This window comes from Globicephala melas, chromosome X (assembly GCF_963455315.2).
Source record: "Globicephala melas chromosome X, mGloMel1.2, whole genome shotgun sequence".
NCBI lineage: Eukaryota > Metazoa > Chordata > Mammalia > Artiodactyla > Delphinidae > Globicephala > Globicephala melas.
Genome location: NC_083335.1, coordinates 39,916,351 through 39,988,279, shown reverse-complemented (window position 1 = coordinate 39,988,279; position 71,929 = coordinate 39,916,351). Strand labels below are relative to the sequence as shown.

At 43.4% G+C, this 71,929-nt stretch overlaps 1 protein-coding gene across 2 annotated transcripts; it reads left to right on the top strand.

The window, feature by feature from the left end:
• Positions 1 to 50,033: 50,033 nt before the first annotated feature.
• Positions 50,034 to 65,537, top strand: PLP1 (proteolipid protein 1). 2 transcript variants are annotated; one of them, XM_030850161.2, is made up of 7 exons: positions 50,034 to 50,196; positions 58,532 to 58,718; positions 59,469 to 59,625; positions 60,809 to 60,977; positions 61,409 to 61,482; positions 62,270 to 62,335; positions 63,429 to 65,537. In XM_030850161.2, the coding sequence occupies exons 1-7, from the start codon at positions 50,193 to 50,195 to the stop codon at positions 63,498 to 63,500; spliced, it is 729 nt and encodes a 242-aa protein (XP_030706021.1). In that variant the 5' UTR covers positions 50,034 to 50,192; the 3' UTR covers positions 63,501 to 65,537. The 2 variants fall into 2 exon arrangements, with proteins under 2 accessions (XP_030706021.1, XP_060147972.1); XM_060291989.1 differs by having other exon boundaries at positions 50,035 to 50,196; positions 59,469 to 59,730.
• Positions 65,538 to 71,929: the final 6,392 nt, after the last annotated feature.

Below are 71,929 nucleotides of genomic sequence, written 5' to 3'. Positions count from 1 at the left end.
TCTCAAAGCATTAGCTACTTTTCAGAAGCATTGGGGTAAGAAGTTGGGGGCATGTGTGAAATAAAAGACAGACGTCTTTTGGGGCTTCCCTGGTGGCGCAGTGGTTGAGAGTCCGCCTGCTGATGCAGGGGACACGTGTTCGTGCCCCGGTCTGGGAAGATCCCACATGCCGCGGAGCGGCTAGGCCCGTGAGCCATGGCCGCTGAGCCTGCGCGTCCGGAGCCTGTGCTCCGCAATGGGAGAGGCCACAACAGTGTGAGGCCCATGTAACGCAAAAAAAAAAAAAAAAAAAAAGACGTCTTTTAAAATGTCTGCTGACAAGGACAGGGGCGTTTCGGTTGGATCTCCAAGGAGCAAGGCTGCATCTTGTTGCTGTGTGTGAGTTTTTCTTTTCAGGGTCATTTTCAACCTCCAAGGATGTGACAGTTTACTTGAAAGTGGGGGCTCAAGTTCTGGTGCTGACGGAGCGCTGCCGGCAGAGGCGGGAAGCCCTCATGCCCTTCAGACTCAAGGAGATATGCACAGTGTGTGTGAGGTAATAGTGGTGGTGGGAGTTTCACAGTCCTCTATTCAGCTGGAGGAAGGAAGAAGAAAGAACAAACTGGCAGATGTGTTAGATATGTTCAGTGCTCTCCTAAGACTTTTGGAGAGTAATTGATTTAAGTCCCATGTTTCCAAGATTACCTTTCCTTCTTTTATGGAATATTTCCGGCATGGGTTTTGCAGACCAAGCCTTGGGTATCTGAATTTGGGGGAGCCCGTGGAGAGGTTGACTGAGCTTCTCTCAGACCTCAAATATGAACCAGTTATCAGCACCAGGATAGCACAGTGAACAATGGTCCTGCCTCTGTTGCTGGCTCTCTGTTCAGTGTCTAGGAGTCAACAGAGAAGTGGGGCTCCAGGCAGGGATGGTGTATTGACTAGCACCCAGATAGGCACCATTTCTCTCCTGCTGGACCCTCAGCATCATTACTTATCCCACCAGCCACTTGAGAGTGATTCACTAGGCATGCAGGAGAGTTTCATTAAGGTTTCCACAGAGTTTGCATTGACTCTCCTTGTCTCTTGGCTCTCATAACTCTGAAACATTCTTTTTCGGGGATGATAGGACCATGTCACGCTTCTCCTCAAAAGTAAATTGGTTTTTGCTGGTGATCATGTTCATGAATATCTTATTTCGCTCACTTGGGGACTATGATCATCCATGATGTGTAAGCTGTGAAGCCCTTACATAACATAAAAGTAATAGGACTTGGAAAGATGAATAAATATTTACCGTGTGGAACGGACTGTGTTCCCACTGATTCATGCATGCACTTAACAAATATTTATTGAGTGCACATCATAGGCTAGATGTTTTAGGTGCTGTAGATACAACAGTGAACAAAGCAGACGAAGTCCACGCCCTTATGTAGCTTACATTCTAGTGGGGTAATGATGTAATTGCCTCCCAAAGAAGGTTCTGCATGGGTCATCAGCAGTGCCCCAGGGCCTGAGTACCTCTTGAAGCATTTGATCTGGACATTTATTACATGGCCTAGAAAAAATAGAGATGAAAAAGACACAAATGAACTTATTTACAAAATAGAAACAGACATAGAAAACAAATTTATGGTTACCGCAGGGGAAATGGGGTTGGGGGACAGATAAATTAGGAGGTTGGAATTAACATATACACACTACAATATATAAAATAGATAATCAACAAGGACCTACTGTATAGCATAGGGAACTATACTCAATATTTTGTAATAACCTATAAGGGAAAAGAATCTGAAAAATAATATCTATCTATCTATATCTATACATATATCTGAATCACTGTGCTGTATACCTGAAACTAGCATGATATTGTAAATCAGCTATACTTCAATTAAAAAAAAAAGAGAGATGACTTTTCAGCAGACAGGAATGAACTTCATTTCCATGTATCCCAGAATCTGTCTGCTAGTCACATCACAAGAGGTCATCATCTGCTAGACACCACCCCAAGAAGCTTATCCTCCAATAATCCAACCCTAAACAGAATATACATGTCCGAGTCCCTTGAGTATCTCTGGTGGTGCATACAGATTTGTCTGTGACTGATAATAAGCACCTTCCTCTGAAGGATAGTTAGGGGGATTAACGGCACTCTTAGCACTCTTGCTGTGGTGCTTCTCTAAGTGGTCTCCAATTATTTAGGATTCATTCTCTCTCTCTGCCTCTCTGCCTCTCTCTCTTTTGTCTTTGTTTTTCCTTTCTGTCTTTCTTTCAGTCTGTCTTTCTGTCTGTCCTCAAGCCTTTTTTTCCCCATGAATAAATTCAATGTCTGTTGCAATAGGATATTGGACACCGAAGTAAGGAAGAATTTAGTTGGTGACTAAACATAGAAATATGCAGAAAGCTGAATTTGCATTAATGATACCAATTATATAGTTATAGTTAGATCAGCAATTTTTATATGGCAGGAACTAGAATTTAACATTAGAAAAGATGTAATAGTTTAACCTTGCACTCCTGTAGTGTTCATCATCTGAATATATACATGTGTGTGCATGCAGACACACACACAGAACACCTCTTGATAGTGTGAAGATGATGCCGCTGCCACTAGCAATTATCATCTCAGAGTGTGACTGTGGGGTGTGATGAAGTTGGGGTGTGATGAGTAGTCCTTTTCTTCCTGAGTGCAGGTGGATCTTGTTCTTTGATTTGTGGCTGTGTTTCTACATATACTGCACTAATGAAGCCCTTTTCGACACAGTCACTTACACGGGAAAAATTGGAATCCCTTGGTAAGGTGCCAAGTTGAACCACTTCTCTGTGTATAGGGTGGGTTAACACATTTTGTGAAAGTTATGGGGCATATGGCCCAAAGCGACATATTCTAATCAATAACAGGCACTCCTGAGCTGCTAATCAGACAACAAACCTCAGCAGGTCACACACAGTAGCTTTTGCTGCCACCCGCTCCTGCACGGTCAGCAACATCATCGTCCAACACCGAGAGAGTGCTGCTTTGAGAACTCTGAATTCTCTTTCCTGCCCATTGTCAGTTTCTTTCTGTAACCTTCACATTGCCTTTCTACCGTGTATTACATCCCACGTGTTCTATAATCCCCTCACTTTCCACAGCAGTGTGCCCACTGCTGAGTCAAAGGCAGGTGCTGTTTCACAACTGCAAGCCCAGTACAACCAGCCTCAATTACGGTGCAGTTTCAGCATAGACAAATAGGATGCTGAGGTCTTGACATTTTCAGGCAAGCAGTGGCATGGAGCCAGGGAAGTCTACTCAGTTGCATCACCTTAAGCAAAAACACTTAGGAGACTAACTTATTTTCCACGTACAGAACCGGGTCTATGAAATGGTAGAATGGAGTAGAAGAGGACCATTTAGAAGGTTCACTGAGTAAGGATGAATATTTTCACTCTTCAGAGAAGCATCCAGGAGAAAACTGGAAGCATGGGCAGGGGAGCTCAGCTCATCCTGAGCTACTGGAGGGAGAGAATTTGAAGTGGCTCTTTTTCGATGACTCAGATTCCATTCCAGATCAAGCAGCCACCAGCAAAAGTCAGAAGATTAACACATAAAGTGAAACGAAAGAGATACTCCTCATACCACAGACCAAGTCCTGGAGAAGCTGTTAATCAGTGCTAAGAAGGCCAGTGCCTGGCGAGTCTTAGCTCATGTTACTTGCATTGATTGAATCCTGGGGTAGAACTGAGTCCACCATAGACTCTAATGATACCAAAGGGCCAGCCTCATCCCCTTACTCTGAGAGGATTCTCTGATCTCCATGGAGACTAGAAAGGAGTTCTAGTTACTGTGGTAGAGAAATTTCTGGCATTCAAGCGCTTCCAACTTGTCAGAGGCAGAGAAGATTCTTTGTTCCAAGTTGGTGGGATTTATAATTATTATTAGATACATTTCACTGTATTTTAACTCCTTGTTTCAATCTGATCTGCTATGATTGGTTCTTCCTAGATCCATGTTACAGATGGGAAAATGAAACCCACAACACAGTTTACTTCTGTCTTCTCTGCCTCACATCTCTGTCCTCTCTGTACCTCTACTCTCATTCAACCTCCAATTTCCCAAGCATAAAGATATTATGTTTACAAGTTGGTGAAACTCAAGCCAACCAATAAGATAGACTAAAGCAGAGATGAAACTAGGCTTCTTTTTGCAGTTAGTGTCCAGGAAATGTTTAGATGTCTGTCTCATGTCCAATTCTATATTCAGACTCTGGCCTCTCCACTGCTCTGCATCTACTCAGACCTCTACTTACCTGTGAGTTAAGAGTGTCATTTTTCAGAGATGAACTGAAGTCTACCGATGCCCAGTGAGGATCATTTGAAGAAAAGGAGAATAAGAAGTAAAGAATGATTGATTCATCATGGGTCTTGGTTCTGCCATGCAGATCTCCCTGGTCTCAGGAGGTGAGTGCAGATTGGAGAAAGGACAGCATCCTGCTTTCCTACAAATCAAAGGCCACTCTAGAGGTTTGTGTAGGAAGAAACTGCATTTTCTCCAGCCTACATTCCACAGAACCTGGCCATGGAATAGGCTTTTTCTCCCCCCAGAGGTCAAAAAAGTTGGCCATGAAGCCAGGAGTCAAAGCCAGGCAGGGTTATTCCCCAACTGGCTGCTCTAGTCAAGTCAGAACAAACTAGATCCTTAGAACATTAAGGGACAGTAGATAGTCCATAATCAATACTTCCTTCCAAATCAAACTTTGCTGTAGTTAGTGGTGAAGTTGTCTCCACCCTAGTAAGGGGATCTTTTCAGCTACCAGATGAATCATGGCTGAAATTAACGCAGCAGATATATTTTTTCCTAAAGGGCTTGATTCTTCTCTGCTCTGCTCCGCCGCTTCCTGCCCCCTGTCATCAATCCTCTTCAACCCTTCTCTGTACTTGAGCTGAGAAGAAGGAAAGTGCAGTTGACTCTCAGGTTCCCTCTGATGTCTTTGTGCGGAAGCTTGGCTCAGTCTGTCATGAGCAGAGATGGTGGCAGCCTTGACTTGCCCTCAGAGGTGGTTTCAAAGTGCCTTGTGGCTTCCATCTGGCCCCTGAAACATATTATTTGGTGAGGAAGGAGGGGAAAGACTAAAATTCAACAGCAGAGTCTTGCATGGGGCAAATGAAGAAGCGCTAGAATTCCCCTCAAAATCTCATGCAAAACCACCAAGTCATAGAATGTTAGAAATGGATAGGATATTATAGATCAAATCCAATCTCCTTTTTTGAAGGCTCAAGAAAGTACTGAAAGGGTGAAATGACGGGCTGGAGGTGATTCAGCTATTTGGTGTGGAGCTTGGAGTAGATCTCAGAAACTTTGGCTCCCGAACAACCTGCTCCCCATCACATTCCTGCCTTCCACTGGAAGCTGAAACCAGTCCTCTGCTTTGTGCTCTGTGACATTTCCCCTGGCCCTCTCCACAAGGTGCACGTGTGCACACCTATACTTTGCCCTGCACCTGGTAGCCGTGACCGCTTCCCGGCTAAGCACAGGCCCAGGCAAATGTCTTCCCGAGTTGCTACTTTGCTGTAAAGTGTCAGCAGCAGAGCCAAGGGAGTCCTTTTAATTAAGCCACAAGTCCGCTAAATTATGCACACATAAGCTGCTTCCTCCACTGTTTACTCAGTAACTCATTCTCCTCCAAAAAAAGAAAACAAAACAAAACAAAAACAAAGCTGAGATGAGAAATGAGAGAAGGAAAGAGTGCAAGAGAGAGAAATGAAATGAGTGGATTTCCTTAGAATTTCTTGGCATCCCGCTCCCCCCCTTACCTAAAGCATTTCTTTAACCCTCGTTCTGCAGGGCCAAATTCCCTTGCAAGCCTGGGCACACAAGGTCCCACTCTAATAACGATAATGATAAAAATAATGTTGCTCAGCAGCGTCTTTATCCAGAGTCCTCATCAGCATAGAAGTTTGGTGTCAGATCCAAATGCTGTGTTCCACAGAGGCCTGGGTCTCTCCTTTGACCACAAGAAGTAAGTGATCTGGAAAGAGGAAGCTGTGTGCTCCAAGGGGCAAGCAGGTGATGCCGTGGGCAACCTTGGGTACCCTTGCTTTGAGAGCGCTCATTCGTAAGAGAGTTGGTGAGGGTCCCAGCGCCCCCAGACCCATCCTGTCTGTGGGAGAATTCAGCACCACCCACCTTTGTTTCAGTGGAACTTTCCCATGTAGAAGTGATTCTGCCTCTACAAAGTTGACTGCTCTCGTGTCAGGCACCTCCAGAGCCATGATTTTCATTAACTCACAAGTATCATTATTCCCAGAAACAGGCTCAGAGATGAAAAGTGGAGAGCCAGGTCTCATAAACAGAGCTCCTAGCACCCAACAGTCTTTCCACAACAACACAGATGCATATGGATAGGCTGAATAGAGCCTGGCTCACGGGAAATATTTGCTAAATGTGTGTTGGATGAATGGAAAAAGGACTCCTCAACTCCCTTGCTTTCCTTTCTGCCACACTAGTCCCTTGGATCTAAGCAGAAAGACATATGTTTGTTATCCAGGACTTTTCCATTGACCAGACCCCTCCAAACAATGCTGATTAAAGAGTATACCTGGGACCATTCCCACTGAGTGAGTCAGGACAGAATCTTCCTCCCCCAAACCTCTTCCGAAGGTCGTTGTGGAAGGGACAGGTTTTGGCGTTAGACTGCCTAGGTTTAAATCCTTGCTCTGTCACTTGCTAGCTGTGTGACCCTCTACAAGTGACTTAACCAGTCTAAGCCTCTGTTTCCGCATCTGCTAAATGAGATAATAAATTAGACCTGTGCCCTCAGGGTTGTCATGAAGATTAAATGTGATAATACACTCTAGCCTAGGGCCAGGCACACAGTCAGCACTTGATAAGCTATTATTATTCTTCTCGGCCCTGGAGTAGTTCTTTCCCTTCATCTGCTCTGTGGGCTGAAGTGGTCTTGCTACATTGTGCCCCCTCAGCCAGGGGTGCCAGAACAGAGGATGTGGGCTTTGGAGGGAGTACCATATATCCCTCACCCAGAGCAAAGACCAGTGCTTGCTAGGCCAGTTAGAATTGCAGCTGGAAAATATCCTGGATGAGGGCTTAGCTCTGGGAGAAGAGATGGTTAGAAATATTCCTTGAGGGGTGGGACAGGAAGCTGTGAGTACAGACAGAATAAACCAGAGAAGATAGACAGAAGGGAAAGGGAGGCTGGGGAGATGGGGGAAGAAAAAGTTTGGGAGAGACAGGGAGGGGCTGGAGAGCCAAGGAGAAGCTAACTTTCTACTAGAACATTAAGCACAAATGAGGGGAAATAAAATTAACATCTTTATTGAAAAGAAAAACAAGGAAGTAAGAAATATTCCTGTTTGGGGAAATCTTGTATAGAAAGGAGCAGGTGCTGGGGGCCTTTGGAGGCTGGCTGCCATGGTGATGCTATACGTCTTTTTTTCTATTACCCTGTGAATCTGGCAGCTGATAGCTTCTTTCTGCTCTAGTTTCTAAGTACAGGGCTTAGCCCTCAGTGCATCTTTGGTTTCCATCTCCAGCACTCTGGATATGCTGTGGGACCTATTGGCTTGTTGTCATGGCTTCTTTTTGAAATGATACTTGTCCAGAAAGAAAAAGAAGAGAGGGTGTATGCTGGAGGAGAGAGGGAGAAGCATTCTGTGTGGCTCTTTGCAGATAGATGAGAAGGCAAGTTTAGCACGTTAGGGAGCACTTTTGTCAGAGAGATATGGAGGGAACTCTTATCCTAGTGACTCCTTCGTTTCCAAGGTAAATCTAGGTGGGCTCTTCTCTAAGAAAATAAGGTGACCAATCGCCTTGGTTTGCCAACAATGAGGGGTTTCCTGGGACATGGAACTTTCAATTATACAACAAGGAGAGTCAGAGACAAACCGGGACAGGCGGTAACCCTAAGAAAAAGCCCACTCAGGAAGTCCAAGATGAAGGGAGCCCACATTCTTCAGAGCCTGACATTAAACAATCACATGCAGGGACCACAGAAGGCTCTTGAGAGAAAGTCACTATTTAACCCAGGCTCATAAACATAGACAACTTAATAGCTCGGTTTTTGCCACCAAACCATTTTCCCCATGCTATTGTATGTAAAGAGATTCTCAAAGTCCCAGTGTTAGAAGCAGCTGGAGACCTTGTTAAAAATACAAATTCTTGAGCCCGCCCTGACCTGCTAAATCCAAGTCTCTGGGGGGCTGTGCAGCCCAGAGATCTACCTGTTATCAAGTTGTCTCTCAGACTCTCATGCCCACGGTCTGAGGGCTAGGTGTTGAAAAGCCTCGGCGGCAGCAGTCACAGTTTGTTTGTCAAGTGAAAGCCAGCAGGCATCCAGACCCCAGAGTCTGACCCACAAAGGCAGAATGCTAGGAAACACCCTGACCCGGGGCAGGGACACACCCGGCCCTCCTGCACCCTCTCCCCTCACTCATTGCCTGGCTGGTGCCTTCTCTCCCTCGGGGTCAGGCCTAAGCATCACCTCCTTGGACTTCTTTCCTGGCTTCCTACTCCATCTTACACGTGTTCACAACACCTCTCTATTTATTTCTTTGTGTTTCTCATGATTTGTAATCACACGTCCATGTGTGTGGCTCCTCATAAGTTCCCCACCAACTAGACTGTAAGCTCCCTGAGGTCCAGGCCTGTGTTGTTCTCATTGCTGAGCTCCCACAGCACCTAGTGCAGGGCCAGGCACAGGATACGTGGCAGGTAAATATTTGGGGATGAATGCATGCATCAGTGGATGGATGGGTGGGTGGGTGGGTGGGTGGTTGGGGAGGCACTGCTGGCAGCCCCAGCTGGGACGACAGTGCTGAGTGGCAATCTTCTGCGGAGTCAGTCCTGGCTGCTCTGTTGGCGAGGTTGCCTACAACACCATCAATGGGCTTGAAGGTGACAGGGCCCAGGGCCCTTCTCTGAAGGTTCCTGGCTCTTGGCAGAATCCTCCGTCGCTCCCCAAATGGAAAGCAAACAGAAGCCAAGGCAGCCAGGTCTGGGGTAAGAGGCCAAGGGAAGCAGCCCCTTTTTCTCCTGTTAATCTGTCTTTTATTACAGGGTGGGGGTGGTCTCAGCCAAGAACCCAGAAGGTTAGAGGGAAATTATGTTTCCTCCCCCACAGCCCTTGCTCTGTCCTATTCAGAGTTGTGGGCAAACGTCCTGTAAGCCCACGAGCACTGGTCTCCATGGCAGTGTTCCCCAGGATGCCTCGAAAATGAGGAGGCCCACACGAGCGTTTGCAGGACATTGCATGGGGTGTGCACCCATAGGGACATATTCTGCATGTTCTGAAGGGCTGGCCCAGGCAACTTGCAAACCACATGTTCTCATCATCAGAATGTCGTGCTCCTTCTGGAATGAAAAGCCAGGTCCCAGTGACTTGAACAGATCAAACTCTGGAGAACGAGGATCTGATGAGATGCACATAGCTACCGTGTACTGAGAGTCTCTCAAGGCTGTGTGCTGACTGCTGTACAGTTTGCAGCAATCTTTTGAGGTGGGCACTATTGTTGTCCCTGTTTTACAGATGAGAAGACTGAGGCTTTGTCGGGCTAAGCAGGTTTGTTACTGTCACGTACCTCGGAAGAGACAGAGCTGAGATGTGAACCCCGGGCAGCCTGGCTCCAGAGCCCACGCCCTGAATCGCCACACCGTCTGTATTGCCTCCCTTGTACAAGTGAAAACTCAGGCACAGAGAAGCCAAGCGGTGTGCCCAGGGTCACACAGCTGGCTAATGGCAGAGCTGGAACCAGAAATTAGGTCTCCTCTCCCCACTCCGGCTCTCTACCCCACATGGCTCTGTCCCTCTAGGTACAATAGGGATGGACAACTTGTCCTACTTTACCCAGCCAAGCAGAGTGCTAACGGCAGAGACCGAGTTCTCTTCAATTCCGTGACAGTATTTCTTTGACTGCTCAGCACTCGGACGTTCTAGGGCTGAGAAGCATGGTGGGTCAGGCCTTCTGTGTTTGTCCAAAGCTTTTGAGAAGGCTGACACCCCAGACCACCACGCTGGTCACCCTACAGTGAAGAGCCTGCCTGTGCCCCATCACCCTCCCGAGTCCCCGGGTCTCAAGGACTCCGTCTCACAGGCCCTTTGGGGGAACCTTCCACGCCGGCCACTGCGTCTCTTCCTCCCCTTGGCTTTCTCGCTGGCTAGCTGTGTGGCCTGGGGCCCGGTGGGTCACCCCCACCCAGGGCTTTTAATGAGAAGTTTTGTCATGCTCAGGCAGCAAAGATGAATAATTCAGCAAAGGGAGCTCAGGGAATGTTATTCTTTCAGTCCACTGACAGTGGGAGAGACAGAAAAGGACTGCATCTTATTCTGGGAGGGATGGGGGAGGGGTGACAGTCGTATGGGAGAGGAGGGGGAGGAGAACGAAGGCTGTACAGAAGTCACTAACTGAATTCTGAGGGATCCTTGTCCAAGCCACTTTGCCACTTAGGAGTTAAGCCTACTTAGGCTGGTGCAAATCCCCACTAATCTGTTGGCTTTTGTCCCATCCAGCAGTGATCTCTTTATGACCAATGCCTACTTCCAGAGAGCAGTGCTGTAATCTATAGGGGTGGTGGCCTGTTTTCTTTATTCATTGGACTTTAGAAATGATTAAGAGTTCTCAGAGGGGAAAGAGGACTGATGGAGGGAAGAAGTGACATGCATTCCTGGTCCTCATTTCGGTGCCAGGGGAAAACAAACAAACCTTGCAGAAGCCCTTGACAGCTTGCACTGCATCTGAGCACATATCCCTGCCTAGTTTGTTGGGTAGTGGGGTGGGGGGAGGCTAATTCTTAGACAGCACCTTTGAGGAGAAGGCATCAAAAGGTTTTCCTGCCAGGTGATGCATTTCTACTTCTGAAGGTGTGTGAGAGATGCCAAGCTTCTTCCCAGTTGGCAATTTGGGACGCAGCACTTGTGCCCTAGATCATCTTTGTCTGAAGAGAAGGCAGCAGTCTTTTAGTGGGAATTGGCACATGACAGAAAGCAAGATTTCCAATGCTTTGCGTGCCAAGGAGACCCAGTGGCTTATGCTCAGAGATTTTAGAGTCAGAAAACAGTGGATTTTAGTCCCAGCTAGACTACTTCTTGGCTCTGTGATCTTAGGCAATTTGTATCACCTCCTTTGAGCCTCAGGTTCCTTACTTGTAAAGTGAGGAATAGTAACTGAACTCACTTTTCTGATTGCTGTGAGGACTATAAGAGGGATAAGTTTGTAAACTATAAAACTTTGTACTTGGGTAAGGGGTATTGACAAGTAGAAAGGCACACTTAGCAACCCACACTGTCTCACCTGGGGCCCTTCAGACAAACTGATTTGCCAGTGTTGGGAATAAAGTATGTGGCCGAGTAACTGTCTCTATGAAAAGTTAACTGGCATTTTGGGGAGCCAAATAGTAACTTTAATCTCAGTGGCACTTCCCTAACCCCAGCATAGGGAGGCAGGCTTTGGAGTCCAAGGGGCCTGTGTTTGGTACCAGGCTCTGCCACTTACTAACCATGTGAGTTGGAAAAAATTAATTAATGTCCTTGAGCCTCATTATTCTCATACATGGAATGGAATTAAATAATAGTTTCTACCCCTCAGTGTTGTCACAAGGTTTAAATTAGAGTGTGCGTCTGAAGTACTTAACACAGGATCTGGCTCATAGTAGTTGTTCAATAAAGGGAAGCTTTAGATGCTGCTGTTGTCTTAAGTGATCAAGAGACTCTGAGATTATACACATAGTAGGTTTCATTCAAAAAAATCTTCAGTGAATACCTACTGCATGCCAAGCAGCCACTGGAGACACACTGATGAGCAAAATCAGACATGACCTCTGCCCTTATGGACATTAGTCTAGTGACTTTCAATAAATGCTGAGTGAGCGTGTGAGTGGAATCAAGACTCCATCCTGACTCAGAAATTAGTAAGTCTAAGGTGTTAAGGTCTTGGAGGTTGAGGCTAAAGGGAAGATGATTATATTTTCACACTCTGGGACTCTGCCCCTCACTAAGGGAATGGAAAGAGTGTGCAGATGGTATCAGGCACAGGGGCACATAGAGAGGAAGGAAGGTAGTGGTTTTTTTAAAAAAATTAATTAATTTTTTGGCTGCGTTGGGTCTTCGTTTCTGTGCGTGGGCTTTTTTTTTTCCTCTAGTTGCAGCGAGTGGGGGCTACTCTTCGTTGTGGTGCGCGGGCTTCTCACTGCGATGGCTTCTCATTGCAGAGCACAGGCTCTAGGCACGTGGACTTCAGTAGTTGTGGCACGCAGGCTCAGTAGTTGTGGCACGCGGGCTTAGTTGCTCCGTGGCATGTGGGATCTTCCCGGACCAGGGCTCCAACCCATGTCCCCTACATTGGCAGGTGGATTCTTAACCACTGTGCTACCAGGGAAGCCCCCAGGTAGTGTTTTTAAAGAGGAAAGAGTATTCAGTTCCATTTGCAATAGGGGAAATCAAACCCACTAGGAACAAATTGAGGAAGCAACCCTTCACTAGTGGTGGACACGAGCAAAACACCTAAGGGCCTTCCCTGAGTCTTTCCTCCCCAACTTACTGCCTCCCCTTTCCTTGTCAAAGCATGCATTTAGGAAAAGAACTAAGAATTCATCCATATTGCTGTGGGGTAGGGCCAGTGTGAGCTGCCTGGGGATTAGCCTTGGGTCTGATTTCCTAGTCCAGGCCCAGCTCATTATGTGTGTCAGTGACTCTATTCCAGCCCCATACCCAGCTCCAGTCTCAGTTTCTTAGGAAAGTAGTTGCCAAGGCAGTTGCCAGCGGGAGGTATAGAGACTCTGATAAGACTTGAAGACTCCCTTCTTGGCAGATGGCTGTCTATCCATGGGGGTCAGTGCCCTTTAGTGGACAGAGTGAACCAAAAGAAGGCTATAGCAATGGTGCCTTTGGGAGGCCTGGGGTGGCAGAGTTATTGGTCAGAGGAGCTGAATTGCCAGGAATCTTTCCTGAGGAGCATGCCTCCTGTTCCTCTCGGGAGAGAGACTCTCACAAATGACCAGCTACCTCCTGGGCGAGGTAAAAGTGGGAACCCTGCCGACTTTTACTTCCTAGCTCCTCTTTCTGCTTTTGGCCAAAGAAGGAGTGTATCACTTTGGGCTACAAAGAGCTGACTGGTATCCACCCACCCTGAAGTATCCCTCAGACTGCAGAGACTTGCCTGAGGGGAAGGGGGAAGAGAGTGGGGTGAGCCAGCCTTCACCCAGGACCTCTGAGGGTTAATCCAAGTTGGCACTGGAGGTCCTCTCCACCTTCCCGAGAGAGTTCCTGAGAGATGCTGCCTGATGGAAACCTGCCATTCCTCACCTCAGTGTTCCTTCTCCTCTCTCTGCCGCCGCCCCCTCCTTCAACTTCCACATCTCCTCAGGACCAGTTTAATTTGCCTAGTATTGCAATCATCCCAGCCGAAGCAGCCAGCCTCCACTCTTCACTAACAACTGGACTGGAGACTGAGGAGGCCTGGAGACTTACTGGTTGCTATGGTGAGGACTGGTCCCTGAGGGGATTAAGGAGTTAGGAGCTTGCACTTTATTGTTTGTTGCTTTTGATGAGTTCTGTTGGCTTTTCTTCCCCTACCCCTCTTTCCCTCCATTCCCCTCCCACCCACCCCACCAAAGTCTCAAAGCACTAAAGCAGAAGGAGATTACTAGAAGCAAAATCAGCTCCTGATGCGGGCCACACTAAATACAGGCTGCCCTGCTGAGCATAATTGGCGTGTGCTTTGCAGTGCAGACTCCTGGGAGGGCCACGTTTGGAAGGCAAGAGGTTACACCTTGGTGGCATGATGTGGCATCCTGAGGCAGAGGGGGACTGCTGGGGGAGGAGGGTTCGCTGACTCTCTCTGAAGCCTCCATAGTTTTCTGGCCACAGAATAAGAAACGCATAGACAAACTATTTAGATGCCAGGAGTTTGGGTGGAGGGAGGCCTCTGGAAAGAGGGAGGCCTCTGGAAAAATGGAGGCAGCTCAGTCCTGTCAGTCTGGGAACTCCTGTCTGGTGTCTCCCTGACCCCAAAGTCCTTTGACAAGAGTCCAGGCATTCAGTCCACAAAAATCTCCCTCTGTCGGCTGCCTCCTTTCCCAGTGGTGACCAAGGTAGAACATATTTGTGGAAAATATGTGGGCTCCAGAAGGGTTGTGAGGGTATTATTATTATTTTATAAATAGTTTCCCTTCAATTCAGTCCATTTCTCTGAAAAGTTGATTCAGGGGGATTTTGTGGACTGGGCGCTTGGACTCTAGTCAAAAATGACTTTACTTCCTTCTTAATTGGTACCCTGGGTCTTGGGAGCTATACAAAGGGAAAAGGTCATGGGAAAGAAACCCCGAGTGTACCAGCAAGTCCAGATCATGGCAAATGGTGAAGTCTTAGTGGTTCCTATCTCTTTCATCCTGTGGCAACTGCATAAAGCTAGCCTGATTGGATGAGTATCTCAGAGTGATGACATCAAATGCTGTCCCTGTACCACTAGTTCAAAACTTTTATCCATCCTAGCCTGGGAATAGGGAACCTGCTCCCTTTTTAACCCTCTAAACTTGTATTCTCAGCTTCCAAGGTCTTTACTTACCCTTACCTAGGTGTTGCTTTGTGCATATTCTCAGGTCCCTGTGTCCATGTTTTATTCTTCTAGCTAGATAGCACATTTCCTAAAGGCAAGTTCTGTGTCATAAGCTCCACTAGACTTCCTCTTCAGGGCTTTGGAACACAATAGGAGCTTGATAATGGATCTTGACTTACTGATCAAAACTGAAGACCACAGGAAGAGTCTATTCTATGTAGAACTGACATAATGTAGCAATAGTGGGAAAATTGGCTTATTATAAAGAAAAATAAGATTAAATGCTTTTCTCATGTCATATACAAAATAAACTCTTAAAGATATTGAAGATTTAAACATAAAAAGCAACTATACAACTCTTGGTAGAAAATGTAGGAGAATATCTTTGCAGCGTGGGGGTGGGAATGTTTTCCTAAGGGGTAGAGAGCACAAACCATAAAGGCAAAAGTGGATGGATTTGATTAAAGTCCATTAAGAATAAAGATTTCTTTTCTACAGAGGACACAATGAGCAAATTGAACAGACAGGTAACAGATTTGGAGAAAATATTTGTTATATATATGAGCAAAACAGATTAATATCCAGAATATGTAGGGCAAGAAAGAGATAGGAAATTTGATAGAGAAAACAGCAAATGTACAAATAGGCGATTTACAGAAGGGGAAGCTCCAATAAGTGGATCGTAATCATTTGAAGAAATGTTCAACCTCATTATCATTAGGAAAAGGCAAATTAAAACAGCAACAAGATATTCTTTTATATCCATCAGAGTGCAAAACATTTAAAAAGAGTAAGCTAATAACAAGTGTTAATAACAATGTAGGGAAACAGGGAATTATGTAAATGGATACAGCTATTTTGTAGAGGAATTTGCAAATATTTAGAAAATTTGTACATACCCTATGACAGAGCAATTCTACTTCTGGATGTATATCCCACAAGAACTTCTCTCACAGGTACACAAAGTGGCTTGTATGAAAATGTCCATTGCAATATTGCAGAATTAGAAACAACCTAAATGTTCATCAACAGGGGAACAAATATGCAAATCTTGGAATACTATTCAGTAATCAAAATGATCACACTAGATCCATAGATATCAACATAATTATTTCTCTATAATTGTGATATTGTGTGAAATAAAGAAGCAGAAAAAAGATGTACAGATAATATTACTTATGTAAATCAAACACATAAGAAAAAAGAGAGTGGGTGTCCATCAGGAAAAGAAATGGCACTGGGAAAGACGATAAAGAGGGAAAGAAATAAAGTAAGATGAATAAATAAACAAGGACCAATATATTGTGTAGCACAGGGAACTATATTCAATATCTTGTAATAACCTATAATGGAAAAGAATCTGAAAAAGAATACGTATATATACATATATACTGATATATATATGTATATACTGAATCACTTTGCTGTACATCTGAAACTAACACAACATTGTAAGTCAACTATACTTCAATAAAAAGTAAGATTAATAAAAAGTAGAAATAAAATAAAACAAAGTGGGCCATGCATGAACTGATAGTGTGACTCTAACAAAATTCCAAGCAATGCCATTCTTTGCATCTGACGTACAACTCCCCCTCCCCACCAAAAAAAAAAAAAAAAGAAAATAGAAAGAAAGAAATTGGATAAGGTATAGGAAAGTACCCAAGACAGTGTCTGGCAACCAATACTTGCTCAGTAAATGTGCGTTTCATTTCTCCTGATTCTTTTTTCTTCTTTGAGAGAGAAGTGGCTGTGAGTAGGGAGTACTAAGAACCCAGAAGCCAAACACCCGGGCATTTGGATCTGTCCATGGATGCCAGTTGGTCCACCTGGAGGAGGTGCCCCTGCTGGAGGGCAGCAAAAGTGAAATGAGGACACGTGGTTAGAAACCAGCAAGAGGCCTCCACATCCTGAATGTTATTCATTGGGATGTGAGCTCCCTTTTCTCTTCATGTCCACAATCTCACCATCTTTGTATTGAGAACTTGACCCAAGGAGCCCAATCAACTGCATTGCCAGCTTGGCAGTCTTGGATCCACTGAGACTAGCCTCCCTGTTTGCTCAAGGGTGGGGAGAAGCTTTAGCTCTTCTGCTGACTGATCCAACACTACACCTGTCCAGAGACCCCCTGGCTGCTCTGAGAAATGGGCTCCATAGCTCAGGAACCTGAGGGCTGAGACAACCTGACAGGTGGTTTGAGGATACTGCATTCCCTGTATAGGGACACAGGAAACAAAACCAAAGGCAGTGATACTGTTGAAGAGACTTAGCCCACATGCTGAGCTGAAGGGTCCCTAGCAGAGAGGTACTTGGAAAACCTGCTTTTCACTTGCCTCACGCTAAATTTCTGCTGGAGGCCTATCAGTTTAGCCCAGCCTGGCTCAGCCTGAACAGGGCCAGTTCTGACTATAGTAACCTTCAGGGACCTGCTGCCAAAGAAGAGAAGTAAGAGAAGGAATGGGAAAACCCTCGTTCCCAAGGGTATGGTTTAGGAAGAGCAACCTGTGAGACTCGAGTCGTGACAGTGGAAGCAACCAGACAGGAAAGCCTGAAGTCTCCAGTCTGGCTCTGACCTATTTTGTAGCTGAGGGATGACTTTCCTTGGTAGAGGGCCCAGGACAGAACCAGGCCAGTGTTCTAAGAACCTGGCGAATGGTATAGATGGGAAAGGAACACACAAGTATACATGAGGGCATAAAGGGGAAGGGCTTCTTGAAAGAGCAATTGTTTACCATTCTTCTCTTCTGAACCAAGATCCTGCTTCCTGGGATTCTCACTGGGCCAGTGTCAGGACTTGGCAATGACCTTGGTTTTGGTGGTGCTAAGGGAGATGGAGGCCTGGTCCTACCAGGCCACAAAGCTGCTTGGCTGTCTGTCTGGGAGAAAAGAGGCTCAGACATGTGGTGAGCATCTGTATTTATGCCCACTTATCTCCTTGCCTTCATTTTATCTTCACCTTCACCTCCTCCCCCACCCCCAAGCTGTGGGACCCACAGTCCTCCTGGCTCATTCCTCTACATCTGTTGTTTACCTGTCTGTCTCTTTACTTCCAAGGTCAGGCAATTGGGATTTGCTGATTTATTTTTTTTAATTTGCATTTAAAGATTTTGCAGGCTGCCTGCCCAGGAACACAAATGGCATGGGGAGTGCCAGTCCACTCAGAGTATTTTTTTAACATCTTTATTGGAGTATAATTGCTTTACAATGGTGTGTTAGTTTCTGCTTTATAACAAAGTGAATCAGTTATACATATACATATGTTTCCATATCTCTTCCCTCTTGCGTCTCCCTCCCTCCCACCCTCCCTATCCCACCCCTCCAGGCTGTCACAAAGCACCGAGCTGATGTCCCTGGGCTATGCGGCTGCTTCCCACTAGCTATCTATTTTACGTTTGGTAGTGTATATATGTCCATGCCACTCTCTCACTTTGTCACAGCTTACCCTTCCCCCTCCCCATATCCTCAAGTCCATTCTCTAGTAAGTCTGTGTCTTTATTCCCGTCTTACCCCTAGGTTCTTCATGACATTTTTTTTCTTAGATTCCATATATATGTGTTAGCATACGGTATTTGTCTTTCTCTTTCTGACTTACTTCACTCTGTATGACAGACTCTAGGCCCATCCACCTCACTACAAATAACTCAATTTCATTTCTTTTTATGGCTGAGTAATATTCCATTTTTTATATGTACCACATCTTCTTTATCCATTCATAAAAGAGTATTCTTTTATCTAGTGTCCTTGGTGGGAGGAGGGAGGAAGGAGGGGCTGGGGCCAGGTGATAGGGAAGCACTGTCGTCATGTGTTCCAAAGCTCACTTTCTCGGCTTTTGTTATAAACTGCCCCTCCTCTTCTTCCCACTGGACTCCTCCTGAAGAGAGAGGCACTGAGGCGGGGGGCATGGCACAGAGAGAAAAGAAGAATTATTAAGAGTTATAGAGCATTAATTACCTGTGCCTCTGAGGTTAGTACTATTAACATTCCCCAGTTTATAGTTGAGAAAACTGAAGCCCCAAAAGGATAGATAACTACCCCAAAGTTTCAGGGACAGTAATATGTGGAGCTAAGACTCAAAGCCAGGTTTGTCTGACTCTAGCTGCAGTGCCCTTAATCACTCAGCTGCCTTTGTCAGGAGTACTAGGCCGTGTCACCAATATTTGTGGCTATTAATGCAAAAACCTCTCTGGGCCTCAGTTTCCTCTGGTACCAAATGGGAATGACAGCCCTTGTCCTTCCTGACTCCTTGGATTGCCATGAAGATCAAATGGGTTGAGGGATATGAAAGGATAAAGAACTATTCCCCTTTGTAGGAAGATGGGGATTAGAACAAACACTGGTCTGTGAGTCGAGCTGCCTGTTTGCAGTCATGGCTGTGAACTTCTCTGGTTCTGTGACCTTGGATGAATGACTTCAGGTTTCTGGGCTTCAAGTGTAAAATGAAGGAGGTGGCTTCAAAGGTCCCACCCCTCCAGGTCTGTGGGTCTGTGATTATTTCTACTCTCTCAAGTCTTAGGCCATCTGCCTGCTGCTAGCGTGAAATGGTCCCATGCAGTCTTCTTCCTTCACTGTGTTCACATTGACTGGGTCTGAAATGGTTTGAAACGAACACAGAGCCAGAGCCCAGTCTCCATGTCTGCTGCTGTCCCCTTTTCACCGTCTATCACCACAGCACTGGTCCCAGGTATTGCCTTCCCCCTGCTCCTTGCCATGAAATGGCAGAAAGATTGTGCCTTGCTCCAATCTCCTTACAGCCCAGCACAACCCTACTCCCACTGGACCCCTCTGAAGAAAAATGAGTGACATTGGTTTCACCTGGTGTCACCTATTGCTGCTGTTGGGGAAATGGGAAAGTCTTGGTCCCAGGCTTAGTCTGGGAAACAGCTCATGGAACAGAGGTTTGTCATTTGCAGCCCTAAAATGCTACGCTCCTAGGCATAGCTTGAATTCGTGAAGCACCATTTTATTGGGTAATTTACTATGTGCAGAATACTCTGCTGGGCACTAGGAAAGGAACAATCAGGTAGATGAGACGCTCACAGGCTGGTGGGTGAGACGAATGTTGTCTCCTAGCACGTGCAGCCTTTTTGTACTTTATGAGATCATTTGGAACTGTATCTCATCAGATTCTCAAAACTTCTAGGAGATTGCTGGGCAGTATCGCCTTCATTTGACAGATGAGTAAACTGAGTCGTGTAAGTACATGTGAGACCATGTGCCTGTGAAGGTAGAAAAGTAAGAAGAGTAGGTGGCAACTCCAGAGATGTGTGATGATGTGAAGTGGACGGCTTCTAACGACACAGGGTGGTTTGCTGTTGGGAGAGAAGCATCGTGGGAAGCTTTGCTATATGTCTTCAGGCTTATTGTCAGGGAACTGAAGGGCCAGGCACCAGGACTGTACTTTTACACAGCGGACTCGAAGTCTCGGGAGCTGACGGGGCCTGAGCGTGTCCTCATAGCCCACTGGTTGAGAAGACGGAGGGGGTCCTGCAGGATAAGCAGAGTCAACAGGGAACGAGGCTTCCTCTGCATAACCCTATTGAGTCTGCCTTAGGAAGGTTCCAGAATAGAGCCTTAGGACTTGATTTGGAGTCCAGGAGGCTAGCCACAGAGTCTTGAATAAACCAATCCTGCACAACAGCTGAGTGTCTCCTCAGCATCTGCCCTCACTAGGGGTGCTCTCTGAGCCTCAGGAGTTCTGCAGGTCACCCAGCCCCCAACACTCAGGCTGCTTTCAAAAACAAAGCTGGAGGGCACGTTTGCCAAGCTCCCTCACTAACAAGCAATCTCTTCTCTGGCAGCCCTGCTCTGCCCTTCTGCTGGAATAATTGAGCACAGATGTCTGTGCATGTGAGAGTGTGTGTGTGTGTGTGTGTGTGTGTGAGGGGCTGGGGGAGCAGTTGTATTGCTTGGGGACAGGAGGAGGGGAGGGGATGCTCTCTGGCTTTCCAGCTTTCCAGTTACTTCACTAGCTGCCTCCTTCTCCAGACATGGAATTTAGCTATTCTCCCTCCTTTCCTTTCCTGGCCCTTCTCAGATTACTGCAAGGGGCTCCCTGCTCTGTGCCCTAAGGTCATACTGGCCCAGGGCCTTACTAGGGAAAATCATTAGGATTTTCTCTGGAGTAGATGAAGCCCCAAGCATAGGCAATCGGTCTGAGAGGAGAGGGAGTAACTTAGGAGGCTAAAGGCAGGGGAGAGGGCTAATCCACACAGCAGCACACTAGCCAGGCAGTATGCATACTGGTTAGGAGCATGGGATTGGAAGGCAGATTGTCTAGGTTCAAACCTCGGTTCTTATCCTACCCGCTGTGTAACTTCTCTATGCCTCAGTTGCCTTCCGCCTAAAATGAGGACAATAATAAGATCTTCCTTATAGGGTCTTTTTCTTTACAGATTCAACACGTTATTGTCTATAAAGCAGTTAGAACAGGGCTGGATATACACTAAAGCACTCAGTAACTATTAGCTGTAATTAGTTTTTAAAATTTAACGGTTTTATTGAGATATAATTCACATATCATAACATTTACTCTTTTAAAATATACAGTTCAGTGGTTTTTAGTATATTCACCAAGTTGTGAAATCATCACCACTAACTCCAGAACATTTTCATCATCCCCAAAAGAAATCCTGTACCCACTGGCAGTAACTCCCCATTTCCTTTCCCTCCAGCTCCCAGCATCCACTAATCTACCTTTTGTCTCTGTAGATTTGCTTATTCTAGACATATCATATAAATGGAATCATACAAATGGGGTATTTTAGAACTGGCTTCACTCACTCTATTAGTTGTAATTATTATTTTCCCTTTCCTATTCTCCACCTGCAGTCAAGGCAGGATGAGGTGAATCACGGACCATCCCTCAGCCAGCCGTGCCCTCCTAAGGCTGGAGCATGTCTGCCCTTTGGGAATGTGTTGTTCCCCCCACCCCCATCCAATTGCTATTGTTGTTGTTTTAGTCTAGGCAATAAGCAGGAGGATTTGGTCCCAACTCCCGAGCTGTCAGGGATTCCTATTAGATGCCTCCCCTGATGAGGTGCCATGGAATCTTCTAAAGGTTTCTCTCCAGGGATCCCTGGCTCAGCCTCAGCCCAGTGTAATCAGCTTGAAGCCTTGAAGACTTCTGCAAGTGCTGCCTTTGTTAGTTCCAACACTGTCATTCTTTGCGGACTTAAGGCCCACTGGTCTACTTCACACAGGGGACAGATGGTCTAGATTGAGGGGAGGCATAGGTGCCCGTGAGGCTCGTAGTCAAGAACAACAAGAAACACTAGAGGGAGCCCAGGAGGAGGTCATGGCTTGCAGGGGCTGAGGGAAGGCTCTCCATGTCCCCAGCAAGAGCATGGTCCCCACGGACACCCACTAACGCAACCCTCCAAAGACGTTATCTCAGGAGGTTGATCAGTCTAACGGAATAAGAGAGTCTCAAATCAAAGAAAAGGCCAGCACAGAGGGAAGAGGAAAAACAGTTGAGAGATCTAGGCCAACTTTGAAGAAGCAGAGAATTAAAAATAGCTGGATTTTTTTTCCTCTTTTTTGGGGGGAATTAGGAGGGTGCTGGATATGGACAGGAAGCAAGAACCATTTGTTCTGTCTGCTCCAGAAAGAGGTGAGCAGATGTGAATTCAATTTTCTGGATCACTGCCTGGAGTGGTCGCATATCACCACAAGTCAAGGATCCCCTCACTGCCAGAATTCTCTGTGAAGTGGGCACTCCCTCCTCACTGCCCCTAGCCTTCTCTCTGCAGCTGTTGCAAATTCAGGTCTTCCCTGGGCTTGCCCATTTGCAAGACACTTGAAGCATTCACGTTTGGTCCCAGTACACTGAAGGTAGCATTAGATTGGACATTGGAAGTGGAGGGTGGCAGCATAGCCCTGGCACACCCCAGCCATCAGAGTCAGCTCAGAGGATGCTAGAGGAGCTTGGAGCTGAGGGCTTGATTTGGGAAGAGGGACACTATTCACTCCACAAAACCTTTTAAAGACGCAGGTCTTCAGTAGAGAGTCATTTCGCTTGGCCGTTTGGTGGGTTGTCCGGGATAGGATGAGAATGGGGCATGGACCAGCTCCGGAAGGTGTGGTAAAGGGAGGAGCTGCCAAGAAGACAAGGGTCAGGAGGGAACTGGGAGGGTAGAAATCCCAACAAGGTGTTTGCCAAGTCAAGCCAGCCCTTAGGCTATGGGGATGTGGGAAGGAATTAAAGAGAAGGGAGCTACTCTTTATTAGGTCCTTATTATTATTTTTTTCTCTTAGTAACTGAATATTTATTATAGAGTATTTCTTTTTTTCTTTAACATCTTTATTGGAGTATAATTGCTTTACAATGGTGTGTTAGTTTCTGCTTTATAACAAAGTGAATCAGCTATACATATACATATATCCCCATATTGCCTCCTTCTTGCGTCTCCCTCCTTCTCTATCCCACCCATCTAGGTGGACACAAAGCACCCAGCTGATCTCCCTGTGCTATGCAGCTGCTTCCCACTAGCTATCTATTTTACATTTGGTAGTGTATATATGTCAATGCTACTCTCTTTCTTCATCCCAGCTTACCCTTCCCCCTCCCCGTGTCCTCAAGTCCATTCTCTACGTCTGCGTCTTTATTCCTGTGCTGCCCCTAGGTTCTTCAGGACCATTATTTATTTTTTTTTTAGATTCCATATATATGTGCTAGCATACGGTATTTGTCTTCCTCTTTTTGACTTACTTCACTCTGTATGACACCCTCTAGGTCCATCCACCTCACTACAAATAACTCAATTTCGTTTCTTTTCATGGCTGAGTAATATCCCACTGTATACACGTGCCACATCTTCTTTATCCATTCATCTGTCGATGGACACTTAGGTTGCTTCCATGTCCTGGCTATTGTAAATAGAGCTGCAATGAACATTGTGGTACATGACTCTTTCGGAATTATGGTTTTCTCAGGGTATATGCCCAGTAGTGGGATTGCTGGGTCACATGGTACTTCTATTTTTACTTTCTGTAGGAACCTCCATACTGTTCTCCATAGTGGGTGTATCAATTTACATTCCCACCAACAGTGCAAGAGGGTTCCCTTTTCTCCACACCCTCTCCAGTGTTTACTGTTTGTAGATGTTTTGATGATGGCCATGCTGACCGGTGTGAGGTGATACCTCATTGTAGTTTTGATTTGCATTTCTCTAATGATTAGTGAGGTTGAGCATCCTTTCCTGTGCTTGTAGGCAATTTATATCTTCTTTGGAGAAATGTCGATTTAGGTCTTCTGCCCATTTTTGGATTGGGTTGTTTGTTTTTTTATAATGAGCTGCATGAGCTGCTTGTAAATTTTGGAGATTAATCCTTTGTCAGTTGCTTCATTTGCAAATATTTTCTCCCATTCTGAGGGTTGTCTTTTCGTCTTGTTTATGTTTTCACTTGCTGTGCAAAAGCTTTTAAGTTTCGTTAGGTCCCATTTGTTTATTTTTGTTTTTATTCCCATTTCTCTAGGAGGTAGGTCAAAAAGGATCTTGCTGTGATTTATGTCATAGAGTATTCTGCCTATGTTTTCCTCTAAGAGTTTTAGAGTGTCTGGCCTTACATTTAGGTCTTTAATCCATTTTGAGTTTATTTTTATGTATGGTGTTAGGAAGTGTTCAAATTTCATAATTTTCCATGTAGGTCTCCAGTTTTCCCAACACCACTTACTGAAGAGGCTGCCTTTTCTCCAATGTATATTCTTGCCTCCTTTATCAAAAATAAGGTGACCATATGTGCATGGATTTACCTCTGGGCTTTCTATCCTGTTCCATTGATCTATATTCCTGTTTTTGTGCCAGTGACATACTGTCTTGATTACTGTAGCTTTGTAGTGTAGTCTGAAGTCTGGGAGCCTGATTCCTCCAGCTCCGTTTTTCGTTCTCAAGATTGCTTTGGCTATTTGGGTTTTTTTTTTTTGTGTTTCCATACAAATTGTGAAATTATTTGTTCTAGTTCTGTGAAAAATGCCATGGGTAGTTTGATAGGGATTGCATTGAATCTGTAGATTGCTTTGGGTAGTATAGTCATTTTCACAAAGTTGATTCTTCCAATCCAAGAACATGGTATATCTCTCCATCTGTTTGTATCATCTTTAATTTCCTTCATCAGTCTCTTATAGTTTTCTGCATACAGGTCTTTTGTCTCCTTTGGTAGGAGTGTTCCTAGGTATTTTATTCTTTTTGTTGCAATGGTAAATGGGAGTGTTTCCTTAATTTCTCTTTCAGATTTTTCATCATTAGTGTATAGGAATGCCAGAGATTTCTGTGCATTAATTTTGTATGCTGCTACTTTACCAAATTCATTGATTAGCTCTAGTAGTTTTCTGGTAGCATCTTTAGGATTCTCTATGTATAGTATCATGTCATCTGCAAACAGTGACAGCTTTACTTCTTCTTTTCTGATTAGGATTCCATTTATTTCTTTTTCTTCTCTGATTGCTGTGGCTATAACTTCCAAATCTATGTTGAATAATAGTGGTGAGAGTGGACAGCCTTGTCTTATTCCTGATCTTGGTGGAAATGGTTTCAGTTTTTCACCATTGAGAACGATGTTGGCTGTGGGTTTGTCATATATGGCCTTTATTATTTTGAGGTAAGTTCCCTCCATGCCTACTTTCTGGAGGGTTTTTATCATAAATGGGTGTTGAATTTTGTCTAAAGTTTTTTCTGAATCTATTGAGATGATCATATGGTTTTTCTCCTTCAATTCATTAATATAATTTATCACATTGATTGATTTGTGTATATTGAAGAATCCTAGCATTCCTGGCATAAACCCCAATTGATTATGGTGTATGATCCTTTTAATGTGCTGTTAGATTTGGTTTGTTAGTATTTTGTTGAGGATTTTTGCATGTATGTTCATCAGTGATATTGGCCTGTAGTTTTCTTTTTTTGTGACATCTTTGTCTGGTTTTGGTATCAGGGTGATGGTGGCCTCGTAGAGTGAGTTTGGGAGTGTTCCTCCCTCTGCTATATTTTGGAAGACTTTGAGAAGCATAGGTGTTAGCTCTTCCCTAAATGTTTGATAGAATTCACCTGTGAAGCCATCTGGTCTTGGGCTTTTGTTTGTTGGAAGATTTTTACTCATAATTTCAATTTCAGTGCCTATGTTTGGTCTGTTTATATTTTCTATTTCATCCTTGTTCAGTCTTGGAAGATTGTGCTTTTCTAAGAATTTGTCCATTTTTTCCAGGTTGTCCATTTTATTGGCATATAGTTGCTTGTAATAATCTCTCATGATTCTTTGTATTTCTGCAGTGTCAGTTGTTACTTCTCCTTTTTCATTTCTAATTGTATTGATTTGAGTCTTCTCCCTTTTTTTCTTGACGAGTCGAGCTAATGGTTTATTGTTTTTTTCTTATCTTCTCAGAGAACCAGCTTCTAGTTTTATTGATCTTTGCTATTGTTTCCTTCATTTCTCTTTCATTTATTTCTGATCGGATCTTCATGATTTCTTTCCTTCTGCTAACTTTGGTTTTTTTTGTTCTTCTTTCTCTCATTGCTTTAAGTGTAAGGTTAAGTTGTTTATTTGAGATTGTTTTTGTTTCTTGACATAGGATTGGTTGTATTGCTATAAACTTCCCTCTTAGAACTGCTTTTACTGCATCCCATAGGTTTTGGGTTGTCTTGTTTTCATTGTCATTTGTTTCTAGGTATTTTTAAAATTTCCTCTTTGATTTCTTCAGTGATCTTTTGGTTATTTAGTAGCGTATGGTTTCGCCTCCATGTGTTTGTATTTTGTACAGTTTTTATCCTGTAATTGATATCTAGTCTTATAGCGTTGTGGTCGGAAAAGATACTTGATATGATTTCAATTTTCTTAAATTTACCAAAGCTTGATTTGTGACCCAAGATATAATCTATCTTGGAGAATGTTCCATGAGCACAAAGTGTATTCAGTTGTTTTTGGATGGAATGTCCTATAAATATCAGTTAAGTCCATTTTGTTTAATGTGTCATTTAAAGCATGTGTTTCCTTCTTTATTTTCATTTTGGATGATCTGTCCATTGGTGAAAGTGGGGTGTTAAAGTCCCCTACTATGACTGTGTTACTATCAATTTCCCATTTTATGGCTGTTAGTATTTGCCTTATATATTGAGGTACTCCTATTTGGGGTGCATAAATATTTACAATTTTTATATCTTCTTCTTGGATTGATCCCTTGATCATTATGTAGTGTCCTTCTTTGTCTCTTGAAATAGTCTTTGCTTTAAAGTCTATTTTGTCTGATATTAGTATTCCTCCTCCATCTTTCTTTTGATTTCTATTTGCATGGAATATCTTTTTCCATCCCCTCACTTTCAGTCTGTATGTGTCCCTAGGTCTGAAGTGGGTCTCTTCTAGACAGTATATATATGGGTCTTGTTTTTTTATCCATTTATCCAGTCTATGTCTTTTGGTTGGAGCATTTAATCCATTTACATTTAAGGTAGTTATCGATATGTGTGTTCCTATTACCATTTTCTTAATTGTTTGGGGTTTGTTATTGTAGGTCTTTTCCTTCTCTTGTGTTTCCTGCCTAGAGAAGTTCCTTTAGGATTTGTTGTAAAGCTGGTTTGGTGGTGGTGAATTCTCTTAGCTTTTGCTTGTCTGTAAAGATTTTAATTTCTCGGTTGAATCTGAATGAGATCCTTGCTGTGTGGAGTAATCTTGGTTGTAGGTTTTTCTCTTTCATCACTTTAAATATGTCTTGCCACTCCCTTCTGACTTTCAGAGTTTCTGCTGAAAGATCAGCTGTTAAGCTTATGGGAATTCCCTTGTATGCTATTTGTTGCTTTTCCCTTGCTGCTTTTTAATATTTTTTCATTGTATTTAATTTTTGACAGTTTTATTACCATGTGTCTTGATGTGTTTCTCCTTGGATTTATCTTGTATGGGACTCTCTGTGCTTCCTGGACTTGATTGACTATTTCCTTTCCCATATTAGGGAAGTTTTCAACTCTAACTCTTCAAATATTTTCTCAGTCCCTTTTTTTTTTCTCTTCTTCTTCTGGGACCCCTATAATTTGAATGTTGGTGAGTTTAACATTGCCCCAGAGGTCTCTGAGACTGTCCTCAATTGTTTTCATTCTTTTTTCTTTATTCTATGCTGTGGTAATTATTTCCACTATTTTATCTTCCAGGTCACTTATCCATTCTTCTGCCTCAGTTATTCTGCTATTGATTCCTTCTAGAGAATTTTTAATTTCATTTATTGTGTTTTTCATCATTGTTTGTTTGCTCTTTAGTTCTTCTAGGTCCTTGTGAAACATTTCTTGCATTTTCTCCATTCTATTTCCAAGATTTTAGATCATCTTTACTATCATTACTCTGAATTCTTTTTCAGGTAGACTGCCTATTTCCTCTTCATTTGCTTGGGTTGGTGGGTTTTTACCTTGCTCCTTCATCTTCTGTGTATTTCTCTGTCTTTTCATTTTGCTTAAGTTACTGTGTTTGGGATCTCCTTTTTGCAGCCTTCAGGATTGTAGTTCCCATTGTTTTTGGCGTCTGCCCCCAGTGGGTAAGTTTGGTTCAGTGGGTTTTGTAGGCTTCCTGGTGGAGGGGACTGGTGTCTGTGTTCTGGTGGATGAAGCTGTACCTTGTCTTTCTGCTGGGCAGGACCATGTCCGATGGTGTGTGTAGGGGTGTCTGTGAACTTATTATGATTTTAGGCAGCCTCTCTGCTAATGGGTGGGGTTATGTTTCTGTCTTGCTAGTTGTTTGGAATAGTTTGTCCAGCACTGTAGCTTGCTGTTCGTTGAGTGGAGCTGGGTCTTAGCAGTGAGATGGAGATCTCTGAGAAAGCTTTTGCCGTTTGATATTATGTGGGGCTGGGTGGTCTCTGGTGGACCAGTGTCCTGAACTCAGCTCTCGCACCTCAGAGGCTCAGGCCTGACACCCTGACAGAGCACCAAGATGCTGTCAACCACACGGCTAAGAAGAAAAGGGAGGAAAAGTAAGAAAGAAAAATAAAGTTATTAAAATAAAAAATAAAACAAATATTATTAAAAATAAAAGAGTAATAAAAAAAGAAAGAAGGAAAGAAGAGAGCAACCAAACCAAAAAATAAATCCACCAATGATAACAAGCACTAAAAACTATACTAAAAACAGAAAAACAAAAATAAGTGGACAGACAGAACCCTAGGGCAAATGGTAAAAACAAAGGTATACAGACAAAATCAGACAAAGAATCATACACACTCACAAAAGGAGAAAAGGGAAAAGTATATATATATATATATATATATATATATATATATATATATATATATATATATATATATATATATATATGAAGAGAGCAACGAAATCAATAAACAAATCTACCAGTGATAATAAACTCTAAGTACTAAACTAAGATAAACATAAAACCAGAAACAAATTAGATAGAGAAAGCAAACCCCATGTCTACAATTGCTCCCAAAGTCCACCACCTCAGTTTTGGGATGATTCGTTGTCTATCCAGGTATTCCACAGATGCACGGTACATCAATTTGATTGTGGACATTTAACCAGCTGCTCCTGTGGCTGCATGGAGAGATTTCCCTTTGTCTGCTTTGTTCGCACAGCTCCCGGGGTTCAGCTTCGGAGTTGGCCCTGCCTCTGCATTAGGTCGCCTGAGGGCGTCTGTTCCCTGTCCAGACAGGATGCGCGGTTAAAGAAGCAGCTGATTCGGGGGCTCTGGCTCACTCAGGCCGGGGGGAGGGAGGGGTACGGATGCGGGGCGAGCCTGCGGCGGCAGAGGCCGGCATGATGTTGCAACAGCCTGAGGCACGACATGTGTTCTCCCGGGGAAGTTGTCCCTGGATCACGGTACCCTGGCAGTGGCGGGCTGCACAGGCTCCCGGGAGGGGAGGTGTGGAGAGTGACCTGTGCTTGCACACAGGCTTCTTGGTGGCGGCAGCAGTAGCCTTAGCGTCTCATGCCCGTCTCTGGTGTCCGTGCTGATAGTCGCTGCTCATTCCCGTCTCTGGAGCTTGTTTAGGTGGTGCTCTGAATCCCCCCTCCTCGCACACCCTGAAACAATGGTCTCTTGCCTCTTAGGCAGTTCCAGACTTTTTCCCGGACTCCTTACCGGCTAGCTGTGGCACACTAGCCCCCTTCAGGCTGTGTTCATGCAGCCAACCCCAGTCCTCTCCCTCTTAGGTCCTTATTATTATGTGCCAGACAGAGTGCCAGGGCTTTCCTGAAATGATAATAGCTACCTTTTAACAAGCACCTACTGTGTGTCATACACTTTTCTGTTCATGATCTCACTTAATCTGCACAATGACTCTGAGTTTGGCATTATTATGTCCACTTTTAAATTAGGCAACAGAAGCTCAGAAGAGTTAAGTGACTTGCCCAGAGTGGCATAGTTTGTACAGAACTGAGATTTGAATCTAGTTCTGTCTGACTTTGAAGCTGGTGCTCATTATACTACACAGATGCTCCTCAGTGTCAACTTCTCAGAATCTTTGTCCCAGGAAACACTCCAGGGAAAAAGAATTTCTTGATTGTATTAGTCCAGATAGGATAGGATAAATATTGTAACAAACAACCCCCAAATCTCAGTGGTTTAATGCAATCAACAATTATTTTTTATCCATGTCACAGTCAATGCTGCTTGGAAGGAGTGGGTGTGGGCTGGGCTGGGAGGCTCTTATCTACACAGACATCCAGCGACCCAAGCTCATTTTGTAGTGTGGCTTGGCCACCTTTATGTCTCTGGAGTCCTTTACTGGATCCTCTGCATTCTGCCGAGAGGTGAGGGAAAAGCGAGAAGGTGGAGGAGGCACACCCATTCTTACCTGTCTCAGCCTAGAGGGGACACACATCATTTCTGCTCACATTCCAAAGGTAAGTACTGACCACCCCATTGCAAGGGAGCCTGGGTGATGTAATTTGGTGGTGGACCCTTAAGAAGAGGAAATGCGTTTGGCGAGCATCTGTACAGTCTCTGCCACACAGATCTGATATGCTATAGTGCAATTCCCCAAAGTATCAAATCTGCTAATTATAGCTTGTGACCTTCGATGAAGTTACTTAAACTCTGTGTGGCTCAGTTACTTTACCTCTAGAATGACGAGAACAGTAGCATCTATCTTATGTGATGAGGGTTACATGAGGATTAATACATGTGAAGCACTTAGCTCAGAGCCTAGCACACAGTAAGCATATGATAAATGGCATCCAGCGGCAAACTCTATTCCCTCCATCTTTTAGAGGCCATAATGCACATTAGTATATTGGAGATTCTGAGAAGTCTCTAAGTAGAAACATTTTTTATTTTTAAGTTTGGGTAACCCAGCCTTTCACAAGCAGATTCCTCCTCAGAGCCACCCTTCAGCATTGAGTGGAACTGGCGTTCTCTGAAACGTGCTTTGGGAAACTCCACTCTCCTTCCAGTAAGCTACTCCAATGAACAGTGTCAGTGCTTTGAGGATATTTCCATTTGGTGTTATTGATACTTTCTTTCCTATTCATTATCTCCTATTTGGAGCAGGGGTGAAGGGAGGTTCTTTTTTTAAAATGCCAGCCTGTGTCAGCTGGGCTGCTGGGGACTGGGAAAGAGCCATTGTGTTTTTGTGGGAGCTGGGGCTTTCTAAGAGGAGGAGCAGAAACTGGGCTGGTGGCTCTGGTGGCTGTAGGATAAACAAGCCGATGGATGTCCAGATGGACCAAGTCAGCCCCCCACTCTAACCTTCCAGGTCAAAGTTCAGAGGATCCAATCTCAAGAATGCCATGGATCACTCCAATGATTCTATTCCCCTCTTAAATCTGTGAGTTGATATGGGAAAAAATTCTCTGATTATCTAATAAAGACCAACCATGAACAATGGTCTTGAGCAGTTCATAAACAGCCACTGTCCTGATTCTCAGGAAGGAGCCACTGCCTCTGAAACACTTTGCCTCCTGCTCACCTTTTCTCAAGACTCCAGACCCTTCTCGTTGATCCCATCTCTCTGGCTTCTTCTCTTGCCTGCTGGCCCAGGGAAGGAGCTCCTTTCATCACACCTGAAAGCAGGGATGACTTGGAGCAGCTTCAGCTCTACTGATGCTACTGTAAGCTGCCACCTGCTCACCATGCCATCCCCAATGAAAGTATAATCCAAATAAAGTACCTTTAAGCAGATGCAGCCTCCAGGCAAACTCCCCTGCTCCCGTAATACACCTTTCAGATCACTGTCCCTAAACCCCTGATGCATAAAAATGGCTAGAACTTTGTTCCTTGCCTCCTTCCTCTCCTCCCTCCTCACCATCCCTTGGGATTTTCTTGACTGGTAATTATCCGAAAGCAGACATGCTTAGGTCAATGAACATGCACGCTTCTCCATCTGTGGGTTTTCAGGGCTGTGCCTCATGCCCACAACAGCCAGCACATCTGCAGCTCCCTGCAAGAGTGCTTCCTTTAGCATCTCAACACATGGCACTGGATGGGAGGGGGAGAAGAGGAAGCAGGAGGTATTCTTGCTGGGGGAGGCTAAGGTAAGCTCCCCAGAGCAGAAGCCATATCTTACATCCCTTCTGAAACCTCTCTTCCACCCACTGCACCCAACATGAGGTGGGCAGGAGGCTGAAAGCAGGAAGAATTCACTTCATCCCTGCTGGGAGACTAATGCCCTTGCCATTGCCACTGTCAGCTCTAAATTGTCAGAAGCCCCACAGTGGCAGCTCTGGCTCCTCCCTTCACATGCCCTCACAACCCCGCACTGAGTTAGAAGCCTCACCAGGCTGGCTGGGTCAGCCTGCAAGCTCCTCAGCCCCCAAGCCTGGAAGGGACCCAAAGAAAGAAGTTTGTTTGGTTTTTTTCTGTGTAGAAATGGATGGGTGATTCAAGTAACCAGGTGCAGGCCCCAGGACAAATCACAGGACACATTAAAATACATCACAACCTATCCAACCACAACACACACACACACACACACACAACACACACACACACAATTTAGTGAGCAAGTTAATGAGAGCATTCAAAGTGGCTGAGAATAGCCAGGGAGGGGTTCATATACCAATATGTCAACTAAAAGTAAGATGTAGCCTTTTGGAAAATGGAATTTTCTTTAGAGAAATTGCCAGGAAACTAATAGAATCCCCGTTCAAGCAATCTTTTAATTTTTTAACATCTTTATTGGAGTATAATTGCTTTACAATGGTGTATTAGTTTCTGCTTTATAACAAAGTGAATCAGCTATACATATACATATATCTTTTAAAAGCAGCATGACATACTGCAAAGAACAAGTTGTGGGTTCTTGTGTGGGTTTCCCTGCTTACTACCTGGGTAGTCCTGGGAAAGTTATTTAAATTCTCAGAGTCTTAGTTTCATTATCTGCAAAATGGTGATGATAGTAATTTCTTCCTGTGGGATAAAATTGCGATAATGTATGTGTTATTGCAGTGAAAAGAGAATGCACACCATGAGGAATCATGGGGTGCTTCAGGATTTGGACTTCAGTGATTTTGGAGAGGGTTTAAAGAAGTGAGGATTTGCTCTGGATTGGATGCTGTCAGGAATCAGGAGTAATTCTATAATTGAATATCTCAATAAATCTTATCTAAAAAGAGGGAAGATTAAAGCAAAGATAAAGATGTAATTAAAGAAGCAGCAGTCACTCGTATTAGCCAGAATTGGGGGAGGGGTAGAGTTTGGTCATTGCTATGATTTACATAATGTTCATATTTTGTCTCTGTTCAGATCTGATTACACAGTGGCCTTTTCAATCTCATGCTCTCCTGCTGAGCTATTTCGGCCCCCACAGTGGTCTTTCTTGGTTTTGATTCATCATGGTCACAGAGTGGCCTTGTCTGATTTTGATGTTCTGTGAGATTGTTTAGCAGGAGAACAGCAGGGCCCAGCTGATAGTACCAGGCTGGGTCCTAGCTGTGAGGGGCTGTTTGTTTTTTCTTAGTGCCTCCCTTATAGCCAAGGGCAGATGAAGTTGGGTTGCTGAACATTAATCAGTGATAGCCAGGTTTTCACTTTTGCCAAGATTTTGCTGATCAGGAGGTTGGCTGGAGAATGTAGTCTGTAGCAGGACTAGTGTTAGTCTACTCTGCTTCAGGATGAGTTGTTGAGTCCTCCAATGTGACAATGGTTGTAGAGTAGCATTTCTAACTCTATCCAGCCTATATCAGCCAACTGTAATACTAACAATTATCAGAAACACAATGATGATTAGTCTAGGAAACAAGTGGCTTTTATTCTCCCAGCTGTTTTACTTATCTCGTAGTGTATTGGCATAGCAAGAAGTATTTGCTATAATGTAAAATTCCCCTTGACTAGTCAAGAGAAAAATCAAGGGTAATGTGATTGTTTATAACAGCTCTGGCTACTGAAATTTGACTAGGTTGTTGGGCTTTCAGAGTCGAGCTTATATTATTTAAGATTTTTTCTAAGGTCAGAGACAAGTTTTGGATCATCTTTGCCAGTTCTATTATTTCTGATATGGGAATCACAGCTCTAATAGTATACATGAAGAGGCAATCAGTTATCCCTTCTGGGAGTTCTCCAAAGTAGTTTGCATATGCCTCATTTTGGAGGTGATTGGGTAATCTGGGGGTAATTTAAAAATTATTTCTAGATAAACATGATCCTCTGGAGGAGTGGTAATTTTAAATCTCTAAAAATTATCCTGAATATACAAGATGAGTTAGTGTGATTTCTGATGTCCACATATGAAATAGTACCTAATGGGGCACAGACTGTATTGGGAGCAAAAGTGACATTTGTGACAATAGCAGTGAGCCCATTTTGTATCCTTCTAAGTTAATATAGTTTTTTTTTTTGAGTAGGATTGAGCAGTTCTTGCAAAGCAGGCTGAAGCGTCTCTGAAGGTGTGCATAGGATATAGAGAATTTCCTGACAGAAGGAAGCAATTGTAGGTTTTTCCTTCTTCGAGTAAATGCAGGAGGCTGACTGCGTTTCAAGTGTCACAGCCACAGAGAGTGTGACAGGGAAAGCAGTATTTCCTAGGAGGTTATGCCTTTTTTCTCAATGAGAGAGTTTGCACAGCATGGGGAACCATTGAGTTTAGTGGAGAGCTAACACTAAGCTAATTGAAGTTTGACATGTTTTGCTATTGCTGTTACAGCTCTTAGGCAAGGTGCTATGCCTCAGCTACTGGATCTAATGAAAGACCAAAATAAGCAATATACCTCTGACCATTCCCGTGGAATTAAGCTATTACATACCCCTAGTGCCTATCCAGAAACTTTATGAACAAAAAGGGAAAAAGCGTTTGTCAATCTAGAATCCCAGAAAAATCTTTTGACAGATAGGTATTGTATCAGTCTTTGTGCTTAAATATTAGTATGTTTATTTTAACTTGAAAGTTATTCAACATGGAAATATATCTACATTTGCATATTTTACATATCTGGAAGATAAACTCTATTTTTAATTTTTCAGGTTATTTATAATACTAAGTTTGGGAGACAAAGTTCTCATAATAGTTTGACAAAAGTTGGAGATAATTAGACAAACCTAATTATTCTTATTATCCTTTCTTTTGTAGGATGAATGGGCAAATCTTTTTGTTACTTAATGCGCATTTTAGGAAACCCAATGGTTGTTTAGACGTAAAAGACATTTTAATAGTTTTATCATTCTGCATTTGGGAAAGGCAAAATTAAGAATAGTTGTTAGAAGGGACTAGGTATAAGTCATAAATATCTAAAGCCAAAAATATTTATAGTTAGCATGGTAAAATTACCCAGTGATAAACAACAACATCTATTAGACAATTAACTTTTTTAAAAAAATAAGGAATCTTTAACAAATGATTTCAGACTGTGTCACAAAGCTCAGAGAGTTAACAATAATTTGGAGACAAAAAGGAACCTCTACTAATTTGGGCACAGAAAAACTTAGTCATTCTACAAAAAAAAAGACCCAAATTCTAATTTTACTCCTTTGGTACATTATTCATGCAACAACTTGTAATAAAGAATTTATTAATACACCTTTATATATTTGCACTTATGCATATACAGATATATAAATATGAAAATATGTAATAATCTCAAGCTTTTAACTATTGCTTTAAATATAATTAACTTAGTATGTTAAATAAAACATATCATTTAAAATAACTATGAATGCTTCTTTATTTTTTAAATTTTTATTGAAGTATAGTTGCTTTACAATACTGTGTTAGTTTATACTGTACAGCAAAGTGAATCAGCCATATGTGCACATATATCCTCTCTATTTTGGATTTCCTCCTCATTTAGGTGATCACAGAGCACTGAGTAGAGTTCCCTGTGCTATACAGTAGGTTCTCATTAGTTATCTATTTTATACATAGTATCAATAGTGTATATATGTCAATCCCAATCTCCTAATTCATCCCACCCCACCCCCTTCATCCTTGGTATCCATACGTTTGTTCTCTATGTCTCTGTCTCTATCTCTGCTTTGTAAATAAGATGGTCTATACTAATTTTTCAGGTTCCACATGTATGCTTTAATATACGATATTTGTTTTTCTCTTTCTGACTTACTTCACTCTGTATGACAATCTCTAGGTTCATCCACATCTCTACAAATGACCCAATTTTGTTCCTTTTTATGGCTGAGTAATATTCCATTGTATATATGTACCACATCTTCTTTATCTATTCCTCTGTCGGTGGACATTTAGGTTGTTTCCATATCGTGGCTATTGTAAATAATGCTGCAATGAACATTGGGGTGCATGTGTCTTTTTTAAAAAAATTAATTAATTAAATAATTTTTGGTGCGTTGGTTCTTCACTGCTGCCCACAGGCTTTCTCTAGTTGCAGCGAGCAGGAGCTACTCTTTGTTGTGGTTCGCGGGCTTCTTATTGCTGTGGCTTCTCTTGTTGCAGAGCACAGGCTCTAGGCGTGTGGTAGTAGTTGCAGCACGCAAGCTCTGTAGGCGTGTTGTGGCATGTGGGATGTAGAGCGCAGCTCAGTAGTTGTGGTGCACAGGCTTAGTTGCTCTGCGGCATGTAGGGTCTTCCTGGACCAGGGCTCGAACCCGTGTCCCCTGCATTGGCAGGTGGATTCTTAACCACTGCGCCACCAGGGAAGGCCCTATGTGTCTTTTTGAATTATGGTTTTCTCTGGGTATATGCCCAGTAGTGAGATTACTGTGTCATATGGTAGTTCTGTTTTTAGTTTTTAAAGGAATTTCCATACTGTTCTCCATAGTGGCTGTATCAATTTACATTCCCACCAACAATGCATGAGGGTTCCCTTTTCTCCACACCCTCTTCAGCATTTATTGTTTGTAGATTTTTTGATGATGGCCATTCTGACCAGTGTGAGGTGATACCTCATTGTAGCTTTGATTTGCATTTCTCTAATAATTAGTGATGTTGAGCAGCTTTTCATGTGTTTGTTGGCCATCTGTATGTATTACTGCTTCTTTAAAAAGCAAAATGAAAATAATATCCATTATCTTTTATACATTTCTATTTCTCTGTAATTACTGTACCAAGTATAACTAACCATTTATATTTTCTTATCTTTAATCGAAGTACTGAACTTTTCTTTCCTGAAACGTGAGAGAAAACTAGAGGACAGAAAATAAAAAGTTGTTTAGCTATGTTTGTCTCCATGAACAATTATTTCATATTTTAACAGTTTTAGAAGGCAAAAAAATGTACAAAATATCATCCAAAACTTTTGTATATTTTGTTAGTTGATTGCCATTAAAAAATAAGAATATAGCTATATTTGTATCTTTTTTTTTCCTTTTTGGAACTGTCCAGACAGCCAAAGATTATTTACAATGAACTTGGGTCTAAGGTTTTAAAATTAGCTAAGTATCTGGAAATTACAACTTAGCTAACACACTGAATTCTTTCAATATACAGCATTTTTTAGAATTTCATAAACAAAGTTTTGAAAAGATTTTTTTCATTCTGTTTAGTTGAATACAATTTTATACATATAATTTTAATTTAAACAAGTTATGGAAACAATACTAACTTGTTTAACTTATAAAACCAATGTAGAAAATTTAAGAAGTTTGAATTATGAGACATTTAAACCTGGTTTTGCATAAGCCAAGACAGTGTGCTAAAGATATCAAATCATACCAAAATTCTTCTTTTATCTTGAAACTAAACCCTCTTCTTTTTTTTTAACATCTTTATTAGAGTATAATTGCTTATCACACAGTGGTGTGTTAGTTTCTGCTTTATAACAACGTGAATCAGGTATACATATACACATGTCCCCGTATCTCTTCCCTCTTGCATCTCCCTCCCTCCCACCCTCCCTATCCCACCCCTCTTGGTGGTCACAAAGCACCGAGCTGGTCTCCCTGTGCTATGCAGCTGCTTCCCACTAGCTATCAGTTTTACATTTGGTAGTGTATATATGTCCATGCCACTCTCTCACTTTAAACCCTCTTCTTTTTTTAAAGCAATTAAAATTTTTTTCTTTTTTTTAATTAATTAATTTATTTTTTGGCTGCATTGGGTCTTCATTGCTGCACGCGGGCTTTAGTTGCAGCAAGCGGGGGCTTTGTTGCAGTGTGCGGGCTTCTAATTTTGGTGGCTTCTCTTGTTGTGGAGCACAGGCTTTAGGCGCCCAGACTTCAGTAGTTGCGGTGTGTGGGCTCAGTAGTTGTGGTGCATGGGCTTAGTTGCTCCACGGCATATGGGATCTTCCCGGATCAGGGGTCGAACCTGTGTCCCCTGCATTGGTAGGCACATTCTTAACCACTGTGCCACCAGGGAAGTCCCTAAAGCCTCTTCTTATTTTCTTATTGCTATAGCAACAAGGCTATTATGCTTTTCAGTGCACACAGAAAGTAAAACAGTTTAATAAATTAAAATTTTCTTTTAGACAAATTTGAGTTTATTTGGACTAAATATTCCTAGAGTGTATGCAAGACAACTAAATTGTTTTGTGATAAAATTAATATTTAAAGTTTCACAAGACAGGAAAAAGACAGTGGAACAGAAAAAATATGAGCGGGTCAGCTGCAGTCAAATGTATAATTATCAACTGTAAAGGGCTACTTATGTTTCCTCTGCAAGGAAAAGAAAGAAAGTTCACACGTAGAAATACAGATTTTGAGGTATACACACAAAAAAGAGAGTACATATAGCTGGTTTTGACATAACGTGGGCCCTTGATAAGTTTATCAAGCTGTATAATTAAAAAGCCAGCACTTTTTAATCTTCCAAACATGGAAACCAAGGAGGTGATATTTCCTACGTTAAACAAACTGACCTCTCTTTTAGACAAAGAAGACAATCTCCTCCAGAGGGTTTCTTTTACTTTTTGCGCTAAAGTACCTCTCCTGTTTATGTCCAAAGCTCCCCCAAAGGGACCACTGCAATTTTAAATCGTCCCTGGTGAAATTGGGCCAGTTAGGGGGCTAAGTGCACAAATTAGCATTATGGGGGGAAAACATGAAGGAAGAGGTGTTTAGCCTGGAAGCGGTGCATTTTTAGACTGAGAAAACCCCATGAGAACTCAACCATCTGTAAAGATGGCGGTGGTGAACTTTGTGCGTCCAGAATTTGGCCAAAGGCCAATCGCCACCAATGAGGGGCCAGATGAAAGCCCCTGATTCTGGGTAGATGAAACTAAAGGAAGCAGGTCTCAGGGACACAAAGACAAGATTGAGAAATCTCTATAAGGCTTTGAAATGATAAACTGAGATAAAGTTTGTCAGAAGGACAATGGTCTGAGGAGACCTGAACTCCTCAGTCCCTGGGGCCAGCTCAAGGACAAATTTATTGAATCTATGCTGTCCTCTCCTTATAGATTGTTCCTCTTATAAACAAACAGCATTAAAGACACTTAGACAAGCAGAGAGACTATAGGAGCATGTGTTAGAAGGCTAGAAAACAATTTTACCAGGGAACAATACAAATCTGAACAGATAATCAAAAATACCCCAAGGGATCTCATTCTTAGAAAAGCAAAATAAACCCAAAGCTGAAGGACTTCAATGAACTATCAGACTGCAATTCAACACGAACTTATCTCCCAGATATGGGCAGGCTGGCACCTCAAACAGGTAGACAGAAGGAGTCTCAGATGCGGGCACTATTACTAAGTGGAACATCTGGGTCCAAGGCAGTGAGGGCTGCAGCTGAGTGTTGGTGAAGCCCTGTTTCTGTCAATGTCATCCAGCCAAAGACCACCAGGAGCACACCTGGGGTTGAACAAGTTGGACTTATTGCTCTTTGCCTCTAGGGAAAACGTACACTTTGGGGGACAGTGGGGTGTTGGAGTGTCTCCCTTTGCTGCAACGGGCAATAAACCCAACTTGAACAAAGCCAGGTGTATTCCTGGTGGCCTTTTGCTGGAGGGCATTGACAACACATGAAGCCAGAGGGCTCCACCTTTGCCTTCCACCATTTACTAGCTGTGTGACCTTGGGCAAGTTATGTGAGTTCTCTGATACTCAGTTTTCTTGTCTTTAAATTGGACATTGTAACAGTATCCACTTCTTTGGGCTGCTGCAAGACCTGGTAGTAAAATTTGTTTGAAAAAAAACAAAAATGTGGAGAATTCCCTGACCGTCCAGTGTTTGGGACTCCATGCTTTCACTGCTGGGGCCCGAGGTTCGATCCCTGGTTGGGGAGCTGGGGTCCCGCAGGCCGCATGGCTGCAGCCAGAAAACCACCAAAACAAAAAAACCCCACAAAGATGTGATAGCTAGGTCATGTCTGAAGCGATTCCTAGGCTAAACAACTCAGGGATCCAGCGGCCTAGTGAATCTGTGTGCCTGTGATTTTGCTGTAGACAGAGAGCGCTGCTTTGCTGACTCTGGAGCTGGTCTGAGGGAAAGGCTTATAGGCTGCAGTGGGCATTTCCCCTCAGTCAGAGAACCCTCTACCTGAGAGTAATTTCTCCAACCCCCATCCCTGACATATTGTCTAATTGTCTGTAGTACACAATTTAGCAACACCCTTGGGTAATGGGAAGAACACCAGACTTGGGCTTAGAAGAACTGCGTTTGAATCCTAGCTCTTCCAGTGCCAGCTGTGGGCTTCAGATGCCTCAGTTTGCTCATGTGTAAAATGGGTATAACAACCCTACCTCGTATGCTATGGGATTAACAGGGATTACGTTTGTGCAAGAGGGGTAGGGTGATAAATTAGTTGACATAAAGGTTTCTCCTAAGAAGGGTACAGTCCTTTTTAAAGAAAATACTCAGATATGCCAGTTTCAGGGAAGGAGGTGCTCTGATGGAAAGGACTGGAAGATAACACATATGTAGCTAAATTGCTTTTCATAAGAAATAAACATGAACTTGGGGTGGGAGAGAAGAAAAAAGAGGAAATGAGAGAAGGGAGAAAGGAGCAATAGTGGATGCATGGCAGGAGGATGGAGTTTGCAGAGAAATTCCAAGTAGCAATGTAGCCAAGGACTTTTAAATACAGGAATGTCTAGTCATCAATTTTTAATTGTTTGTGTTGCTATAGCATATGCCCCTCCATCCACCCAAACATCGCTAAATTCTGTTACTTGCACAAATCCTTTATGTGAGTGGTTTTTACAGAAATCCAGGAAGAAAAGCAGCATTCCCAATCTGGTGTGACAAAAAATAGAAAGCAGGGAGTGGCCATGGAAGATGAACTTGGTTGTGAATCAGAAGTTCATTAGGAGCCCAAATTCAGAACCAAATTTGGTCATAGGATTCTGAGCTCCCTTAGAATTCTCAGAAATCTTGGGGAAGACACTGGGCCTCCCTGGCAAGGCGTGGCATAGGGGCTAGAGCCAATTTTATCTGACTTTGAAAGGACAGGCTAAACCCTCTGTTTACATGCGCACATAGGGCAGGCCAAGCATAGGTAGATGCTCAATGTTAGTTGTGTCTGAGTCTCCATTTGGTTAATATCTCTAATATGTTTTCCAGATGAGCCTGTAAATCCCCTCAGGCAAGGGCTGTGTCCTGAAATCCTCCCATTACTCTGTATTCTCCTCAAAACCTGGCAAAGTGCTGGATACAGGATAAGAAGAGAAGAGAGAATATCAACAAGAAAAAGGTCAAGCCCTAGTTATTAACGAGAACCGCTATTATTACTGTTGTGCTGTGTCCTAAGCTGAGGTGTGATGCAAACCCAGTCTGGCTTGCTACAAAGCCTGAACCCCTAACCACTGCATTGTACGGCCCGCCTCAGGGCCCATCACATCTTGCCTTGCCCCAAACGATCTTCCCTAGAGTCAGGCGTGGTTCGGGGAGCTGGTAAGGCTCACAAGATGAAGGAATGGGGGGCCAAAATGCAGAGTAGAAGGTATGTCCATAGGGAACTGTGATTTCTTTTTTGAGGTTTCCCTAGCAACCCCCCCAGCTCCCTCCCCAGAAACCAGCTTGGCTTGCCATGGAAGATTGCCCTGGTTTGTAGGGTTGCCAGAATTAGCAAATAAAAACACAGGGCACCCAGTTAAATCTGACTTTCAGATAAACAATAAACACATTTTTTAGTATAAGTATATTCCAGACAGTAATTGGGAACATACTTATCCTAAACAATTTTTTTGTGGTTTATCTGAAATTCAAATTTAATTGGGTGTCAAGTATTTTATCTGGCAAGCTTACTTGCCTGGACATCATACTTCAGAGAGTAAAGGAATGGGGGGCTTTTAGAATTTCCCCTTCAGTGGCTTCAGCATGGGGAAACTGACGCAGGCTGTTTTGCACAGCCCTTGAGGGAACTTCTTCAAGGACTGTGCTTATGGCCCTGCGTGGGTGCGAGTGCTGGTGTAGGCTGACCAACTTGTCCCAGTTTGCCTGGCGTTTACCTAGGTTTAAGCATGGAAATTCCCACATCTCAGGAAACTTCTTGGTTCTTGGCAAACCAAGACAGTTGGTCATCCTAGTGAGGACCATACCTAGAGGAGCATGCGGCTGAACTGCTGGGTGAGTCTCAAAGGGTCTCAGTACTCCTCAGCATAGTTCCTCAGGTCCATTTAAAAGATGAAGAGGTTCCGGGGAAGTCTAGGAATCCTGGATCTGAAAGGCGTTGGTTCTAGAGATCATTCAAGTTCAGCTTCTGTTTGTTAATGCTTATTAAACATTTTCAGAGATACTCTGTCACCTCCCCTAGTTATTATTATTATTATACCGTAGCATAGGCACTGTGCTTACTATGTTCAGTATCTTGTGTAATCTTCTCAATAACTCCACGAGGTCACTATTATTATTGTTCATTTTTTGGAATGAAAACATGGAGATCCAGAGAGGTTGAATTGCCCCAAGTCACAGAGCTGGTATTTGGTAGAGCTGATATTCAAGCCCAGGTGTATCTGACTTCAGAGTCTATGTTATTAGTCACTCTGCTCCGCTGCTCACAGAGAGCTCTGATCATCTGGAAGGCCCACTTGATACCTTGCTAAAAATCCTTCATGCTGCAATCCTATCAACTTCCTTCTTGATTTATCAACAGAGAGAGGATGGTTACTCCCAGGAAACCCAGGACTAGCCACTCTCTCTAAACTCAGCTTTAACTGGGACAGCCAGCCCCACCCCAGCATTCCCCAGCCACCTCCATGTCCCGTTTTTGAGGAAATCTGAGGACGGTAGGGGAGCTCTTGCCCCAGAATGAAGAACCCTACTGGCTTTTTAGGCTTGTAGCTTAGGCTCAGTGGCTCTCTCTAAGGCCAGCTCCTTGGAGGGTGTCTCATGGGCTGAGAATTGAATAGAGCTTCTGTGGCTGGGCAGCAACAGTACGGCCAGGGTAGAGAGAACATACTGGTGAGGATTTGCTTTCCTTCCTGAAGGTTTCTGCTGCGGGGAGGGAGCAGAGGCTAAGGGAAGCTGCTGACACTCTATCCTTTGAAATCCTTCCAAGAACTGCTGGATTCAGCTTGTGGAAATAATTTCAGTGCTTTAGAAAATTTGAAGGATTTTCAAGGATAACCCAAGAAGCATGTAAAACCCTCTTTGGAGGGTCCTCCAGGGGAATTGCCTCTTAGACTTTATGGTTTCGGACTAATTGTGCTTTAAAAAAGAACCCAGTTCCCTCCAAGGGCCAGGGTGTCTACAGCCTAGGAAGGGGCAGTCCAGGATGGAGGAGTGCATTAACCCCTCCCTGCGCCCCTTGTGCCCCCTTGGCTGTCACAGACAATTCCAGAGCAATCGAGTTCCTAGGCGGGGAATGGTTGGAGAGTGGGAGCTCCCCCAAGGCTCAGTGCCTGCCGCATCCTATTCAGTGGCAGGAGGAGCCCATGCTGGTGGGGAGAGCAACCACCCAGTATTCCTCCTGGTCTCAGCCCAAGGTGTGGGAAGAGGGGAGGGGGAAAGCAATCCTCAGCCCTGTGGGGCATTTGTGCTAAGCTCTGGCCCCATGATTTGTGCTTACGTGGAGTATGCAGCTCTCAGCAGGGAGAACTGAGACTCCCCTTCTTCTCCATCCTGAATGCTGACACAGTTTCCCAAGGAAGGCACCACAGCCTCGAGGGTAGACAATCCACTCCATAGGAGCGTGGCTTTGCGTGAGGTATTGGCCACAGCCCAGAGCGACTCCTTTGAATCAGGCAAGCAGCCAGGGATGAAGGGCTTGGCCTGGCTTCTCTGAATGGACAGCAAACTTTGATGATGATGATGATGGTGGAGGGGGCAGAATCATATCTCTGAAAAGGCAGTCCTGGGCAGCAGCTTTGAAAGGGAGTCTTGAGCAGCTGCCTGAGCAGGTCCCTTCAGTGGCAGACGTAGCCCTCACTGTTCGTGGGATCAGCAGAGGGGCGAGGAGGGGCCTTGTTCCCCTGGAAGGTGGAGGAACCGGCCTCTTGTGCTGAGGACCTTTCTTGCATTCAAGGGCTAATGTCTTCACCTCCCACGGGGAGCAGGACAAGAGCAACCCCTCTTCCCCATCCAGCTGTACCTCAGGAGGGGTTCCTGGGAGTACTCTCCTGCGGCTGGAGGTCAGTGTTTTGGAAACGCAGGCAAAGAAGGGTGTGGGCGGCATGGGGGCTGGCCTATCTGTCATGGTGAGGACTTCTCTCTTGTGATCCACCAGCATCAGTGGAGCAGACTCAAGGGACCCACAGGCTGCTGTCCCTCAATCTGCCTGAAGTATTTTTCGAATGAGATTTTCAATAGAAAAACCAAGGCATTGCATATAATTACAATTGTCCCTTGGTATCCGCAGAGGATTGGTTCCAGGACTGGTGAAGATACCAAAATTTGCTGATGCTCAAGTTCCACAGTCAACCCTCAGCCCTCGGTATCCACAGGTTCTGCATCCAAGTATTCAACCATTCGCAGTTGGTTAAATCCAAGGATGCGAACCCCAGGATACCAAAGGCTGATTGTACAAATTCCCACTACACTAAAGTGCGTAGAGTGAAAAGTCTCCCTCTTGCTCCAAGCCCCCTATCCCCTTCCCCAGAAGCAGGCCACTCTTATCAGGCTATGTGCATCCTCCCAGAAAGATCAGAGATCTCTCTTGAAAGTGTTTCCTTTTTTTCTGAGTTTGTTTCAACCTTAACTTTATATTTTTTTTAAATCTTTATTGGAGTATAATTGCTTTACAATGGTGTGTTAATTTCTGCTTTACAACAAAGTGAATCAGTTATACATATATATATGTTCCCATATCTCTTCTCTCTTGCATCTCCCTCCCTCCCACCCTTCCTATCCCACCCATCCAGGTGGTCACAAAGCACCGAGCTGATCTCCCTGTGCTATGCGGTTGCTTCCCACTAGCTATCTACCTTACGTCTGGTAGTGTATATATGTCCATGCCTCTCTCTCGCTTTGTCACAGCTTACCCTTCCCCCTCCCCATATCCTCAAGTCCATTCTCCAGTAGGTTTGTGTCTTTATTCCTGTCTTACCACTAGGTTCTTCATGACATTTCTTTTTCTTAAATTCCATATATATGTGTTAGCATACGGTATTTGTCTTTATCTTTCTGACTTACTTCACTCTGTATGACAGACTCTAGGTCTATCCACCTCATTACAAATAGCTCAATTTCCTTTCTTTTAATGGCTGAGTAATATTCCATTGTATATATGTGCCACATCTTCTTTATCCATTCATCCGATGATGGACACTTAGGTTGTTTCCATCTCCTGGCTATTGTAAATAGAGCTGCAATGAACATTTTGGTACATGACTCTTTTTGAATTCTGGTTTTCTCAGGGTATATGCCCAGTAGTGGGATTGCTGGGTCATATGGTAGTTCTATTTGTAGTTTTTTAAGGAACCTCTATACTGTTCTCCACAGTGGCTGTACCAATTCACATTCCCACCAGCAGTGCAAGAGTTCAACCTTAACTTTAATGACTCCTCTTTTGTGACCTCAAGTTTAACCATACACAAAGTAGAGAAAATGGTATAATGAACCTCCATGTCCCCATCACCCAGCTTCAATAATTTTCAACATTTAACCAATGCTATTTCATCTAATCTTGCTATTGTAATTTTCTGGGGGAGGAAAAAAATCTCAGGCATCATGACATTTCACCTCTAAATATTTCTCTATGCAACTCTAACTGATATAAGATCCTTTTAAAAAACATAATTACCATGCTATTATTACACCTAACAAATATAAGAAAGTCCTTAGTATTATCTAATCTCCAGTGACTGATTTTGAGTCCCACTATCTACAAATTGCATGTAACTTGCCCTGCCTGGAGCTGAACGTGGACACCCTGCTTAGCCTGAGAAGTACAAAGGGTTGGAGACTTGGGCCACAGCAGCCTGAAACCTGTCCATGCTCCCCCGGCTCTTCTTGTTCAGGCCAGAGGCTCTCTGTGTAAACATTCTTTTGAAGCAGAACAATCTTCCAAGCAATTTCTAAGCAATGAGAGTCTGGAGAGGTGCATTCTCTAGAGGTGGCTCTGTCCCTTGCCTGCTGGGTGGCATTGGGAGAGCTGCCTCTGTACCCCATCAGCAAACTAGAACAAATAACATTGGTCCTCAGAAGCTAGGTGAGTATTTGACAGCCAAGGATAGTAGTATTATTTCTGCTGTGCTCAGAGATTGTATCAAACATACGGCCCCTCCGCAGGGACCACTGTGCCAAGACTGGCTGAGTTTTCATTTTGGTGAAGGTGGATTATGTGGACAACTTATTTCTCCACGTTGCTAGTATCTATTTGGTGCTCCCCAGACACTCCTTTCCTGAGCTTATTCATCTGATTATTCTGGCTTCCAGACTACCCTTCACTCTATCCCTAAGCCATGGGCATCTCCTCATCACAAATACACATCCAACTCACCCCCTACCCCCATTCATCCTTGCACTGCTCTCTGAATCTTCAGGAGAGGAGAAAGAGCACCCTCTACTTCCTCCCATCCCATGCCAGCTCAAAGTATGTGACATCTCTGGCCCTCAGCCCTCAGTTCTCTTGGCCAGAAAGGCAAGGCCACCAATCGGCACGAAATTGGGTGTGGAAAGTTCTAGCTCAAGTGCCTAGGAAATAATATATTGTCTGCTAGCCAGCCCTCTGTGCCAGGGCTAGAAAAGCTGTAAGAATAAGCCACTTGCCTTCTTAAATTTGATCTGGGAGGACATTATCTTGGGGAGGAGAAGCAAAGCCTCAGCTCCGCAGCCCCAGTGTTAGCAGGTGACCTCAGGTACTGTGCCTTCTATGTTTCCCTTTACAATCTTTTTTAAGAACATGGAGAAGTGGCCTGCCAGATTGGGCACTTGAGCCCTTATTTACTTTCCTGGGAGAAATTCACTGGAATTCCCTGAATTTCAGAGTTCACTCTATATAATGGAGCAAAGAGAACCCACTTGCCCAGTGGCCTTCAAGAATCTGGTAATATGGGATCACACAGCAGAGAGGGGAGGTAATATCCAAACGTTTTGGAGTTATTTGCAAGAAAGCTGCACAACCAAAGCAAGCTATGATCAAGGGGGCCCAGATCCTCTGAGGTACCATCAGAATTACATTAAGCAAACTGTTTACTAGTTTCATACAATCCTGTATTGTTCCCTCAGGCACCCAGTGCAGGCAGCAGGCTGCCACCAAGAAGGCTGGCAGTGCCCTCTTGAGGAATCCCTGGGTACTGCCGGGGACCCAGCTGGACTCTGGAGAATATTTGCCAAGGGCAGCCAGCAGAACCATTGGAAGCAGAATCACAGAAATAGGTGGGGTTGGATAGATTTTTTAAAAAGCCCCCTTGGCGACCTAGAAAAAAACCCTACGAGGCCTGTGGGAAAGGCTCAGGAAAAGGGTGGTGAGCGGGTGCTGAGGCAGAGTGTCAGGCCCTACAGAGCCACTGTAACACAGTAGATCCTGGGGAGCTGGGAATCCTAAGGCACCAGGGACAGTGAACATGACACAGTCACCTGGCTGAGCCCCTTTGCCATCCCAGGCATAAGAACAAGGTGCAGACTGGAAGACATGCTCCATCAAGGACTGTGGCGAGAGAAAAAGAAAGAGAGACAGAGAGAAGCAGACAGAGATGGAGAAACAGAGACATAGAGATTGAGACTTGGGGAGAAGACAAACTGAATAGTATGGCAAGAGAGCTGGAGGAAAGGAGAAGAGAAATGTTGGGGAATATGGTTGAAAAATTGGTATCTGTGAATTTACTGGGAACACATATTTTCCTCCAAGTAGCTTCGCAGTCCCCAGAGCTGCTGCTGGGAATCCAGGGGCAGATTTGTGAGAAGCTCAGCCTGAGAGATTTCCCCTGCATATGGAGCTGTCTCATCTATTCGAGCTGTAAAAAAAACATCTCTCTCATCCCCTAAATCAGAACCCTCAAAGTTTGCACTCAGCTTCTTCTGCCATCTGAGAAGCTGAGGGCACACATTTGGCCCATTTGACTTCTTGCTTTTGGTCCCCCCTCTCCTCCAGGGCCATTCTCACAACAACCATCCAGAAGTTAATTGTTGGCACAATCCTACAACTCAGTTTCCTCAGTAAGTGGAGTCTGTGGCTGGAGAACAGGGCTGGCGAGGTCAGGGATCCTGGGGCCCTCTACCATCAGTCATATGGCCTTAGTCTGGTCTGCTCCAGAAAGCTACTATTATACGGTTCTGCCAAAGGGGCAGTGTTTACAGGGATCCTTTCTCCTTGGGGCTGGTATAAGAGCAGAGGATATAGAGTTCTAGGACTCTGGACAAGCCTCAACTACTGCAGGACTCAGGAACCGAGGGGACCCACAAGAGCATCTGCAGAAGATTCACCCATTTCCTAACAGAAGAGCCCAAGCCAGAAACGTGACCAAGGTCACAACGCAAAGAGAAAACTGTAAGACACAATTTTGCCTCTCTCCCCACCATAGGAAGATTCTAGACTCTGCTCAATATCTCCTTCCTCTCCTCTCTTACCCCAAGGCAAAGCCATGGGGAAAATTAGGGAGGTGGCATCCCTTACTTCCCTGGAGTCTTAATGGTACTCTTCCATTTATATGCCAACCAGTTTCCTTATAGGCCGTCCATGGGAAGATGTGGGCCTCAAGGTCAAGAGAGTCGTGTCTCTCTGAGATTCCTGAAGGGATAGGGAACACGAACAAGGAGCTAGGTAGACACTGGTTAAGGTTCAGTTCTTCTAGAAAACCTTCCATAGGCTAATCCCACCCAGTCCTGGGCACTCAAATACCTTCACAGTCTTTAGAAATAAATATTATTAGGGTTAGTATCTTATTCCCTTGTTTTTGCTACTTGGCTATTTTTTCTTAGTGTTTCTCTGAGGAAAGAACCATATTACTTTCCCCTTCCCTCCATCCTCACTGGCACCCATGGCTTCACCTCAACCCAGTCCCTGCCTCTCACCAGCCTGGGTTCAGCTCTCTGATGACACTATTCTCAGGGTGGGATATTGACTACCTAATTCCCAGATTGTGTTCTCGTGTCAAAGTCAATTACCTTCCATGGAAATCACCCACATCCCTAACTCTGACCTTTTCTTAAGCCTATTCTGTGAACCTGCACAACAGGTCTTGCCCCGTCCCTGGGTCTCTGTTATCCTGTCTATAAAAATGATTACAATTCTAGTTTTCTCCAGCTTGGTCAAAATCTGCTCGTGGAATCAACAGCTTGTGTTTTGTCCTCATTCAGTTGAAACTAAGAAGGATTTGGAGGAAATTATTTTAAAAGACAATTTTTCTTTTCTCTTGTGTTTCTGGAGCTGGGATGGCAGGGAAGGAACGTTTATTTTCCAAACGGTGGTGGGGAGAGTAATGGTGGATAGGGTCAAGGGCAGCTAGGAGTGAGGGGTGGGGTTGGGGCAGAGTTGGAAGGACTGGGAGGTGGCATCTAGGTTTTAGACCCTGACTGCCTCGTCAGGGCTACTACCTTCCTGGCTTCTGACACTTGTGCTGCCCCATCCCACACCAAATAGATCCAAGGATCAGTTGGAGACCTGCAGGACCTCTTTTTATTTCCACCCCCAAACCACATTTCCAGATGTCTCTGCAGCAAAGTGAAATTCCACACAGGCAAGCCTTAGGGGGGGAAAAAAAGAAAAAAAATGAGACAATTGGCAGTGAAAAGCAGAAAGAAGATGGAGGCCTTAGAGAAGGGAGTATCCCTGAGGAGGTGGGGACAAGGGGAGGAGAAGGGGAGGAGGAGAGGAGGAGGAAAGCGGGCCTGTCCCTTTAAGGGGGTTGGCTGTCAATCAGAAAGCCCTTTTCATTGCAGGAGAAGAGGACAAAGATACTCAGAGAGAAAAAGTAAAGGACCGAAGAAGGAGACTGGAGAGACCAAGATCCTTCCAGCTGAACAAAGTCAGCCGCAAAGCAGACTAGCCAGCAGGCTACAATTGGAATCAGAGTCCCAAAGACATGGGTGAGTTTCAAAAACTTTAGCATGGAAGATTCAAGCCAAAGCACAGGAATTTGCAAGAACTTTGCGGTTCGGGGTTTCTAATGGTTGAAATGAGCTGTGTTTTGGCACCTGTTTTCTTTTTAATTCCTTAGCACGCAATTAAATTAACTCCTTTGCTGTACTGAGAATGATGCTTTATTGTCAAAGAACTCCAGCAGCACGTGGAGAGTCCCACAGGTCCTTGGAGAGAGTGCCCGGCGGGCTGGATGTGGTCATGTGTCCTCCTACCCCCTCACTTCCCTCTACCTTCTCTTTTCCCCTGGTTCCCAGGCCCCCGTAATGGCCCAGTCAGCTGACATCCCTGGTTTTGCTGGAGGAAACTAATGTTGGCTGGCCCTCAGCTGTTCAAAATAATTGCTTGCTTGATACAAAATTTGGACCCTGCTGGGCATCAGAAGGAAACTGGGAGAGATGGGCTCAGGCTTGACCATGGCTGAGGAGGCCAATCTCAGGTTCAGGAAATGAAAATAAAGTCCTCAATGGCTTTACTATAGGGAATGGATATGGGTAAGGGTGTGTGTGTGTGTGTGTGTGTGTGTGTGTGTGTGTGTGTGTGTGCGTGCACATGTATGGGTGACCATATGTAGCAAATATTAAAGACTTAGCCTTCCTGAGGCCATGGCTCAGACTCTAAATCCTTGCTATGACAAGGAGGTTGATGGGACCTTAGGGCTCTTACTGACTTGGTTGAGTACTGAGGGCTTCTCTGTAGAGAAGCTATGAGGTCTGAGGTCTGGTCTCTGGTGGTGTCTACTCAGAGCAAGGTGTGCAGAGCACAAGGGTCTTTGTCCACACAGGATGCCACAGAAACATGTAGACATTTCTCATATTTGGCAAAACAAGAGCAGCAGCTTGAATACATCCTAAATGAAATGAGAATCAATTGTCCTGAGTATTCACCATCAAATGTAATACTCAGAAGGCTCCAACAACACCCACGGAGATAGGTTTTCAATTATACTAAGCTGATGTCAGACTTTAGGTTGTTTCATCCTGAAACACTGAGAGAGCTTTTTGAAGCGTGTATTCAGGCAGGATAATTAAGAGGGCAGAGAACTTGTCTAGAAGTTAACACAACCAGGTTTGAATCCCAGATCTGCCACTTATGAACTTCGTGACATTGGGTAGGTTGCTGTGAATGATCACTTCATCATCTGGAAAATGGGGATAACGATAACTGCTTTGTCTACTTTCAGGGTTATAAAAATCAAATAATAATGATGTGGGAGTCCTTTGAAAATGGGCGAGCTCTAGAACAATTGTAAATAATAATAATACCAATTATTATACAATAATGCATGTACAGGCTGACTCTTCTTTACAAAGTGTTTTGGCTTTCTTTGTATGTACTCTGTGCACTTGGGTAAGAATCATTTGTCCAATTGAGTGTGGCCAGGTGAGAAGTGAATGTTGGAGGAACTCAATTCCTGCCCTAGGTAACATCAAGAACCCTACCTAATGTCAAGGCAGCTGATTGGGTAGCTTGTGAATTAAAAAAAGGAGAGGGACTAAAGAAGGATGCTGAATATTACTTCCTTAGAGGATGAAAGCCCTGAGGAAAAGGCAGGAACAAATAAGGTGACCATAGGGATAGTTTCCTGTTATGGAGGCTGGATGATTTCCTTCAGGGGAGATTACCATAGTGAGGGCACAGTAGAGGTTGTGTATTGGATCCCAGATCCTGGGGGTGGGCCATACTTGGGCCAGGTGCACATGATGGAGTAGCCATTGAGTTCTCAGTTATTCAATGACAAAGTATCTCAAGTACTTTGTAAATAATAGACCATCTCCAGCAAGGTACTGAACTGCTACTACTTCTGACATGGAGTGTTTGCTGTTTAACTATTATAGTAGACAAATTATATCGTGGAATCTGGGATTGGAAGGAATTTAAGAAGCTGCCTGAGCTTATTCTCAATGCAGGATTCCCTTCTACAACAGCCAATTAAACATTCCTACAGCTTCTTCTTAATCACCCCCAGGAACAGGGAGCTCACTACCTCAACCATACAGAATCCAGTAGGATTGGAAGTGAAGAGGAACAGGGAATTCAGTAGTGTCCACACAAAAGGTTCACGGGGGAAATGATAATTCATTAAAACTTGTCCTGACTTGGGAGAGGGATGTTCCAAATGAGTCTTTGGGATAACAATGGAACCGGAAAAGAGCCAAAGAGCAGTAGCTGATTATTCTCTGCTTAGTAACATAATGCCATTACTGAACAGCAAAACATTGGCTCCTGCAAAGCCTGATGTCTGAGAACAGTGGCTGTTACCCCGGTAACCAGACTATGATGCTTCCCTCCAAAGGTGGCTGTTTGCCGAGCAGAGTAGTTTTGGCTGGCTCAGAGTAAGTGAATGTAGCCTAGGCAAAAAGTGTGGAGGCAGAGCAGGGGTCCAGTTTTTTACAAAATGCCTGAAGACTATCTGAATCCCATCACGATGGCAAGAATGCTGCAAGAATGCCAGGAGCTAAAAAGAAAGCAGATTCAAACCAGCACATTCACTTACCTTTCCCAGAGACACTGACCAAAATGATCATAGGTAGCCTTCCCCACCCCACTCCTCACCTTGGCCCTGCAGAGCCAGAAGCGCTCTTGGAGAGCCAGGCAGATTGAAAGGTCTGCTCTGCTTCGAGGACCTTTTGCTCTGGCTCTGTGCTAGGAAATCCAACAATTTACTCAATAGCCTGACAACTAGAACTATGCTCTCAAATCTCTCTGAGTAGTAACAAGGCCCAAGAAACCCCTGGGAAATGGGTGGGAGGGGAAATATAGTCTCCAAACCTATGAAGGCAGAACCCCAGCCAGTGGAATCTTTTTCCCTTGTTACCTTTTTGTGTATTAACTTAAATCCTTGAAAACCATCCCCAGGATTCCTGGTGCTGAAAGAAATCAACAGTAGAAATGCCCTCCTTGCCCACAGAACTTCAGGTCAAGAGAACATCAAGTCAGGGCAATGACCTGATCAGGAAGGGTCACAGCAGCCATGGGAAGTGAACAGAGTAGCTTTCCCTTCCTTTCCCACTGTCAGGGCCTGCCCAGTGTCAAACTCACAGCAAAAGCTCAGCAAGTACTGATTGATTAATTCCTCCTTGGTTATTTTAAAATGGTCCTAAAGGTGATCGTTCAGTTCTGCACTGGCCTCTCAGCTTTCTGCCAGACAGGGCTCTGGAAAGGAGTCAGTGACATCCCGAGGAAGAGAACAAGGTTCCCTAGATCAGCTTCACACTGCAACCAAGGGGAGAAGAGGAAATGGTGGGAGACTAACCTAAGGAATAAGGTATGAAAACTGTTGTCTCTCAGCTTAGTGCCAGGCGCTTCTCTTTAACCTTTCCAGAAGTGGGCAAGGCAAAGACAATGTGTCAGAGATAGAGTTTAACAATCCAGCCTCTACCCCAGTCTCCCAATGTTTGGGTATAAATTGGCATACATGTGTGCACATGTGTATCCATGCATGCGTGCCTGTATGTGTGTGTTTGGGGAGGAGTAGGGAACATAGGAAACAAGGTGGTCCAGATGCTGTTGCCATGGCAATAATAATACCTGTTCAAAGAGGAGCCTGAGATTCCTTTTATGTTTAACTCTGCATGACTTGACTATCTAGCAAGCTTGGATTCCCATGCCTCAGGGGCTACAGAGCCCCTTTCCAGCGCTTGAATGTGGTATAAGTGCTGATTTCATGTAGGAAAGACAAGATTATAGGCAGGGCTTTGTCTGGTCAGGATAAGGCCAGAAGCAAAAGTCTTTGTCTCTGGCACCTCCTGTTGATTGTTCTTTTACTCCTAGAACCTACCCACTCATCCCCATCCATCCCCAGTACCAGTCACGGCTGCTCTAGCATCTTGGTCCTGTCAACTGTGATAGGTCCTGATCAAGGGAGCCTCTGTTCATGGGGTGAGGTTAAGGGGTGGGTTCTGGGAGGAGGGTAAGACTTTAGCTCAGATTAGAGACTTAGGGAGATGGGGCCAGTTTTTCACTCAATGAGCCTGCCTGTTGTTTAGCTCTATTGTATAGGGTTCTTCTATCTCTCCCTTTGTCAGCTGGATTCAAGGGACAGGCTGGGAATTGTGCAAGGCACAATTGGTCTCTTTCTACCATCCCTTTCCATGAAAGCCCTTCCTTTCCTCCCTTTGATGGGTTCCCAGATTCACACTAAATTTCCATCACGGAGCTTGTCCTTGAGGCGTTCCCAGGGCATGGGAAAGGAGGGAGGGCTTGGGAGCTTTTGGCTCCTGCTTAAAGAGACAGCATCAGGATCAATCCAGTCCCTTGGATAGACGAATCTGGATGAGTCACAGCAGTCCCGTTGATCCTTTTCAGACTCCTGTGAAGAGCATTAATGAGAAGGGCTTGAAGTTCTATCACAGATTGATTAGACTAGTTTGGGGAGTTCGCAGATATATCTAGCCAACACTGAATATCTCCCCTTTGCTTACATTTTGCCCACAGGACTTGGTTATACACATTTTAACACTAGATTATAGGCAGCTTTGGTTTTTGATTCACAGACATGTTTGTTTTCCCCAATAAGACTGAAAGGTCTTTGAAGAAAGGGACTGGGCCTTATAATTCCCTTTTGTTTCCCATAGTGTCTAGGTTACTGCTAATATGCTTAATAATTGTACTGAATCCAATGAACAGAAATGAAAGGAAAACACCGGGGAAGGTTATTATTTTTCTTTATCACCTCTCAACAAAGTCAGGTGGTTTAATCCAATTCTGTTGCATTGGGTAATATTGTTGCTATATAGTTCTTTTATGCCAACTCCACCATGTTGCAGTCTATACTTAGCCTGGAAATGTGAGAATGTCCTTGCAAGAGCCAAGGAACTTCTTCAGAATCCCTCACAGCCTTCCTGAATCAAACCGATATCTTTTCAACCGTGAAGTCTTCTGAAATGGAGACCCTCTGGCTTTAGGTTCACACATTCCCAAATCAAAGGGAACCCAATGGACCTTTCTCAGAATGTTCTGATTGTCAACTACTTTGATGACACAATTTCTTGCATGTTCTAAGTTTTTCCCAGTTGGAATCCAAAATTTGATTTTTTGCTTGGACTGACTGACTGAGATCCCTCACTTCTGCTGAACTTAAATGCCCCCAGAACAAACATTTCATTTCAATGTGAAGAGGTGGACACCTGATGCTTATGCTGATATTGTTGAACTGTTTATAGCTGAAGAGTGATAGATTTATCCAGGGCCATTTATTTCCAACTCCATGTTAGAGACTCATTAAAGCCTATGTCCTTTTGTACCTTGCTTCGAGTGGCAGTGGAGCAGAAAAGGGGGCGCTAAGTTATTTGAGCGCTAAGAAAATGGAGGAAAAGTGGATGTAAGAAGAAAGAATATCAGTTGATGATTCAGAGTTGCTCTCATGGCTTAGCCCTTTATCACCCAGTAAGAACACTATATGTGATACTCTCTGGTTATTTGGATGATGCTTGAGGGATCAGATAGACTAAAGTGGCTTTTTTCCTCATCTTTACAACCGTGGAGGGGGCATCAGCTAAAACTTAGAGAGGAATTCTCTGTTTGGTTAGCAAGAGTTCAAGTTTCTCCATCCCTGCTCACACCTGCACCACCATTTTAGCCCTTTCCAGGGTGAGAAAGCTGGGGTGAGTGAGTGGGCACAAGACGGTCACTTGCTACGGACGATGACTCTCCTTACTCTGGGCTAAACAAACAGTTCTTCCATTGTTCCCTGGGTCTGATCCCCTCCCCACCCCCAGGCCTGCAGGCCTCTGCAGAATACCAATGAGGCTCCTGAGATCTCAGGGAAAAACAAGGCTTCTTTGTCCAGGGGAGCTATGGAGGGCTCTGTCCAAGCCTTGACCCTGTGCTGGGGAGAGAGGGAACAGTGGGGTCACTGACCTTCCCTTCCCCCACCCCCAGGCTTCAGAGACCTTCTTTACTAGAAGATTCTAAGAGTTTGGGGGTGGAGAAGAGTTGGATAGGCCGAGAAGGAAAATGGCAGCACTGTTTATTTCCAAGCTCCTTTTCTTGACTTACAGGATGCATCTAGTATCTTAACCTGTTGAGAAAGAGGAAGATCAGTTTCTGAATGTTTCCTGAGGACAATGAGCAATTTAAACTGCTATGGTTTTCTCTCTGGTATATACATGTGTTTATGTGAACATTTGCATTCATGCATGTGCCCCCGCCCTGGCACGTGTGTGCGCACGCGCACACCCCCCGTGGGCCAGCTCTAATGAAGCACTGCTTCCCACAGAGGCCAAGTTTTTTGACAGCAGTGCTTCAGTTCTTAGAAAAGGGAGGAAATTCAGTTCTGCTGCAAACGTTAGCTACTTATTTTGCTTGGCTTGGGCTTCTGAGTCTTGTCTCTGGTGTGACATACAAGAATCTTTGAGGAAGTGGCTCTTTGAGTACCAAGGAAGGGCTGTCATTTTAGGGGACAGTGGGTAAGAGGACTCACTCATTCTGTGGCTCTGAGAACAGAGATAAGTAAATGTCTCTGCCTCAACTTTCTCACGATAGAGATAATTTGGTCCTTCAAAATCTGTTCACATGGATGCAGTTCAGCCAGGCAAATCACCAGATGGTCAAGCACTCAGGTCTAAAAAGAAACTGTACTATTATTAAGAGGTTCAGGCAAAGGACTCCCCCGGTCCCTGGTACCCTGGAATAGACAAGCGAGCTTTGGATAAAATCCAAACCTAAAAATTAATACAATTTATTTGATTTGTGTAAGGAGTTCCAACATGCTTTTCCAAAATAGCAGCTTCTCAGCACATTTGCTGATTATTTGTGTGTACGTGTGTGTGTGTACACATATTTTATATACACACATATTTTATATATGTGTATACTACATATATACACAAAAATACAAAAATAATTCATATGCCATATCTATATGATATGTGGATAGATAACATCTGTGTATATATAACATTTTTTATACATATTTTATATATGTGTATACTACATATATACACAAAAATAATTCATATGCCATATCTATATGATATGTGGATAGATAAAATCAGTGTATATATAACATTTTTCTGAAGAGTTTAACACTTTCATTTCTTCCACCTTTTGGGGATCTGGCTGAGAGGCCAGAGGGAGCCATCCTTTTCCCATCTAGTCAGTCATCTACTGGATATTTTTTAAGTTTCACTCCATGTGACATCTTAGAGCTCAGGGCTAGTACTTAGGGGCACCGCTGCTCTCAGAGCCTGTGACTTGCGTGCCTTTCCTGCTTCTCAGCAACACTGGCTTGAGGCCTGAGGTACCAGGTCTGGGGAATCTCAGGGACTCTTAGCACTTTAAGACACCTGTGTTCCCAGGCCCTGGTGTGTTTTGCCATTCCAGAAAGACGTTTCATGCTTTGTTGACTTTGTATAAAGTCTCTTTGTAGCTGTTTTGACAGAACTCCAGGGTAGGACTGAGGGTGGGGACATTGGCCAAACTGTAGTATTGGGGGACAAATCAGCCATGCAAAGTGTCCAAAAATCATTCAGCCTGCATTGTTTATTACTGAGAATAATAGTAATCCTCCCATTACCATTTCCCATCCTCTGCCAGTTCCCTCCTTTCCTTTGGACTGCTCTCCACACATCCAGACTAAGAAGAATCAAGCATTCCATGCAGCAAATACACACAACGTTCAGGAATACCCAGGAACATGGAATTTCCAAAGTTTCTCCACCCGGAATGCTGTTTAAGGCTCAAATGTTGTCTGACAATATCAATATCTCTGGCCTACACTCACCCCTTCCTGGAATTCTAAGGGCATTTACTCTTTATAACCATTTACTTGGCTGCCTGGAATTGTTAGTTGAAAATATTAGGTCTACCTAGCTCATTCTCCTCAGTAGACAAACAAGTCCCCTGTGGCAGAGTCTATGTCTTTACGCCTTCACACTCCACATAATACCTAGCACAATGCTGGGTACATAGTAAGTACTCCATAAGAGTTGATAAATGATGAAAACAAATCAGAATGAGAAGAAAGGAGGGAATGATTGCATCATCTCTCTAGCCGGCTACCTGAATACCGATTGTTCAAAAACCCACTTACATTCTGGGGATTAAAGGTAAGGATTTATCTTCAAGAATGGAACAAAGTATAGTTTGGGGGGGGTCAATCTCACATTCTAAAAGTCTAAGGTTCTGGACTCTCCTGCTTTTGGCCTCTGGGGTGACACCCCACCCCAACCCCCTACCATCCGTGCATGTGAGCACAGGGCCTGGCTGGGCTGGTGGAGAGTGATGAGTGATGAGCTATGTATTGCCCATCCCTGACTGTTTACCCTCTTTTGTCCTCAGGCTTGTTAGAGTGCTGTGCGAGATGTCTCGTAGGGGCCCCCTTTGCTTCCCTGGTGGCCACTGGATTGTGTTTCTTTGGGGTGGCACTGTTCTGTGGCTGTGGACATGAAGCACTCACTGGCACAGAAAAGCTAATTGAGACCTATTTCTCCAAAAACTACCAGGACTATGAATATCTCATCAATGTGTAAGTACCTACTGTCCCCCACGAACCCTGTCTATCTTTGAGATACAGAACTCATCAGTACCTTAGTGACTAGTAGGGGATTGGTGTGGGGACAGACAGGATTCCTGGATCTTCCTTCTGTGTGCAGGTTCTACCTGTGCCACATCTGAAGCCCTAAATGAAGGGAGAGTGCCACATTCAGAGGGGGAGTTCTGCCTGCCTGCCAGCCCACTCCTAACCACACCCACCCCACCCTTGCTTTGTCCCACATGTTTTAATTTCTGCTAAGTAGGGTTAACATGGACAGAGTTGGAGCCTCTGAAGTGGTCCATATAAAGAACTCGGGGGAGGCACGACTAGACAGGGTGGGGCTGCTTCTCTTGGTTTACCACACCACTTGAGTCCGCTCAGGCACAGTACTAAGCCTCTCCTGTTCCTAGGGCAAGTTAGACTCCTCTTCTTTCATCCCTCTTCCTTCTTGCCTAGCTCCTCTCTACTCTCTCCTCTGAGGGAGCATCTCTGAAGGGTCAGGTCAAGGAGAGTAGTGCCCCGGTTCTTCAGGTTACAGGGTAAACCAGGTGTTGGGAGGAGCATCTTCTTTTACTTCAATGAAGATAAGGTAGAAGCACAGAGGAAGAACCTAGTGATCCCTCTAAAGAATCCCTAGCCTTGTTTAGGTGCCCACTCAAGGGTCCAACTAACTTATGCAGCAAGGGAACTGGGTCCTCAATTCATTAGATTTTCTGGCTTTTTGTCTGTCTGTTAATGTAGGATCCATGCTTTCCAGTATGTCATCTATGGAACTGCCTCTTTCTTCTTCCTTTATGGGGCCCTCCTGCTGGCTGAGGGCTTCTACACCACCGGCGCAGTCAGGCAGATCTTTGGCGACTACAAGACCACCATCTGCGGCAAGGGCCTGAGTGCAACGGTAACAGGGGGCCAGAAGGGGAGGGGTTCCAGAGGCCAACATCAAGCTCATTCTTTGGAGCGGGTGTGTCATTGTTTGGGAAAATGGCTAGGACATCCCGACAAGGTGATCATCCTCAGGATTTTGTGGCAATAACAGGGGGTGGGGGACAACTGGGCGTGAGTCTGTGGCCACACCCCCACCCAAGGCTGGGTCCTCTTTAGGGGCCTGGCTTTTGAGTGAGGACGTGATGGCTGCAGCCAAATGAGAAGGTCAGGAAGAACGTGGTGCCCAGCTGGCTTAGCCTCACTTTTTAAAAGTTCCCTAGAAAATTTCATCTCAAAAGGAAAAGCATGAGTTTCGTGGGATGCTTTGTTCAATCAGACCATTTCTAAGCCATCTGTTGGTACCCCTTTACTCCCCTCCTAGCTGGGACCACAACAAGAGTAGATCTGACTGCCCAAGAGTTTAAAATGCTACTCGTGGGATTGAGATGTAGGTAGGTACCTGATCTGAGAGGGAGGGTGGATCATAGAAATTAAGTAATTGACTCCAAGATGGAATCCATAATATTCTGGGATCCTACATTGTTGGAGGCCCCAGAGGGGGCTAGTGTAGATCTGCATATTTAATACTTTATCTTTGTTAGAGGGCTATCCATGCTTCCAGTGAGGTATACATTGGTTTCCAGCCTCTAGAGTTAAAGATCCTTTGGGGGATGAACATCTGTGGGTTGTGGTGATGTCTTTTGTGGCTAGCAGTTGGCTTAGAAAGGTTTTGGGATCGGAAATTTAAATCTCTTATTGGCTTTGTTCAATAACTAGGGATCCAAAGTCCTTTGACAAAGAACATTTTCTAAGCTCAGCCTAAGGCATTTAAATGGCACGACTTTCTTTCAAGATCTCTTTTGATTTCTTCACACCTTATCTGCCCAAACAATCTCCTGAAGCCTCTCTAACCCAGGGGTCCTCCTCACTCCAACCCCCACCCATTCCCCCCACCCTCTGTCATATTTGGGGCCAGTTCTCTAGTAGATACTGCCAATGACATTTGGTAGAGGTGCCCTGCTTACTAATTTCATTTGGTGGAAATCCCTGGAACCTGGTTTCATGTCTGGTACATGCCATTCCAGGATCTCCTTGTTTATATTTCAATGTCTGCAGGCTGATGTTGATTTCTAACCACCCCATGTCAATTGTTTTAGTTTGTGGGCATCACCTATGCCCTGACCATTGTGTGGCTCCTGGTGTTTGCCTGCTCTGCTGTGCCTGTGTACATTTACTTCAACACTTGGACCACTTGCCAGTCTATTGCCACCCCCAGCAAGACCTCTGCCAGTATAGGCAGTCTCTGTGCTGATGCCAGAATGTATGGTGAGTTAAGGTGGCTTGGCTCCCCTACCCCCTATTGAAGCACTATATATTTGGTTCTTAGGGTAAGGAAGGTGGTAATTATGGGGAAAAATAAAAATATGGATGCTTGGATCTAGTTTGTTAATCCTTCTCATTGAAACTGGAGAGGTTTCTTCCCTGAGAAGGGAACTTCTTGGAGGTGGTGGGAGTTTTCTTGGCTCTTTACACTGCTCTACCCCAGTTGACTACTGTCCCCAACCCAGAAGCAGCACATTTCAATAACAAACAAAAAAATTTGCAACTGTTTTTTTGGGTAAATCTTTAGAAAAGAAGATCCTGATTGTCAGTAGGACCCAACTTTTCAGCCAGGATGATTAAAGATGGAAGAAGTGCTCCATATAGCCCCATAACTCTGTGAAGCTTACCTTGGTTGATATTTGTGTCTTATGTAGGTGTTCTCCCATGGAATGCCTTCCCTGGCAAGGTGTGTGGCTCCAACCTTCTGTCCATCTGCAAAACAGCTGAGGTGAGTGGGGCATTGGGTTATTTTACAGTGGAATGGCTAGTAACATAAAATTTCTACCCAACTTTGATTTTAAGGACCACAATTTCTTTTCGCTGGATTTTGAGTTAGCAAATTGCCTTCTATAAAATATTGCCTGAGCCAATGAGCATACATGGTAAAATATCTATTTTCCTTAAAGCTGCAGAGAAAGCCTTCCATTCTAAGACTTCCTCCCTTAAAAGAGAAATTTTTAGCTCTAGGTAAAGGTAGAGCTTAATGGCAAAATCCCCCAAGTGAAAATTTTCATTCTTTTACTTAAAAACCTTATCAAGAGAATGGGTTGTGCCCAGACATATGTAGGTTTTATAAAACACATTTAGTTTGGAACTTCTCAATCTCATTTAAAAAGAAAGTACATTTGAAAAAGGAAACACTGTATTGAGAATGGATATTATACACAAAGGAGGCAGGGGAATAAAAGTAAATCCTGAGGAAGAAGGCAGTAAACTATTTCTTTGAAAGCAAAATGTTTTGGGATTCTGGGCACAACCCAGGGGAATCAGTTGATTATTTGGGAAGACCATACTATTTTATGAGTATTCTGTGTTCTGGGTGCTATGGGGTCAGGTGCCATGGTGTACATTGAAGAATGGGAGGCCTACACTCACGGATGTAACAACTTAGTTAGAGATGCCAAATTAACACACAGAAAGATATCGACACATTCAGAAAGTTGCACTCATGATCTGCAGCAGAGCCTATTTCAGCTGTTGCAAGACCCAGTTCTCCCTTTTGCATTTTCTTACAGTTCCAAATGACCTTCCACCTGTTTATTGCTGCATTTGTGGGGGCCGCAGCAACACTGGTTTCCCTGGTGAGTTGTCTTTTAATGATCTTGGAAAATAAGTGGTCCTGGAATAGCTTGGGTACAGCTCTGCTGAAAGGTAAAAAGAGGTAGATTCCTTCTAACCTTGAAGTGCTGGAGAAAAGCTGCTGGGCAGAGACAGCAGAGTGTAGAGACTGTGGCCTTCTACTTTGGGTTGGCAAGGCAGAAAATTTTCAGAAATGAGATAAGAACAAGCAAAGTGGTGTGAGGAAGAGGAAAGAGATTCGTGGTCAAGAATAATAAGATAGAGCATTTACAGAGCATGTAACATTGCCAGGTGCTTTGCAGTCAGAAATTATAGTTAATTCTCAACACATTCCGGTCAGATCAGTGACAAGAACACTGAAACCTTACTAAACATGATTCTTGGTAGCCTGGAATTCTATATACTGTAAATAGGAATCATCTTGGATGCTCTCCAAGGGATTTAGTTACTCTCCTGAAAATACTGGAAGGATCTCTTAACATTATTAGAATTGTTATTATGGATGGTGTTTCGGCTCAGTGTCAATGTAGTGCATTCATTGTTCAGATTAAGAACCCGGGGTACTGAAGGGTGAAGCAATTTATCTCCAGTCACTGAATAAGTGGTGATCAACCAAGGATCAGCTTGCAGCACTCCTGGCCCCCACCGCTGAGGCTTTTCTACGGAGTCGAGTTGTTCCTCATCTTGTGAAATAAATGGATGCATTAAGCAGGGGAAGGCTGTGCTGCACGGTGTGGCTATGCGTCTACAGCAAGCACCCTATGAATCCAGGTCGCTCAGACACGTAAGATATGATGGCAGAGCCCAGTTAGTGTTCACTTTCCTGAGGAAAACTCAGTGCTGGGCTGAGCAGAGGTGTGGAAAAATTCCTTGTCGAGTTGATTCTCTGGGCCTGGGCCATTGGAAGGAAATGTCTCAGGGAGGACTTCTAGTGAAGTTTACAGGGCAAAAGCCTGGATGTGCTGCTTTTTGCAGAACAGGAGTTTTTTTCTTTATTTAACTATGATTTTATTTCTACCCTTCCTCGTTCCCAAAAGGAGTGGAGGAGGGAGCCTTTTCTACTCTCACTCATATTCTCTCTTCTCTTACCTACAGCTCACCTTCATGATTGCTGCCACTTACAACTTTGCCGTCCTGAAACTCATGGGCCGAGGCACCAAGTTCTGATATCCTGTAGAAATTTTCCTTTCTCTAATAGCGAGGCTCTAACCACACAGCCTACAATGCTGCGTCTCCCATGTTAACTCTTTGCCTTTGCCATTGACTGGCCCTCTTCTTACTTGACGAGTGTAACAAGAAAGGAGAGTCTCGTGGTGATTAATGTCTCTCTGTGGACTCTCCCCTCTTACGTACCTCTTTTAGTCATTTTGCTTCATAGCTGGTTCCTGCTAGAAATGGGAAATGCTTAAGATGGTGACTCCCCAACTGCAAGTCACAAAGAAATGGAGGCTCAATTCAATTTTCAAGCATCTCCTGAGGACCAGGAAGTGTTTTCTTCTCAAAGGGCACTTCCACTGATGGAAACAAAGTGGAAAGAAAGATGCTCAGGTAGAGAAAAGGGATGTACCTGGCCCCCTTGCCATTTTGGGGGCCAAATATATCCTCATTGGTGTACAAAACTGAGAACTCATTCCTGTCTCCCTATTACCATTGAAGATAGAAGAGAAAAGAATGCCAGCAAAACAATAAGAGCATTTGCCCAAATCTACCTATTGCAGCTGGGAGAAGGGGGTCAAAGCAAGGATCTTTCACCCATAGAAAGAGAGCACTGACCCCGATGGCAATGGACTATTTAAGCCCTAACTCAGCCAACCTTACTTATAGCATAGGGGAGCGTAGTGTCTGTGGAGACAAAGGGGGCACCTGGCCTTATACCTCGTTAGAGAAGAGAAACAAGGTGTTGTCAGCATTTTCTCACTCCCTTCTCCTTGATAACAGCTACCATGACAACCCTGTGGTTTCCAAGGAGCTGAGGATAGAGAGAAACTAGCTCATACGAAAAAAGACTGGCCTAAGGAGCAGCAGTTGCTAGAGGCTAACGGTGTAAACTGAGCCAGCCCTCTGGTAGACACAGGATAGATAACTCTTTGGATAGCATGTCTTCTTTCTGTTAATTAGTTGTGTACTTCGGCCTCTGTCATATCTTCACAATGGTGCTCTTTTCATGGGGTATTATCCATTCAGTCATAGCAGGTGATTTGAAGATCTTGATTTGTTTCAGAATGATGCACATTTCACATTTTTCAGTTTGTCTATCGCTTGTTTGGGGTTGTACCAGAAAGGTCTGGAGAACGATTCTTTGGTTATGATTCTTTAACAAATGAAAATTGGACATTAAAAAACGCAAATGATGTGTAAAATTGGCTAGTTATTGCATCTCTTGGGATTTTAGACCAATTATTCCGTCCTTTGCAGAAACAGATTTGGTGAATTTGAACCTCAGTTTGAATAACCTATTTGATCATTCTTTCTAGCTGGCGGGAGATGATTTGATTTAGCCATGTTACCTTGGTGTATTAAAGAGTTAGGTTTAACACACAGGTTATTCTCTCCTGGTGCAGATCATATATCTGAATGCACCAGCCATCAGCTATTCAGTTGGTAAGCTTCCATGGAAAAGGAAAAGTGGAAAGAGTTTGAAATTCGAATAGCTCCCAGGTTTCAGTCTTCCCTTTCTGTGTTTGGGTTTTAACTTTGGGTTAAAAAATAAAAAGTTGATTTGTCTTTATTAAGGGAAAGATTTTATGGGTATGGCTGTATGTGGCTCTGTTGCTGTAAAGAGTCGTTTTGTTTTCTCCCCCAAAGTGGTTTCAACAACGTTTAAGGAGATGTAAGGTCTACAAAAAGACACTTGATATTTGCTTTCAGAACAGTATACAAGACAAGCTTCCAGGCTGCATAGAGGGAGCAGATGGAAAAGGTTCTGTAAGAAACCAATCAAGATCAAGGAAAGTGAAGTAATCCATACCTTGTGTTTTGTTTTGATTTAATAACATAACAAATAACCAACCCTTCCCTGAAAACCTCCCATGCATACATACACACATATACACACATGAAGAGAGTTAATCAACTGAAAGTGTTTCCTTCATTTCTGATATAGAATTCCATTTTTAACACACATAAAGGATAAACTTTTAGAAACTTATCTTACAAAATGTATTTTATAAAATTAAAGAAAATAAAATTAAGAATGTTCTCAAACACTGTGGCTTTTGATTGAATTGTTCTATTTAACCCTACAATAGCAACTCAAAATAATTGTACTTTTATTGTGCTTTGTTTAAGGAGCTTATTTATTTTTCAGGTCATACAAGTCATTCCCACAACAATTTTCTGAAATAAAGAGTAGATAAATCACTTCTATTTTTATAGCTGGAGGCACTAAGAAATAGAGGCAAATAAAGTACCCAAAGGAATCCAATAATCCAATAAATACGTATCTGAGCTTGGACTAGAACTCAACTCAGGTCTTGCTACCAACTCATTGCATTTTAAGGTTTCTTTTCTCTTAGAAGTTGGGTTTCAAAGTATCGTTCTACTAATTCAGAGTCAAGTATGGTTTCTTCTTTAATATGACAGTGGTGCCCCAGCCCTGGTGTGTATAGGATTCAGTTATTGTTAACTTTTCTTGGAATTGTTGTCTATTCCAAAAATAACACTTAGTGCTTCATACATGAATAATGCTTAGTTTTATCTGGAAAGTACTGGTTGAAAGGTTTAATGTAGGGGCAGAGCAGATATGGTAAGGGCAATGTGAATTTAAACAGTCTGTGGCGGGGCAGTGTTAAGATAAATTAGTGACACCTGCTACTCTAATGGCCAGCCCAGTAGCCCACTTGGGACACAGCATTAAATCCCTGTCACAACCCTAGGCTAGAATTTGACACTGTCAGACAGTAGGCGCTCTAATGACCAGCCTAAAGAAAGCTGACTTAAAGTTAGCTGTCAATTCATTGTCCCGTAGTTGCAGATGGCAAGGAGCATGATCAGAGAGAAAGGAGAGTTTAGCTTGGGGGCAACAAGTCAGTCATCAGTTGAGGAGCTCTGTTCAAAGGTAGCTTCAATTTAATCTCCTGGTTTCTGCTTCACTGCAATTAATATTCTGCAAGCAAGGCTGGTTGGATGACTTTAAGACAAAGAGAATAAAAATATGACAAGGACTTATTTTTAGACACTGGCAAACAAGGACACAGCACTATATTTTGGAGAATTGATTCAGGGTGCTATAGAGTGATGTATTTTTGCCTCAGAGGAGTGGAAAACCAGTTCCCAAGAAAGCTGTGTTCTCCATCTGCCCTTTTTTGGCTCTGCCCTCTGGGACCGATCTATAGATGGAGTTTCCAGGCTCTCAGAAGCTGAGAGTGTCTCCAGTCTGTCAATTGAGCCCTTTGTTCTTAGCTCTGCCACACACCATAAACCTCTTTTCTCTGAACTGAAAGAGTTCTCTTTGTGCTTAGATCAGCCAAAGATCAAGATGCAGCAGTATAAACAAGAAACATTTTCTTACAGCATCAGTTGTACTGCTTTTCCTATCTTCAGGGTCAGTACTGAGTGCAGTTATGCAGGGTGTGGAAGCTGCGGCTTTGGCCAGAGCAACATTCATTCATTCACTAATTCAGTCTACAAATATTTATTGGGCACTTACTAAGCTTTGTGCTAAACCCTGGGAGTTTCAAGTTTGGGGGTGATGTGGGTAGAAAGGGGGTAAAGATATGATCTCAAGGATCTCACTCAGCCTCAGCCATAGCGGAGAAGAGTTCCAGGGTGGAGCAGAGTGGAGGCAGGGAGCATGCGAGAAGCAATCTGACCGGCTGACTGCAGTGGGCATCTGAATTCTCCCCTCAGTATGTGGGAGGGGTCGTGGTTAAGGGCCATGACTTCACGTGGCTCTGGCTTTCTAGGGCCCTGATAAAAACAAAACTTCAATTTAGAGTCCTGACAACTTGTGACTTGCTCTCTATGTCACCCTGCTCCTGGCCTTACATGTGACAGTATTTATGTACACACTGTCACAATGCATGTGCGTGCTTCCACCCACTCAGTCATCTTGGGAGTCAGAGGGCACACAGATCAGGATTTATATAAACACAGGCTATTCAGCCTGCCTTTTTTTCCCATCCAGGCTAAATCTGAGAAGCCATGAGGGTAATAGTATAAGACACAAGGTACTTCTCTCTTTGATTTTTCATACTGTGAGCACAGATAGTATGTCTATTTTGACATTCATGGTTAGCTTGATGAATATTAAGTAACAGAGGGAAGAAATATTCATTCTTTTTTTTAATTCCTCTTTTTTATTGCGGTAAAATATACATAAATCATATTTATTTTAACCATTTATAAATATGCAGTTCAGTGGCATTAAATACAGTCACAGTGTTGTGTTAACCATCACCACTGTCTATAACCAAAACTTTTTCATCCTCAACAAAAACTCTGTAACCATCAAACAGTAACAACCCCATTTTCCCTCCCACCAGCCCTTAGTAACCTCTATTCTATTTTCTGTCTCTATGAACTTGCCTATTCTAGGTACTTAGTGTAAGTAGAATCTACAATATTTGTCCTTCTATGTCTGGCTTATTTCACTAAATATAGTGTTTTCAAGGTTCATCCATGTTATAGCATGTAACAAAATGCCATTCCTTTTTTGGCTTAGTAAATCCCACTGTGTAAGAAATATTCATTCTTACATTTAAAAAAATCATACTTGGCCTTTTCCTACATCAATAAGCAGGTAAGGAGTTCAAGTCAACATCTATAAATTGGGAAAGATTTTCCATGTCCACTTTGAAGCAAGCAAAAAGCTTTTCACAATTTTTATTGTCCTGGAAACTTTGGTGTCTATGTGTTCCTGCTCTGGAACTCCTTGAATTGATCAAATTTATTCCAAAGGAAAGAAAAGTAAGATAAAGTAATGAGTGTTTTCCACATCATGAAATAAGCAAAGGAAATCCAACCTTAACATTATTCAAACCTTCAACAAATATTTATTTAACAAATTCTCTGTGCCGAGTGTTATGCTAGATGATGGTAATACAGCTGTGACTAAAACAGAGACAGTCTCTGCCCTCAGAGAACTCAACTAAAGACAAAAAGGGTTAGGGAGGGAGACTGGAAGTGTGGTAAAGAATGAGACTAACATCCTATGACAGAAAAGGTGGAGAAAACAGAATCAGGGAGAAACTTGTACAGTCCCATGAGAAACAGAGTCAAGTTAAAGAAGATGGAGACATGTGACTCTGTGTCTAGAGAAAGAGGCCTGACATGCTATGGTATTTAGGGTTGAAAAATGTTAAGAGGACTTCTACTGTTTTGTTCACCAACATGGACAGTAGGCCAGCTCTGGGCTCTGAACGAACTATATTAATTGATACTCCATGTATTATGTGAAGCTCTACCTTTCAAACATGAAAAGGGAAAAACCACAAAGCTGGGTTCTGAGGGTTACAACATTAGAACCAAACAAGTGAGCTGATACTTGCAAATTTATAGGTGGCTCTAGTTTTTTAAATATTTTTTTCTGATTAAGTTCTTTTTTAAAAACCATTTATTTGAAATATAGTTGATGTACAGAGTAATATTATATAAGTTACACGTGTACAATATAGTGATTCACAATTTTTAAAGGTTATACTCCACTTATAGTTATTATAAAATATTGGTTAAATTCCCCGTGTTGTACAATATATCCTTGTAGTTTATTTTATACAGAATAGTTTGTACCTCTTAATCCCCTATCCCTATATTGCTCCTCCCCACCCACCACTGGTAACCACTAGCTTGTTCTCTATATCTGTGAGTCTGCTTCTTTTTTGTTATATTTACTAGTTTATTGTATTTTTTAGATCCCACAGATAAGTGATATCATACAGTATTTGTCTTTCTCTGTCTGACTTATTTCACTTAGCATAATGTTCTCCAAGTCCATCCATGTTGCTGCAAATGGCAAAATTTTGTTCTTTTTCATGGCTGAGTAGTATTCCATTGTATATATATACCACATCTTCTTTATTCATTCATCTGTTGATGGACACTTAGGTTGCATCCATATCTTGACAACTGTAAATAATGTTGCTATGAACATAGGGGTGCATGTATTTTTTCAAGTTAGTGTTTTTGTTTTTTTCAGGTATATACCCAGAAGTGGAATTGCTGGGTCATATGGTAGCTCTATTTTTAGGTTTTTGAGAAACCTCCATACTGTTTTACACAGTGCCTACACCAATTTACAATCCCACCAACAGTGGACGAGGGTTCCCTTTTCCCCACATCCTCACTAGGTAGCTCTAATTTTATTTGATGACTTGAGCTCACATGTAGAACAGCTTTAAAAAAAAGAAGGGAATTGTGGCCCTTGCAATCAAAGCTCTCTTCCATGCCCGCAAATGTACTAGGTATGAATTTGGTGAAATCTTATTTGATTTAAAATGTGAAATCAGCCCACATTAACAAAAAATGCAAACATAAACATAAACATTCTTCTGTTTGCAGATGATATTATTATCACAAGCTACGAGTGATCTTAGTAAACAAATGTCTCAGCTAATTATTTCTAGAAAGAAAGTTTACATATCAGTAAACAAATTTGTCATTTTCAGTAGATGCTCCCAACTTCTCATTGGTAAATAGTGTCAATAATTCCATAAATCAAGTACTTGAGGATATATTCTGCAGCTAGTATATTTGGTAGGACACACAAGTAAATTACATTTCTTAAAGCCAGTGCTTTGGGTGCTTACTGAGTTTGTGGTGTGTGTGTGTGTGTGTGTGTGTGTGTGTGTGTTGTTTGTTTGTTTCTTTGCTTTTAGTAGCTGAGGTGGTTATAGCCACTTTCAAATACTTCTGGGTTAAAAATTTTTTTAACGTCACGTTTTATGACACGGGGTTTTGATGGCCTGTTTGTCTCAGTGTTAAAGAAGACACAAAATAACCATCTGAAAAGGATCTTGGCCCAGTCCACAGGCAGCCACACCTCCAACAATAATAGATACACTTTACTAAGCCCTCTACAAAATATTTTCGACGTCTTATATCATTTAATCCTCACATCAGTCCTATGAGGCAGCAGCAGGTATTATCCATCAGCTCCAGACTGGAGCAATGCACCATTACTGGTCACATCAGTTTGAATTTGAGAATGGCCAGTCTATCTCAGTTCAGCTGACTGCTAAAGTTGCAGAGCTGAGCTGCATCCAGGTGCTTGTCAGGGAGCAGAACATCAGTCATTACAGCTCAGTCCCTACCAGAAACTCCACTGAGAGAAATACTAGTTATGAAGGACAACTTGCAGGGAGTGTAGTCCATTCATCCCCTAGTCATCTCCACATATTTTTGATTGTGCAATCCTATAGTAAAACATACCCACCTTACCCTTGCCCCATGACCTTGCTGCTCCAAGTGTGGTCTGAGGACAAGCAATATCAGGATCACCCAGGACCTAGTTAGAAATGTGGTCTCTCAGGTCCTGCCCTAGAATTACTGAATCAGATGCCGAACTTTAACAAGATCTTAGAATGATGTGTGTACACACTAAAATTTGAGAAGATTTTCTGAATGCAATCATATAAAAAGGTATTAAAATGTATCAATATAATACACTTATCTTTTTTTACTTGACCAGAAGAAACTTTAATAATTTACCAAAAGTAGAAAGTCAACAGACCACATTCTTCCATCATAATCCAATAAAACTAAGAATAAACAATGAAAAGTGGACCCAAAATGATTTTTTTATAAACTGAGGAATGCTTATAAGTAATCCCTTAACTAAATAAGAAATCATAACTAAAAAAACCCCCAAATTTTCTAAAATATAATAACAAAGAAAAGATTTCATTCCCGAAACTCCATACTGAATAACACTCTTTTTCAAACTTAGGTTTCTAGAAAATTGTATAGCTGTACACAATAATATATTTAATTTTGAGAAAAGACCCAAATCAAATGAACAAAGTATATAACCTCAGACATGAGAAAAAGAAAAACAAAGTAAAACAAATGAAAGCAGGAGGTAGGTATTAAGATAAAAGCTTATGTTGATTCACTAGAAAACAGAAAAAGAGTTGAAAATATAAATGAAACCAAAAGTTGGTATCTGAAAAGACTAATAGAATAGATATTTCCTTGCTGATTCTGGATAAATAAAAATAAAGAAGGCAACATTATACCATGTTAGTAACAAGAAAGGAGATACAAAGATGGAAGAGATTAAAAATATTAGAGATGATTATGTACAACAATCTGGCAATTTATTATAAAATCTTGAGAACACAGAATGTCTCCTCTTAAAATATAAAGTTCTGAAATGGACCCAAGAAGAGTTAGAAAACTGGAACAATCACAGAATAGACAGAAATAGTGATTACAGAACTGCTATTGAAAAGAAATGAGGCTCAAATGATCTCACAGCTGAGATCAATATAGTGGAACTGATACTACGTGTAATACACTTATCTTTAAAAAATTAATGTGATATTTGTGTACTGCCTTACTAGTATATTATACACCTTATAAAGCATACAAAACAGAACATTTAAAGTATGAGATAAATATGAAATAATATTTAGAAATAAAGTTTATTTGATTATATA

Bases quoted from the DNA above. Each gene is read 5' to 3' on its own strand.
- PLP1 (XM_060291989.1), top strand. The intron at 59,731-60,808 runs GTGATCATCCTC...CAATTGTTTTAG, and splicing joins GGCTAGGACATCCCGACAAG to TTTGTGGGCATCACCTATGC. The intron at 62,336-63,428 runs GTGAGTTGTCTT...TCTTACCTACAG, and splicing joins CAGCAACACTGGTTTCCCTG to CTCACCTTCATGATTGCTGC.